Here is a 72089-nt window from a genome sequence, read left to right on the forward strand (position 1 = left end):
ACAGCATTCGTTTCAGTAAAGAACACGCACAAAATAAGCAATCGAACCACATATTTGATGAGAAGGCGAAGTGAAGCACGTAGTGCTCCCCGCATACGTTTCCCAGTAGATTGCTGTGGCTCAAGCTGCCGCGGCGACGACAGCTTGCGACGGGGGGAGTGACGTCACTGGCCTTTCGTATATAAAATAACCAGCCTAGCAAGTGATTTCATTGTTGTTGCAGCACCGATATGGGTACACAACGCATAGTCAGGACTCCCTAGGAGCAGCGTGAATACGAGGAGCGCCCAAGGCAAAAAGAAACTGCAATACGACTAGTTGCAGCGTGCTGCCAAAATTGCCATTACTTTCATTAGTGCCATTCCTCTAAATTACCAATACTACGATTACTCTAAAGCAATGACGCATTGCGTACCCATCACAGCAGTTCTAGTGATGTTTTTATGTAGCTTCGCCGGACATCCACTTTTGTAGGGCCGGTATGGCCAGTCAGGTTCTATACTCATGACTGGAAGTAGACAATCAGCGAAGTTATTGCGATTAACATTCTAGCAATGCAGCGACACCCGGCAGAACTGAATACGCCTTCAGTTGCAATCTGTAATCATTGTTATTTCCAGTGCTTCATTGGCTCTACTGGGTGTTTCTTCTAAAGCATTTGACAATCTTTAAACATCACCTGCTGGTGTTGGGCTGCTGAGCACGAGGTCGCGGGATCGAATCCCGGCCACGGCGGCCGCATTTCGATGGGGGCGAAATGCGAAAACACCCGTGTACTTAGATTTAGGTGCACGTTAAAGAACCGCAGGTGGTCGAAATTTCCGGAGTCCTCCACTACGGCGTGCCTCATAATCAGAAAATGGTTTTGGCACGTTAAACCCCATAATATTATATTATTATTATAATAAATATCACCTGCGGCACATAGCACACATCCCGCAGCTGGATTGCACAGAAAGGCGGACATTATTTGCGCGAGAAATCAAAAGGCCTAATTGAGTAATTACTAAAATTAACTGATTTTTTTAACTAAATACCTCTCGGCACATCCTGCAATTTTTAAAATTGTAGTTGGCGAGACTGCAAGGCATAAGCAGTTGAAAAAAATTCTGCAGATCTCACGCACTGTGCGAATATATGTAAGCGAGGCTTCATATGGTGTTTGCTTTGATTGACGATAATTATCAGTGATGTTGGCGGTGAACGTCTAATTTCTTCAACGTTTATTACAATACGAAAGTGGCGAGTTGATGTGAAACGTTAGCTCGCGTGCGCCACTGCTGTTTGTCTGCGTTGTCAACGGAACACACAGGGAGATGTGTTTGCTTTAGGCGTTGTTGTGAGTCATTATTAATACATAATCTCTGACAGTTGAGCATTATCATTGCCTCGCGTGACACATCGCATCGTGGTAGAAGTGTTCAACTTTAATTGAATTATAATGATGTACGTAAGTTAGTTTGCATACATACATTCGCGGTTTGCACCACGTTTCGCTGCGTAACGAGGACGCTCCTGTTCCGCGCGACGCTTCTTTCGGGCATGGGTGTCCTCGACGCTGAGCCAACGCTTTGGAGCCATTTTGCTGGTCTGTGTTTACGTTCTCTTTCTGCATAGCTACGTGGCCAGCAGGCCATATAGACGCCAGCTCCAAGTGCTCTCTTCAGGCTGTTAACTATTGTATTGTTCACACTATCACAGCCCAGCCAGCGGCCTTCGTAGCCCAGCACCTGCATTTTTGTGACATAGGAAAGCAAACACAACACGTGATATACGCACAAACTATGAAACGCTGTCGCGGCGGCGCCCAGCCGGGATGCGCAGAGGCGAGCGCCACCTGGTGGTGTTGCAAGGAACCCAGCGGTGCGCGCGATCCAGACCACAGCAGCAGCAGCGCCCGGAAAGTCTGGAGAGGAGACAAAGAAAGTTTCGCTTTAATAATAACGTCCATGACACCATTTTCGAGATATGCGCCATAATACTTCCAGTAAAAATGCACTGTTGCGTTTAATTTTTAACGCGAAAACACTGTACGCCCCATTTCGCGACAATCCTGCGGCGGTGTGAGGAAAACATGGTATCAAAAATTGCCGCCGGCGCGAAGAGTAAAAACACGCCAAGAAACGCCCGGATTTAGGTCAAATTTCTCAGCGTCTTCCACAGCCCGGTATCGTGTCTTCCATATATGCAAACACTCATGCAAATTTTCTGATGGCGTGCGTGTCACCATCGACATCGTCTCCTATCACACGCTAACGATCCTTCAATACGAAAGGGCACCGCTGCGCTCCGCGTATCCCTTTCTTGGCCAATCGCCCATAGTGGGTAGGAGCCATATACGTGACAGGAAACAACACACTCGACGGCAAATCATGAGTGTATAATATGAGGTGTGCCACCGCCATCACCTCTCAAAAGGAATGCTGTACAAGTTTACAATGTGCACGATGGCATGCCGATGAATGTCTAAGCGAAAACATTTCACAAAAGCAACTGGAATGCTTTCGCATTCCTACACGTGAGGGGGAGGAGGAAAGAGAAAAGCAGAAGGCAGGGAGGTTAACGAGAATGACGTCCGGTTGGCTACCCTACATCGAGGGAATGGGAAAGGGGAAAACAAAGATGACGGGGAGAGAGAGAGGAGGGAAGGAAAGAAGGAAATTAGCGGTGAGTACGCTGACGTGTGGCCCACACCTGAGCTGTCTCAAGTGTCTGCCGAACTTTTTAAGGAAACGCCTTCACCAGCACAAAAGAAACATCAGCGCCAATGTATTTCTTCGCAACATTCGAGAATTGATGTGTCGGAACTAGTGACATCCTGAGCATCCGTTCCAAGTTCCTTGCAAACTTCCCTGCTAGAAATTGTAAATTGCTATACGCACCGTAGCGGAATGGCTAAATACTTAATTAGTGAATTTTAGTAATTTGTCAATTTATGATGATTTGGGATTTTTATGGCGCAGCAGCCGTGCAGACTATAATTTGTCAATTAAGCACTTCGATTTTTAGTGCAAATAATTTCCGCCTTTTCGATCAATCCAGCTCAAGGATTAGAATTGTGCAATCTACCACAGGTGATTTTTAAAAATTAGTAAAAACTTCGCAGAAACACCATGTCAGTTTGCGGCATATTGTGTAGTTACGGAGTAGACTTCGGGATTGGCCCACTTTGCTACGAAACTCGCTTGTCAGAGTCGGCCATGGCCATGACGCCATGACGACGGCGCAGTGAAGACGATAGACTGAAGGAGGAAGGTCGTCGAGGGAACGCCGAAGGGGAGCATGACGACAACGGCGTGACAATTGACGAGATGAGCATTCTGAAATAACAATGGTATATAACGACGATAGCGCGACGACGACGGAATGAAGACAACGTGATGACGACGAGCATATCGCGACGATGGCCCGGCAACGTCGACGTGACGACGATGGAATGCCGAGAATCGGACGACGAAAATGCAACGACCACCATGGCAACACGGCGACGGTCTGACAACAAATGCATGATGACTGTATAAATACTGGGCGGGCGGACAGGCGGGCGGATGGACAGTAGCTGAAGTAGGCTTGGAATGCTAATCGCAATATTGCACTTAGAAACTTCATACCCCTTGTGTCACGGGGACATATTCATTCTGTCTTTTTGGGCACATACCCCGCAGCACATACCCAGTTACTCAAGTTATCACTAGATCAGAGCGCAGCCAGCAGGCTTGTGTCATGGCACCACATCCTATGTGGGGGGGGGGGGGGGGGATTGTCTATGAATAGACACATGCCCACTGAGACATACCTGTCTCACATACTCATTAGTACGTACCCAGTCAATCATACACAATGACCCACGTTATCCACTAGGCCCGTAAGCAGCCAACAGCAAGTGTTCTGTTGCAGCCCATACCCAGTGACCCAAGTTGTCTAATATATCTATAGATGTATACGGCAAGGAAATGACGATGAACTCCCAACCCCGGAGAACAGCCAAAAAAAAAAAAAACATTCGATTTAAAAATAGGAAAGTAGACAATTAAATTGTACGTTGCGCTTTTCAATTCATTTTTAAATAATTATTTATGAAAATGAGCAAGACAAAGAAATGCGTATAGCCATTGGGCATTGGAATAGTGTTCACGCAAAATACGAACTTCAGATATACAACGCATGCAGTAGAATCAAGAGTCAATGAAGTAAGAAATAAGAAACTAACATGAGGGTTGCGTTGAACTTCAGTGTTCATGCTTCAAAGCTCTGGAGCAATCACGACGTGGCTGAAGTGACTAGACCACGATGTCACGCGCCCGCTGATTACATTTCCCCATATATTTCGCAGGCTTCTGAAGCTAATCCTTATCACTCATGAACACCCCACCATGTTGCTGATCAGAAAAGGGAAAAAAATGAAAGCCTGACTGCAAAGTTAACCTTCTGACTGTACCAAAGCAAGTTAGGCAGTGTCTTTGCAGCAGGAACTGAGCCTTGTCCTAGCTGCCCCTCGAACAATCTAATGCAGCTATTATAATTCCTTTTAGGTCAGAAATCTAAGCTGTCAGCCTTTTTTAAGCTTGAATAATTTCTGACTCGGGGCAGTCCAGCACGCCGAGGAAGCCGCCCGTGTCCAAGGACTCAAGGCCATCACCGAGGCTGGTGTGCTTATGGCCCCACCCGCCCAAATCGCCGGACATTTAGAATAAAGGTTTCACTCACACCGTTGTATTAGCGGAAATCTCGCCGCTAATACAACGCCGCTAAGCTGCTCGGCGTTTCCGCTACCCGGCATGGGACTACAAGGTTTCTGTAATTTGAGGTTGTGTCCTGGATGTAACAAGCGCACATCTAATTAAGAATAAACAGTGATTTACTACAAGGTAACAAGTTATTGTGCGTTCAAACTCACCGTAACTTAGGCTTCACAGATAAACAAAGTTTATTGCGAAACTTTTATCAGGTGATGCGCACACGCCCGCAGTGTAAAAAGTTACTTGGTCAAGCTCGTGGTGGCGATGAAACACCTTCGACGAAGCCGAAGGAGGACGCGTCTTCGAGAGCGTATGCGAGATGAGGGTGTTAATTAAATCCGCCTCGATCGTGTGTCGCGCGAGCGCCGTTTAATCGCCGGGCGTCCACAGGGGGGAGGCATCTCAGCCCGACGTGGACGAGCGGTGGCGGCGTGCCGGAGAGTTATTAAATTTACCCCTTGTGGCCAGCTCGTGCCGCGATCCTCGCGTGCGAGCTGCCGAATGATCCGTGACCGCATCGAACGCGACCCCGGCGTCAGGGAAAAGGCGGGAAATGTGGGCGCGAACGTGACCTCCGGGCGTCTGCGCCAGGTCAGTTCATTACGCGGATCAGCAGCCACCGATGAGCCTGTATACAGGAGAGGAGGCATTTATAGCGCGACGCCTCCCTCGGAGGTTTCGGCGGCTCTCCCAACACTCCCTCTGCACGGTGGTTATTTGCGGTATGCGGAGCCTTGAGACACCGAAAGTAATCTGATCCAGGCAGCCCACTCCCTAGCCGCGTTGGCATGGAAGTCATCGGGTAATTCTGGGAAAGCCAATAGTGAGGCGCTGCGTCATGATCCAGTGATAATAGCATTGATAGATGTCATTTTTCGGGAGGCTACGGCTCGGAAGCTTCTGACGCACCGTGTGCGTGACACGGCGTAGGACGTGCTTTAAGGATACAGCGGTAGCATGACGGCCCTGTGAAAAATGCTGTGAGAACTCGAAATCTTACTATACCAACCCTAGCGTAATTTCTGCATTTTGCACAATGACAAACATTGGCTATCTTTTATCACTAAAGCATATATGAAATCACACGGCCTATATTGCTTCTTTAAGAATGATGCCTGTTAATTTACCGCGTACTCTGACATACTGCGCCTAAGTAGACTGCACGAAAGCAGCATAAGGAGAAAGTCTAGCCCTTCAGCTGACTAAAGCAATATGATTCACTATCGACAAGGCCGCCTTTGACGAATGCAGCTCCTCTAATCAAATCTTTGGTCAGTCTATCCGAGGCATCCTATCCATGTTTATAACCTTTATACCACAGTGTTCTATTCCATCTGTTATTCCCTTTCTTGATTTTTCATCGAATGTACGTGAATTACAACGCCCGCCTTTCCGGGCATACGAAGGACTAGCTGAGTCCTCTATATGCTCGGTTCCTTCGTGTATCCCGCATATGGCACCTCCAAGCATCGAGAATTCCACCATACATCGCCATACGGCCTCTTACGGTCAGTTGTGACGACACGCTTCACTGCTGAAGCAGACCTCATCCTAATCACCTCGGTTCACTTTACTCAAGAAGTGTACTGTCGAGTGCTCCCAAAACTTTGCGACAGCAACTTCCCGAGTCCATCCCTTTCCCACTAGTTCTTAGCAGCATCCATCACAGTCACATTTACGTAAGAATGGCACTGCCTGCTCACTATTTGTGGATAGGCGGAACTGTGCTTCTAACGGGTTAATTTTATTGAAAGCACCCGCAAACAGTGCCCGGTGTGGCTGTCTGCCTTTGAAAGCGCGTGGTCGTCGCACCGGTAGTTTCTTAATTCTGTCCTCGACGCTGACGCTCAAGATAGTAGATACTGCTTTGTAAGGGGAATTGGAACATAGCGGGGAAGAAAAAAACAAAGAGGGGGATGGTAGAAGCTCATGCCGAAGTAAGCAGCAATGAGAGAGACGCAATGTTTGAACATGGTAAACAAATGACAGTGATTGATGATGCAGTGCACAGCTGCAGTATTGCGGACTGAACTTAAACGATCAAGCATTAAGAGAGAGAGAGAGAAGAGGTTGGCGTATTCATTTCACGCCGCGCTCTTCCCAACGTTCCCTGGAGGACCATCCTGTTGGGAAGCAAAGGCGATCTCGACTATAAACCCTGGGAGAACGTGTGCATGGAGGCGCTTCAAAATGACGCGACATCATGAAGTTTCTTGTACGCTGACTATTATTCTAGAAGCTATTGAACTTGGGCAGCACGCACACTCAGCAGCTCCTTGCCAAGTGTATAAAATGATTGGCTTATTGAACTGAAATCTTGCCGCAAGCTCAGAGATTCTTTTGGAATCTTAACGCAGCTACCACTGCAGAATGCGGATAGAATTTCGTAGTTCGAAACCCCTTGTGGCATTTGACGAGTCTGCAGTCTTCAAAAGTGGACAGTGCCTTCCTTGACTTCGATTGCGCTCTTACGTTTACCATCTGGCAAAGCAACTTAATGTAAATCAGTTCTGTTTTATTTTTTTTCATGCGTTTTAGTGCTGTAAATTTGTTTAACTACAAAAACATGAACAGTTCGATAAATTTAAGCAAGTAAATAAGAGTTTGGTATGAAGAGGACTGTTTTTAGCTGAAATGGGATATACCTTATAGCCTTAAACCTTACACGCTAGCTTTGTGAAAAGCTGTCAAATCGCTGTTGCACTTCATGAAGACCACTGCGTGCACTGTCAGAAATTCTGTGGCTGCGTCTGAACGCTCACCTATTTCGGCGTCCGTGCGATGCAGTCTTTGTAGTTCTTCTTCTATTCCCACCCACTGCCCTAAATCACTGCTAGAAGTCCAACCAGCAGTTGCTCAATGCTAAGTCAATGCGAAATGACCCACGAAAAAGAAAACCGCGTGCACAAGACCGACGCTGTGCTGTTACCAGACTGTATTTCAATTGGTGGTACCGTTCGAAGAGTGGTTGGGGACATAATCAGTAACACAATTGGTGATGCAGTTGGCCGCACTGTCGGTGGCATGTTTGGTGATAGAGTTGGTAGTACAGTTGGATACGCATGTAGTGCTGCTACTGATTCAGTTTGTGGTATTGTTAGTGGTGCATTTGGAAACAAAGTGTGACCGTTCTGCGCGCAGGTATTTGTTTTATCTGCATATTTTCGCGCTCTTTAGTACAAAGCGTCTCATATTGCCTTGTACGAGTTGAAGTTCGCGCTGTGACAATGCTTCGTATTGTATTGCTAAGACGTTCGAATCTGTTAACGCATCACCATGATAATTTTGTTGGTCAGTCATATCTTGCCGCCCTCATCTTGCGCTATCATAGGCATATGCTCCTCTGCTATATTTTTTATATAAAACGAATAATCCGGTGTGCCAAACCATAAAACATTTTTTTAGCGGGCGACAGAACTGACGTACAAAACTGCCGCCCGGGCGTTGCATAAAATGACAACACTCCCGCTCCGTGCGCCATTGTACTTTTCCCCTTTTAGAATGGGCGCTCTACCGAGGTGCCGGAACTCCCGGCACCGGATCTTGGTTCGATTAACTTACTAAAGAGGTAGCAAATGACCACCACGCCCAATGTGTTCGTTCTTTCCTCCATAATGAATGGACTTCGTATAATTCCCGGTGCCATACTGACGCCGTAATTGCGTTACAAAGGAACGCTCTCAAGATTTTCTCTCTGGGATTCAAGAGAAGGCTACGAAAGAGTTGGAGCGGGAGGAAAACGAGAAAGGTAGAACGGAAACCTAATTTTGGAGTTCGTGTGTTATGAGACTTGCAAGAGAGCAAATGGACCTAAGTAGACCGTCTTAAGTTAGGCTAGGTTGGACGGCGGAAGTATATGGAGCTGTAATTCGGCTAGTCTAGCTCCGTTTTGTACCGTCATAAATCAATACTTCTGAAGAGATTAGGGCAAAAAAGAATATTTGCTACTCCATCTCCCTCTAGTCTACAACAATGTATAAATTTGTACATTATATGAAGCTATGCGAATAAAAACAGTTATAACAAAAATATAACGCAGATCCAACGTCCACGTATGAGTGTAAGTGAAGCGTATCTCTAGTGAAGCGGGTACATCGCTGCTGTGGAACTAATGGCGATAGTTTTTTTTTTTTACTGTCGTCATATGCAACGTGAAATCTCAATGAATGCTTATGTTTATGAATCACAATTTCACAACTTGTAATTCCTTGTGTCACATTGACACATACATCTAACTACATTTAAAGCGTCTATACTGTGTTTGTCGCAGTGTGACATATCCATGCTGAAGGATAGGTCAAGAATTAGCACACACGTCATGGCACATACCAAATGGCTAAATTACAAGAAATCAAGTGAATAAAATACCCACTGGAAACATTGCGCTGTTCTATTAAGAGGTCGGCGTGCTTTAGAGATGCCTTAGGGGCCGACAATAAATGGTCAGGGTCAATCCAGCAATTTTTTTTTATTGGTTTGGCGGTGGCCTGCAAGGTGTATACAAGCACGTGATGAAACTTGAAACTGCAGCTCCATGTAAGCTCTTTATACATATGTCCTCAAATATATGTGGCGAGAAAAGGACTAATTCCAAACTCTGGGGAGGAAGCGAAGAACATTTCGCTAAGCTTATCTTTAAAAAAACAAGAAAGCCGCGATAGAGGGTTCAATGAGCATCTCAATTATGTCTATGTATTGCCGACTTGGGCCTGTTGGTACCTATTTGGGTGAAGAAACAGCGTTTTTGATTAGTACGAGAGGAGAGGGCACACACAAGTGTACCGGCTTGTCCTGTTCAAAAATCACAAGCCGAGGCATAAATTTTGTCCACGAAACTATACACGTGTGGGGTACCTTTTGCCGTGCTGAACTTTGGGATCAGAAGTGCTTCATGTACCAACGTGGATGACAAGTAAGAAATTATGGGGTTTTACGTGCCAAAACCACCATCTGATTATGAGGCGTGCCGTAGTGCGGTACTTCGGATTAATTTTGACCAGCTGCGGTTCTTTAACGTGCCCCTAAATGTAAATACACGGGTGTTTTTGCATTTTTGGTTGACAGGTCTGAGCACAGTGTTAACTTCAAGCTCACCTCACAGTACGCAACTTCAGTGCGCCACTGCACGAATCACCGTACAACAAGGGACTAGAATGAGGGGGACAGAGTGAGGTCCTATTTATTAACGCGAACGCCTTATATGTCTCATCAGCCAGTCAACCTTCACCGAAAGCGCCTCAATGACCCGAAAGGTACAGGAAGGCTAGGAATCCTCGATCTTTGGTGAGAGTCGAACCCACGACCTATCGCGGCAGTCGAATCCACAACCCTTGGTATTAATGAAGCCGAAGTTAATTAAGATGGATTTAATTAAGGCACTCGAACCCACGACCATTGATGGAGCTCGAACCCTAGACCTTTGGTTGGAGTGCAACCCACCACCTTTGGTGTTCATGAAGGCGAAGTTAATAAGGACACAGATAATTAAGATATAGTTAATTAAGGCATTCGAACCCAAGACCGATTACCGTCCAAACGGCCGCGATCCAACCCTCGAGCTCAGCAGCGCAATGCTATGCCCACTGGGCTACTACTGCGGGTTCTTGCTTTTGTTGGCTTCTTTTTTGGCTTCATCTGGTCATCACTACAAAGTGCAAGTTACTTCCAACACCGGTCTAGCCTTGTGCGCATCAAGAAGTCTTTTAAAATAAGTTATCCTGAGTGGAGGCTTGCTTGATCAAAACTGACACAGAACGCAGTAGACAAGTAACAACGCCAAATTTCCGCACAACTACATTTAATATTAATTAATTAATTAATTAATTAATTAATAATTAATTAATGTATTGACGTGCATGGAGAGAGAAAGAGAGGATAATCGTCTAATAATCTGAACCAGTGATGAAGAGCGCTTATTTCTTCTCCCAAGGGGAGTGGCCTTCTCAGTCCAGGTAACTCTTGATCTTTGCTGCTTCCCTGGCCTGGTTCACCAGCTTGCGCTCGTATTCCAAGTCCGGATCCGCGAGCATGGCGTCCCACGATTCTTGACGGTCCTCTTCTTCGATTCTGTCTTCGGTTCCTTTTCTCCGTTTTCACTTTCTTTATTGTTAGGTTCTGTAAGGATAGGACACCCCATAACCATGTAGCGAAGGATTGGGTGCATTCTATTCATTATAATGGAGGGGTGTAAAAAAACTGCTGCCGATCAGGCAGCTTGACAGGTTGTCATCCCCGTCATATACTGCAGACTTATCTGCTCATAACAAGCTGATTACGTAATAAAAAATGTAGGGCTTATATTTTCTTCATGTGTAAGCCGTGGTTAAATCCAGTAATTTTTTTCTGAACTCCTACAGCAGGGTATGACGGAAATTTTTATGACGTATCAACGACGTAATAGAAGTCATGGTTTATGCGCAATATTCACGACAGAATATTAGGTATTCGCTAAATACGGCCAAATCTCGTTACAACAAACTGGATATAACGAAGTAATAGATATAACGAACTAAGAGATATTCTACTTGACATCACTATTGACGTTAATATTGCAGTACATGCAATATAGACATAACGAAGTAATGAATACAACTAAATATCTTCGGCTCCCTTTTACTTTCTTTAAAACGACGTTTTACTGCATTTCTCTTTCAAATGCCTTCCTTGCCTTTTTATCTTTCATGTGTTTATTTCTCTCTCTCTCTCTCTCTCTCTCTCTCTAAGACATCAATTCTATTTGTCATGCACGTACACTTACGCAGCCCACATTGTGCTCGTCGACCCTGAGAAGCTTACAGCACGTTATCATGTTAGATGGTCCATCTACTCGCTCCAACAGCATGGAATGATAAATAGTTTGTTCCTTGATACTTGCTTGTTCAGACAGCATCTGGCACCAAGATAGCATTCAGACAATTGAGTTGTAAACTTGTTAAGTACTTGCACAGCACCTGCACATTATGCTCAAGAAACCCAGAAACCACACTCGCTTAAACAAAACTGTAATCCTTATTGTTTATGCATAGCCATCTAGTAGGCTGTAACACCAGTACCCTTAGTATAATGCCCATTGAAGAACACGACGTTACTTGCTATTTCATCCCCGTTGGGCAAACTACCTCTCTGTTTTCTTCTTTTATTTCAATAAAAAGCTGCAACAAAGAGAAATGCAATAGGATACCTCATTAAAAGTAGCGGCTTCTCTTATTTACGCAAGTCTTTTATTTCCGCGCACTCGTATGGGGCCTCATTGCTGCGTCTTGCTGAAAAGCTTGAAAATTTTTCAGAAGGGGGTTAGAAACTTCTGCGGTTTATCATTGGAAAGAAATTTATGCGAACACTTGATGGTGATGATACGCTAATATCTCCAAATCAACTTCGCTTGACACCACTGATTGTTGCCGCTACATGCATGGTATTTGTCAAAAATTGAAAAAGCCGAATGTATTCTGACTACAACAATATTGGACCTTGCTATTTTTAATATTTTTTTTAATAAAGGACCTATATCAGAAAAAACCAAATGATATCTATGGTAATCTAATTTCATGACTGCCTTGATGTTCACATAGAAATAACTGACCATCTTCTTCTACTGCTTTTTTTTTCTCAAACCGGGGTACCACCAAAAAAAAAAAAGAGTTACGGTGTTTATAGCTTCGAGCCTCGCATGCCTCGTTATCTCAAGATAAATATAGAAGAACTATTCGACTGATTAGTCACCACGCTTAGGGGTGCATAAGCATACTGTTTCTTTCAATAAATACAACAGTGTAAAGATTCGCCATTGTGTACTAGAACGGAGACATTCTGCAAAGCTCCGTAGGCAACGTTACTTTTTGAAAATAGACTGTGAATATTGATGGTTTAGTTAGGCATCTGAGAGAAATGCGACATCCGCCGTCAACGAAACCCCAAGTGTGCTTCCTCTCGCGAACGTTATACAATGCCTACAATAACAGAAAAGGGTAGCCTATATGTTGTTATTGCATTGTTCCTGATTATCCGAAGCTGCTGCATAGAAACAGAAAGGTTGCTATGAAAACAGGGAAAAAAAACGCAGGAAGAATGCTATTGCAGTTGTTCGGACACGCGAAATGCTGTGGGAAAAATAGTGATTATGGTACTTTAGAAATAAAAAGGCATGAAATCGGCATTGTGGAAAAAAAGAATGCATATCCGAAGCCCGTATTGGAACCTTTGTGGACCCAAGCTTTGTTTATTGGTGATGCATTTTTGATGCTCTACCAAAACCAATTTGGTTTGTTAAGTTCTATGCAGGAATCGTAGTGGGCTCTGCCCTCTCTGGAGGACCCGCCGAGAACTGGCACACAGCCACTGGCGCATAGTTAGTGGCTAAATCAAAGAAAATAATGTAAATCGAGGAACCCGGTTAATACAATTCACCATTAGGTTAACAGATCAATATGCTTTAGAGAAGCCTGTGACACGATGTTATACGTTAAGGATTTTGTTGTAAAAATATTTTGGTGTTGTGGCTGTTCTTCTTACACAGGACAGATGTGGGCATAATTGATCATCAGGCTATGCGGAGTGATGAATTTTTTAATATTGACGATAAATACGCCCACCACACTAACAAACGTTCCATACACCTAGAAACGTCATCGCACACGTCGCACAGATTATACAATCATCATAGCTTCATGCTCATCTATGGTAAGACAGAACCATTTAACTCGTCTGCAATCCCACGTGCGATTAGGCTCTGGAACAACCTCCCCGACAACATCGTTGCGGAAACTGACCGTGAAAAATTCAAGCACTCACTGAACTCGCTTAACCCTTGTTAACCATTTCTATCACACTCACTGTTCTGTGTTATTTTTTCTACCTTTTTTCTTGCACTGTTATACGTTTGTTACAAACTTATATAGTTTCTTTTTATTGTACTCATATGCAGCTTTATGTAGCTAATATGTTTCTCTGACTTTTGCGCTGTGTATTTGGCTGCTGTTTTCTTTTATTATTGTTGTTACTAGATTGTATGTACTTGATTTTATGCCCCCCTTACTCAATCCCCATGTGGGGGCCTTGTAAGGTATTTTACAAGTAAAATAAAGATATGTTTATATATTACCCGCGGCAAATAACAAAATTCTTGTACTTGAGGTGTAATATTTGAAGAGGCGGTCTTTACTAGCTCGAGAAATCGAAACACATATTTAACGAATTAACAAAAATTCTCCAATTAACTTCTCAAGTAATTATTTTACGGCCCATGTCGCAATTAACGAATTGTAGCCACAGTGTTTGCGAGCTGTATGCACTTGAAATGGGTCTCCAGGATGACGCCAGTTCCGATATATCAAATCCCAAAATGTGGGGCAAAATACGTGGACGTTAGAGTTACTTTTGCGCTTCAATGCATAAAACAGCGCTTTGTTAAGATAGTAAGTGGAACAACAGGGCATTTTTACCTGGTGGCAGTCTGGAAATTCATTCCAGGTTTACAGGCCTTGCAATCTCATCTGCTAAATTCGTAAATTGGCATATGTGCCACAATAGAATGAATTAAGAAATTAATTGGTTAATTGTGTTAATTAATAAATTAAGTGTTTCACTTTCACGTGCAAGTAATATCCACCTCTCTGAATACACGAGCTCCAGAACTAGAACTGTGTTATCCGCAACAGGCGAGCTTTAAGAATTACATAAAACATGGAAATGACCACTCCGTACGAGCCACTTTGAGAGTACTTTCATGCAACCTTTTCATATATATCCACAAATATATTCAGCGAGGTAGCGACCGACCCAATAGCCAGGCAGCCACGCCAAATTCAGGAAGGTAGGCAAATAAAGCTTCGGTTTGAAGTAATTGAAATAAAATACATTTATGGTTCCACTAGCATCACCGCTTTATCGATCACGTACCTATTGTACTTTGGCAGTTTTTAATATTTACACCTTTCCGTGGGCGATTGTTACAACGTTGACCATCACTCTTGTTACAAACCACAGCACCCGATTATTCCCAGCCTAAAGTGAACAATAAGAAAAGCGTGACAATTTCTTCAGACTTTCTACGGGAAGAGAAAAATGATGCACCCTAAACAAGAATGGCTTTGTGCGGTCACATACATAGCTCTTCCCGCAACGTTCTTTTTCGTTCAGCGTTTCCAACATTGTTATTCCGCAGCACCTTCACGATTAGTTTTCTTTTCTTTTCATGCTTTTCCAGTGATCTACAAGCTTGGGGGACAATGGATAACCTACTTCCTATCTTGGCATACCTTTGGCACTATGAAGTACAATAGATGAAGCCGTCGCGGCAACTTGGCATTTTCTCCTCAAACCTTCAAGAAATACGACCCCTCACTAAGGTTTCTAGTTCCAGTTTACTTTTCTGGCTGAATCTTAAATTTTTTTATGTGTTTCGTAACTCGAGCCGAGCTAGAGCTGAGCTGCCGATTCGGCGCGGTGAGACCGCTTGCAAAACTGTCCTGAGCACCGACAAATAGCCTTGGGCGAACCTATAGCCTAAAGTATATGAAACTAGGGACTTTGGAGGATTTCCATTCAGCAATTTTTCAGGGCGTTCGCGTGGGCTTTGCCGTTGTAAAGCAAATTGAGTGCAAAGCTTTAGTTCCATTCTTCACTTCCCTGTAGGGCTCAATGTTTTTCTACCCAACTTTAAACAATAAATGTTTCAAAGGTGCATAGCTTCAATGATGCATAGCCTTGAGGCCTCGAAGCATGCAGCGTCAAGGCTGCGGGACGCTTCTCTTGGTAGTGCTGAGCTTTTAAAAGAATATAAAGGGCAACGAAATGATGGATTCATGTATAAGTTCTCTCCGCAGCCGTGATTATTTTTCGTAGCAGTACTGGGCTTTCCACTTTTATTGCATTTAGCAAGAATGTGTTCAACACTTACAAGATCCTAACTTGAGATACTTCGTGCAATTATTGAGGTGCGCCGCCCGGTGGGTCCGTTTACAGTCCTGTGAATCCTCTTTTGTGCATGCTCTGCTCACTCTTCCCCTCGTTCTATTCCTCCTCTACCTTACCACCAGTGTAGGGTAGCAAATCGGACGATCGTCTGGTTGAACTCCCGGCGTTTCATCTCGTTGCTTACCACCGGGTGGTATTGTGGCCCAGTTTGATCTCATTTGATTTAATGCTCGTCGTACTTGGATCGAAACACAGTCCCTAGCAGCAAAACCGTGTTTTAATGCATTAGCATTCTTGGAGCACTTCATGCACTTTTCGGGGGCTATGTATCTAGGTATGTTTGTATCTAGCCGTTTTCCCACCTACCGGGTTCACTGTGTAGTCCATGATCGAACTTTGGGGGTGCGAGGGCTTACCCCCTCCCAGGTCGCTCCTTCCAGCTCCCTCGGAACAGACGTTGGAGGAGCTGCTCAGAACGCCGGATGAAAAACTACAAAAAGCCCTCGTTGCCTGGGCCGAAAGGGTCGCTCCTCGTGAGGGTCCATCCTAGGACTCTGGCCTGCCAGATCATAACTGAGCAATATCTCAATAAAATTGTTACCACCACCGCCGGGATCGAAGGGGTAAGTGGGTGGTGACGTTGCAGTTGGCGGAGTTAGCCAACATACATAGCCTGGCATACATAGCCGGGAGTTGTTCCGCCTGAACATCCAATGAGTTGAGATCGGGGGTGCCTCACCAGGTGTCGATGAGCCCCGTGTCTTGCAGGAAGGCAATCAGCAGTCGATGTACTCACTTCCTGATTACCACGGGCCCTCCGAGAAAAACAACGTCTTTAAAAGTCCTGTGCGTATGATCACTTTGCTTCAGACTGTCGACCATCCATGTTCTTTCTGTGTCGAATTGCTGTGATGAGCGGAATTGAACCCACGTCACAAGGATTCCTCAGGGACAGCAACCCGATGCATCAGCAGGCTGCGCCACAAATCCACTGGATATCTGCCCCTATGAATGAATGCCTTTCACGCCAACGGTTAAGCGAGCTGCACCATGAGTGCGCTGGGTATGTGACGCTCTTCAGTAAACCACTTGTCAAGCTGAATATGTGCCACTGAGTGTACAGCAAGCGAGGGAAAACTTTTCAGCGTTCGCACGCACCAGCGCACCACGCTTCTCGTTTGGGAGGCTATGTGCGGACTTCTCCACCTGGTAACCACGCGGCTTACACGGTAGCCGGAGGAGTTACTCGCCGAGAGAATGAGTTAGCCCAGCCAGAGTTCAGGTGAAATCGCATGGTAACATACAAATAATTTACTAATCACTATCGGCTGGGACGGGCCCGGTATGTTCCGGCTCAACCAGAATTAACTAGGAAACATGCAGTGGCATGGAGACTCCTCCAGACCAACATGTCTCCGAATCCATTGTCCTGCAGCGGGCTTTATCCCGGAAATTACGCAGAATTATGTAAATTATGTGACAATAGAGTAGACCTGTCACACACCTTGTGGGCGTGCACGCAGGCTGAAGCATTCGAGAGCCGCCAAATAAAAGACCAAAGGGAATGGCCAGCCCGGCTCTTGAGCTTAGACTACCACGAGCAAGATTGGGCGACCCAGCTGTTCGAGTTAGCCGCTGAGATACAAGTCATCGCGGCCGTCTGTCAGGTGACGGTGGCCGGAGTGGCGGCCTCCGCGCCTCCCTCCTTTCCTTGCCGCATGTAAAACTGGTCAAATGAAGCTGCTTTCTCTCTCCCTTTCGACAGTACCACTAGATAGAACAGCGTGTCCAGAAAGAAGCGCGAGAGAGGAACACGGTTGCCGCACGGCGCGTTTCTCAGCGTTTACTTGCAACGGCACGCTATGAATTTCGGAAGCCACACGCAGGCTTCGCGGTGGCCGCACGAGATGGCGAAGAGCATGCTTAGGGAAGAGCGAAAGAGGAATTCTGCGGCATCAACGTAACTCGTTGACACATCTTCTGGAAGCCATTTGCCTAAATGAGTTATACTATACTATAATAAATAAATAAGTAAATAAATAAATAAATAAATAAATAAATAAATAAATAAATAAAGACAGACAGCCAAACAAACAAAATGTTATTTCCAAGGAAGCAAGCAAGCCTACCTAGCCTTGCACGATGAGTGCAAGATGCTTTCACCTCACTAAGCTTCATCACGCAGCAAAGCACGCTTTACAAGCCGAATGAGTTCAGTATGTTAAATCAGTGGTACAAAGCATGAATTTGCTAAAACAACGTGCTTTGAACACCTGCGCAGTTAAAGCCAATATTTAAATGCACCGCTTCAATTATTATGCCACGGCAACAATAGCCCTAGCAACTAGATGGAGATACGGGTAGTGGACCCAGAGGCCTACCTGACATTGACAAGCTCCTGGGCTTCTCATTCCGGAATATGCTGGACTTCCTACCTGCCTCTACCTTACCACTGTTTCAATCCTTGTTTGCCTGTACCAACATCTGCGGGCTATTTCTATCAGATATAAACAACCACAACTAGGCAAATTACGTCCCTGTGGCTGAATCTTTCGTTGCCATGGCGACCCATGTTCCACTGACGCATAATCTCGTAATTATTTTTATACGTCAATATAACCGTTCCTACTCAGCCTTCGTTCACTTCTAGAACAAATAAAATGAAGTGAAAAGAGGCATCTAAAGAAAAGCTGTTATTGAGGCCATTTGAAAGATAAAGCTATTTAATAAAGCTGACAGAATGCCGAATAAAGGGGAGCAGTGCCACAGATAAAATGCTCACGGTGTGCACAGGCTTATTCGAGACTAGAAGAGAAATCGCGAGCTTTAACACAAAGACGTGCTTAATATGGCACTGAACATTGTGGGTGTGGTATGATGGCATATATTGGTATCCAGAAGGGAAAGCTTTGATTTAATTCCAACACACGAACCAGCGTTGATAGTGTCACTTTGTAGTGGCAGTTAACAATCACAGTGGCACAGCTGCAGTCGCAGAATTAACTGTTTATTCGGCGAACTTGTGCCTAACAAAACAAGTAACACTCAGCACAATGATAGCTGCGAGCACGCTCATCGAAATCTGATCAGCGGGTCAGACATCTCGGCTATTTATACTTTACTCATCGAACGTGCCAGCGTAATCTCTGGCGCTCATACAAGTTCTAGAATGTATGGAATAGAATGTACAATGTATATGGAATGTACAAGAATCGAGATTGTTCTGATACATGCGGAAGTGTCTGGCGCCAAGTGATAAAGTTTAACATTTGTTAGCAGCTGAAGGCGGTCACCTGTTAAAGATAAACAAGTACACGTGCCGATATTATATTCTCACCAAAGGCTGAGCGAGAAGAAGCAGGGCAACCAAGGAGCTCGAAAAAGAGTGGACGAATGGAGAAAAGAAGAAAATTTTCGGGGTGTTAAGTACCAGGCGTGGACCACATTGGGATGAAGTCACGCCGTATTGGGGGGACTCCGGATGAATTTTAGACCACCAGGTTTTCTTCGGCGCGTAGCTAAATCCAAGTGCACGAGCTTTTTTTTTTTGCATTTCGTTCTCCATCGAAATATGGTTGCCGTAGTAGGAATAGGACTTGCCACCTCGAGTTCAGCAGCCCAACGCCAGTGTCACTAAGCTATCTCGGCGGGTGGACGATAGCCACCGCCTCAGCTTAACAGGAGACCCCACACAAGAGGGCCGGCCTGTCGCTCCCGGCACCACTGAGCCGCGGGTGGCTCGCAAAAGAGCAAGAATGTGTAATAATGAAGCGATGATTGCAAGGAGGGAGAGAGAGACACACACTTTAATAATAGGCTGCAGATGTCAGCCTATGCTGGCAAAGATTTGCAGCACTAGCTCACGTAATGATGTTCTAGTTCTACTTGCATCTCTTCATTAACTCAAATCAGACGTGTGGAGAAGCGCGTTTGCAGAACTTTGCATTTCCGCGAGTATTGACGGAGCATCGCAGGCATCATGCGGAGGCCGTGGGTCGAGCTCACACCGGTGCTCAGTTGTCTTTATAAGTGAAGTTTTCCTTGGCAAAAACTCCGGCACTCCTGACCGCGGCTGCTGCATGCTGTCTTGCCTATAGCTAATACATTTAAGAAATTTAATTACGCACGCTACGGCGGGATTGAAGCTCGCTCCCCCAGCACAGCACAGCAAGTCCGACGCTCAAATCCTTAAGCCACAATCGCACGTATACTTTTGTTCGGGCTAAAGGCAGCAAGCCTTTTTTGAGTTGATCGCCACGTCTGTATAAAATTGCGCATGATGGGTGCGCGTGCGCGTATGTCCCCCTACTGGAGCAGATGAGGAGGGGCTGCGTTTGGAGAGCTTGTAAAGGTGGGTGATATGGTTTGGGCGAGAGCATTCGGTATGACCTTGCACTGAAATTGCAATAACATACAAGCTAACGCAGCTTTCAGTCCTGTTTATTTATTTCAACAAAGCTTCTCCGTATGTAGATTCCAACAAGGTGCACCCGATCTGCCGCAATTTTTCCACCGCCTTCGTCTTCATTACCCTTCCTCATCTGTACATATAAATTAAAGCTTCTTTAGTTTCAACTATGGATCATGTGAATTAATGGTCTGTTTGTTTCATGTAATTAATACTACGAGATGTTCCTGAATGTACATTCAACTTTGTCACTATTTTGTAAAGTAAGTTTTATATGTTTTTCGGTTTCGAGATATGTTGGCTCTCACTTTCAAAGCCCTGACGTAATACTATATATTTCACAACATTACTCACAGTTCTAAGAGCTACTGACAATGAGCGAAATTCATCATGCGGAATAAGAAAAGAAAGTTTTACAAAAAGTAGGATCACATCTGTACTGCTCTTGGCATAACGCAAGCCCATGAGTTTGCTGTTGGGCATAATGCAGTTGTTGCAGGCCCACTGCCAACCGCATTTTACAATAACAGACCTCGGGGGCCGGTGCAAAGAATGTCTGCGCACCAGTGCGAGCTCAATTGCCAGCTAAATCAGTTGAGCCCACAAAATCATAGTTGCAGTGAATGTTGTGGACCTATTCTATTAATATTTTCACGTCTGTCTTAATAATTTTGCAAGCTTAACTTTCTTATTTACTTGCTCCTGTGTTTGGTGGGGGTGAAAATACAAGCTTATGAAATTGGAAATATATTTACTGGTAAGCAACGAAATAAAAAAAAGAAAACCACGCGTGAGCATGTGCAGCTTTCGTTGAATGAAAGAAAGCAGTTCTTTGGGGCGATGGCAAGATTGCTTTAGGTTCAAAGTACGCGCTAGAATTCTAAACACTCTATTCAATTTTTTATTGTGACTTCAAACATTGATAGACTTCATCTTTCTACTGTACAAATTCCCGGTTCCATGAATTCTGAATTGCAGCATTTGTTCCTTGTGCTCGTAGTATTGCGCAATATCGTCTTCCCAGTCTCACAAACATTCCCTCGGTCTGCCTTCTTTATCTCCAACAAACATTGCTTCACGTTGCTCCTATTCCCTTCTAAGTAAACTATTTCTTGTTCACTAAACGAACGTGCCCACAGAAGAAATAAGTTACGAGCAAAACCTCTTTTGTCTGGCCTCTCTGCTGCCTAGCTCATCAAGAAATCACGGCGCGTACTCGTATTTCGAAAGTAGCCGCCACTTGCGCAACTCGCCGACGATCCGAACACTGTTAGATATCTCTTTTCGTCGTCAGTGGCCACAGCATCAACCGAACAACGTGAGCTGATGCCATAGAAGCCATGTTTCGAAATACCGGTAACATTAGGGCATAAGAGAACCGATTGTTGAGTGGTAATCGAGGTACACGCATTGACTGAGCGATGCGCGTGATCCCTTCCTATGATTCTTATCCGCCCGTTCTAAGCCAGAAGAGAGGGAGCTGGCTCACGCACGTAAAATCCAGCATGAATGTTTTCTCATGTCCTCATCACATTGTTCCTTTTGTGCAACAACGTTGTCATCGTTTTCGGGGACCAACGTAGGTTCATGATCAAAATTATTTTTCTTTATCTGTAGTTGCCTTCTTTCTTTGGTGTATGTGCGCCTTCTGTGTATTGTCAGGTTGTCGTGGCTCTCTGTCTTTTGTGCTTGTACGAAAGGCTGAGAGTGCTCGGAGAGTACTCTCTGCTTTTGGGCAGTTCTTGCGTATTGTCGTTGTGTTTTTGGCTCTTTCAAAGCCTTTTCTCCTCATCTCTTTCTTTTTACTATGATAACGACGGTAATTCTTTTCAACTAGGCCATTGTATGATGACTGCAGGCTGGGCTAATTTCATTAGATTCTGTACGTCCCCTTTGCGCTGACTTTTGTGTTCGCTACCATGGACGGTGCACTTCTTTATGTACGCGTCGTCAGTGTGAGGAAACTACGTCTTTCTGTTTTCTCTACTTTAACTTCTGCAATTAGGCTATAATTTCAGCCCGTTTGACTCCACGTCTCTAGTTTTAAGTTTATCATAGCAACAGCTAGAGCAAGCGTCCTCTCCCTTCCATTATATTTGTTTATTTACACTATAGTTAAGTATCCTACACTCTAGTTTGTATATGGACTTCCGAAACCAGAATCGCTTATGTACTACCAACTGGCTTTGTGCTGCATGAAAGTACAAAATGAGCAAGGTTGCGGACCTTCAGGTAGAGTGGTCGACGTACACGCGAGCAGGCTCAGAGCGGGAGACAAAGAGTACAGTAGCAAGAAGACTAGGAAATCAAATACGACGTGGGACGAAATCTAGAGAGGGTTCTGTTCCTATCGCTGCTCCCCTGTGACTCTTCAGGAGCGAACAGCAGCGCACGATCCTTCTTTCGCAAGCGCTCACTCACGGCATTCGCAAGCTGCGGCAGTAGCCGAAGACTGCTGGGGGCAATGCCGCAGTCACGCCATGCGCGGACCTTTATAAGCCGGAGCATCGCTTTGAGTGGGAATTTTCTTGCTTTCTTCTTATATGTGTGCTGCAAGTTGGCTTTGGTAGCGTACGTGCACTGAATTAGACTGGTTTAGATACGCGGATCAGACTTACGGACGGGACCCCTGCGCACCACCGGCATTCATCTACGACCTTGGCTACGGTCGTGGCGTTTGAATTGGGGCAAGCTGTTCGGCCTGACGCTTATTGAGGAGCCTTGATACAGTAGTGGCATTGACTACACTTGTAGCCCAGCAGTATGTTTATTTTTCTCTGACAGGGAACGTTTGTTGGCAAAGAAGGCCTGATAACGTATCGCCCGGTTTAATAAAGCTTGTTGCTGAGCGAGTTGTTTTACAACGCTCGGGAAGAATAAAATACGCAAGGCAAACAAGGACGAGAGATCAAGGGACACGGACTAGTATGTGTCCCTTAATCTCATGTCCTTGTCTGTATTGCGAGTTTTATTCTTTGTAAACCTCCTGTTTACATTGAAATCTGTAAAGTTCTTCCTTGCCTTTTTTCAAGCATTATCTGATTTGTCCTGTTTTTTTTTTATTACGTTTAGCAAACAACTGTCCGAGTAAACAATGCACAATACATTCATCCTTCACAGACACACCAAACTGAGCTAATGCTAATAATGTATACGTGTCCCTTCTGAGTGACAGTTTCGTGGGCTGCAGCAAAGCAGTATTCATTAGGCTGCGCCAATCAGCACGTCTTGACTGGCTTTATTGACAGTAACCACGCCACCATGACATGACTGGACCATCGAGGCGTGCCGAAGGAACCGAGATAGTAGCGAAGTGGGCACCCGGGTTTATCGCCTAATGCATTCCCATCAATTGCTGACTCGGCTTTTCCTTATTTGGCGTTTCCCACGGCCTTCCGAAGCGGGGATAGGAGAACGAGACACGGCTTACGCGCAGGGGGAGCTGACGGGTCAGCAGGAAGCCCGGTCACGTATCCGGAAACGTAGGGGATACGAACAAAGATAGCCTGAACGCTCCGTTGCCATCGAAGGGTACACCCTCGGAGGATTCAAGGAGCGCCTTGATATTCTCGCCACAAGCTTCACCAGATATCTTTGTTAAGGCAGCCTGGCGCCGCCTGTGCCTTTGTATTTTTTTATCTTGCCTATTCTCAGTAAGACTAGGCCTTCCCGGGAGGAAAATCAGGCATATTGGAGCGCTCTCGAAACCCTCTCGTATTCTTTTATCGCATGCCCAGCCCAGTCTCTATGCGTATCGCAGTGTTCCTTCGCCTATTCGTGACCGTGGATGCCGGATTGTGCGACCGGCGAAGAAGTAGGTTCTGATGACAAAGAGCTGACAAAGAAAATGAGATGTGCTTTGTTTTGTCTGCAGCAAGTGGCGGCTGCTTCTTGTTTGCAGAGATAAACAAATGCCTTGAAAGGAATGGAGGAGAAAGTCTGGTACCGTGCTGCAAAGGAAAGTAGATACCCGTGCCCCATTGGCTGTTCACAGAGGCTGCCATGCGCTACTACGCGTATTGTAGGAGGTCTTCTGTCGTGCGATTTGGAGAATTACCCACTATATTGTTCTTTTCAACTCCCTCTAAATATCAGCAATCATGTAACTGAAGAGTAAACCTCTAAATGCATCTAGTATGTCTTACGCTCTAGGCATGTATGTAAATGCGCTACAATTCTGACGGTGAGTTTTTATTAAGATACAGCGTCCATCACGCACTAAAATAACTTATGAACATGCTTTCTTTACTGTTTATATTAGGGCCTAATTAAGCTGATTAGGTGTTGACATCTTGAAAAGTTTCAGAAATGTAGCGTCTATACCGACATAAAAGACGGCGTTTCATGACTCCACGATTTAGAGCGCAGCTCTTAGGTGCCCGTCCCTGGGTTGAGTGTCGGCGTCCCTCGGCGTAACTGCACCAACGCGCCACTGCTTGCGCGTTCGCCGTCGTATTTTGCCACAGCTGGCCCCGATGCCGCTCACCAAACCAGCGTTCCCATACTGCCCTTCCTTCTGCAAGGCGCCGGCGGCACTCGCCCACAGCCAGTCGGCCGATGACTTCGATCTCAAATTCTTTGCCTCATTATATCGCAGAAATGGAAAGGCGTATACAGCTACGCTCAAATTTCGCGTTAGGAAGTATTGTAATCGTCGGGTACATTTTTATTTCTAAACTGTGTAAACTGTTTATAAATATTTATAGCCTGTAGATAAACTTATAGCGATATCTGGATATAAGCCGCATCGTGCTTTTCGACAGAAACACTTTAATCAGAATGGCGATGTTAATACAAATGCTGAACATTAGACTACAAAGCAAAAGAGAGAGAGAGAATGAAGAGGAAAGGCAGGGAGGTTAACCAGATATGAGTCTCCGGTTTGCTACCCTACACTGGGGAAGGGGGATAGAGGTTAGAAAGATGACAGAGAGGAAAACGTTAAAAAATAAAGGTATAAAAAAACACGCACACATGGAGGCACACACACAAAAAGTCTTCCAGTTAAAGTCGTTCACACAGGCCGGTAGATCGCAAAAAGCGCAATAGGGCTTGCACGGCCTTCTTCTGTGACGGTAGGTCCTTTCGATGTTGCAGAATTCTTTTTTCGAATAGCGCTTGGTCGTCCAGTTGGTCAAGTTCATGGCGAAGGCATGCCCTCTGTGTACTGTACTGCGGGCAGGCACACAAAATATGGCCAATTGTTTCTTCATGGCCGCAGGGGTCACAGGTTGGGCTGTCGGTCATCCCTATGCGGAATGCATAGGCTTTAGCAAAGGCAACGCCCAACCAAAGTCGATATAAAAGCGTGGCGTCTCTACGGTGAAGCTGCGATGGCACTCGAAGACTTAATGTTGGATCAAGTGAGTACAGTCGCGTGTTTCTTAAATGTGGCTCATTCCATTGCGACGCGGTGCACTGCCGAGCAAGTAGGCGGAGCTTCCGTGCTGCGTCAGTTCTAGAAAGATGAATTGGGACGTGGCGCTCCTCAATATGGGCTGAGCGGGCAGCGTTATCCGCCCGTTCATTGCCGATAATTTCGCAGTGACTTGGAAGCCACTGAAAGGTTATCTCATGGCCTGCATCACTTATATGTTGCAACGTCTCTGTAATATGGAATATTAGTTGCTCGTGTGGTCCGCGTCGTAAAGGTGACAGTAGAGACTGCAGTGCCGCCTTCGAATCGCAGAATATTGTCCACTTATGTGGTGGTTCATCACCAATGTGATGAACTGTGCGCTGCGAGCTCTGCTGCCGTCGATGTTGTCGCGTGGGTCGTCTTAAATTTTATTGTTGTAGCTTTCGCTGGTATGACGACTGCCGCCGCGGAGCTACTTGGAAGGACAGATCCATCAGTGTAAATATGCGTAGAATCACGGTAGTTCTCGTACAAATGTAGTAGCGTGAGCTGTCTAAGGGCTGGCGATGATAGATCAGCTTTTTTCGAGATACCAGGTATTGTGAGGTTGATTTTTGGCCTAGCGAGGCACCATGGAGGAATCGAAGGTCTCGCAGCCGGGGTGAAACAAGCTGGCAGTGATTCATCATATGCGGTTATCGTCCGGCTCAAAGATGTATGTGGTCTGTCCGCTGTTAGGGAGGCCAAGTGGTGACGAGGAGTCCTGGTCAGAGGCCTTATATGGGTCCTGAGTACTTCAATATCAATGTCGGTCCTGACAAGGTGATCTCCAGCAACAAATTCAGTTAGGCGGTATCACCTAATGATTAGTTTAGAATAGATATAATCAATTGCGATTCGCTAACAATGAGATGTTAAACTGACTACTGCTAAATGTCCAGTCTCTGAATCCATCTTTCAGCCGATCGAGAAAGCCAATTTTATGATGGGAACGCCAGAGCACCCGCGGAGGAGCTAACAAAATTAGAAGTGTTCGCGCTTTGCTAGTGGTGGGCGGTGCCGCTGTTCCTTTCAAATGAAGTTTATTGCGGCAGGTAGAGCCACCACCTCTGCTGCTGCGAAAAATGTAGCCACCACATCATCATCAATATCATCATGAGAACACTAACTTCGGATAAATTGGCACCGAAGATAGTGTATTTATCATTGAACTCTTGTTGAAGGTACATCGTAAACCAAGTTAAGTCAGGTGAATGGTGTGTATGACTAAGACCTGCCTGCCAGTAACAAGACACTATACGAAGCATTTGAGAGCACTGTACAACATAACGAATATGTAAGTGTACCGGAAAACGTGAGACTGGACTTAGGAACGCAAAACAGAGATACAAGAAATAGGTAGGAACATAAATAGACCGTAACGAGAAAACTATACTATACTATACTATACTATAGTTATGCTATACTATATTATACTCACATACCATACTCGCTTTGACATCTAAATAGCAAAATAGTCCTCCTGTGCATCCTCCCGCATGCATTCAGTGCTCCCTCTCTCCTTCTTTCTATTCCACCTTTCCCTTACCCCTAGTGTAGTGTAGCCAACCGGACGCTCATCTAGTTGACCTGCCTGCCTCTCCTGTTCTTGTTTTCTCTCTCTCTATCTATCTATCTAATTTCATTTTATTACATGAAAAGCCCCATAGGGGCATTACATAAGGGGTGGGCATCGGACACGTGTCAATGGTGGCAACGGACACGTGTCATTCCTGGCAAAACCGGCAAGTGCATCAAAATAATGCCACTGAACGCTGGTGCAGGCCCCTTTCTGACTATTCTCCTCTAAATGGCCCAACATACAGTACATGGTTGTCCATTTCCATGGTATGCACCTCACTACTACGCCTACACCTGAAGTAACTTCCATTTATCTTGAAGCGAAGTAGCCTTTCCTAATAAATATCTCCTTAAATCTATGCGCATGTGCGCGTCTGCATTCGTTGTGTACTTGTGGGATAGGAATGTGCAAAACCCAAGTCTTGAAAGAACGTAGGCACCTTTCGAATAATTCGGGAATACTATTCAAACAGCGATTTTGATTACATTCCGCCGGAGAAAGTCCTTGACACGTTTTTTTTATAATAACAGGCTGTAGCTGCAGCTACAACGTGCATTCAGTGACGTGGGTACGTTGCCGACTTTCGAATATATTGCACTATACATTATAGAGGTAACTGTTGTGCGTTGTCTCCGCATAAGTATTCAGGATTAAATCATTAAAGCTGGGAACTGGGTGCATGGATCTTACTCCTATTAAATAATTCTTCCAGTTTGAAAGGCCCCACCACTGTGAGGCAGTGAACTTATTCGCCCATTAATTGCTTCCGCACGCCCTGAGGCCACAACTCGCCTCTCGGTTTCACCTCATAACAATATAATAACATTACTTCATTAACAACCACCCTCCGGAGCCTTTTGTAACCGCGTGCCTACCGGCTCACGTGTACCTTCTGAATGCTAAACGCTATCAAGTAGGTCCTACGGAGTATCGGGCGTAGCAAGAATGAACGCTAGTGAATTAGTGGCTCTTTAGTAACTCCGCTTGGAAGGTTAAGATATATATCGATGGCCCGGAAGGATTACCGACGGAAACCTAGTACGCAGAGCGTGATGCACATTCACAAAAGTAAGCGCAGTACGGGCAACGAGAGCGGGGGCGGCATTCCAGCACGCGAGGAGACAGAAGAGGTGCGTGATCTCGGCCACGGCCCAGCCGATCGATGGGGCGTCTTTAACAGCCGAGGTGGAGTGCGCGCGGAGAGCAGGGTAAGGTCAGCAGAAGAAAGAAGCGGAGAAGGTGTCCGTCGTCAGGACGCCACCGTTGGCTGTCAGCGATAAGATTAAGTGGCGCGTCCAGGCGACACCGCTGGTCGGATGGCGCTGGCGCGGACGCCTTCCCGGCACCACCCTTTCCTGTGGTGGCAAATGCGTTCGGTGGTGCCCCTCCGTTTCCATGTTACTTGAGGAGCTGAAGGTACGAGCTGGTGGCCCTTGCTCCTCGGCAGCGCCGGCCGATTCCGCGCGGCGGCAAACGAATCGTTGCCCTCTCTTTCGTCTTCCGTCTCTTAGCCCGAGCCTGCATTTGACAACGTTTCGGCGCACAGAGAAAGTAGCGTCGACGTAAGGAGAGAAGTCTGGTATCCAGACTGACGCGAGAGGAAGGCCGTGGTCAGTTCCGTCCCGTCGAGAGGATATCTGTCTGCTCGCCGCCTTTCTGTTTGTTGCCTGACGTCAGATATATTGCTAGTAGTTGCGGCTGCTTGTGACTCAAGGATCACCCTCGGCTTATCACGAAGAAGCCGTTGTCACATGCGCTAAAATACATGAGACATTCGCAACGCACGAGTGAGCTGGAACAAGTTGATCGAAACCGTAGGCGCGAACTGAAAGACCGGGTAAACAGATGGAGAAAACAGAAGATTTGGCTTTGCTGATCAGATTGCTCATGCACAGATGCCCATGTTTTGTTTAAATGATAGTGCGCACAGTGCTGTCAGTCTTGCAGCACGTAATAATGTGCAAGCTACCATTGAAACAGGTTTTTGCTTCAACTTGAGTACCTTTATTTCGTGGTGAAATTAATTGCGGCTCCAGGCAATGTTTCCGCAACATGGTAGAATGCAATGCGGAAAACTGTTAGAACGCAACAGTAACACATCTGACGGTACATGATGAGCCTGTACTTCTGACAACTGGTGCTAGGTAGGAAGTTTCTAGTAAAAACTTATACTCTGATCACCGGCTAACACCAATTATTCAATTAAAACGTGTCCGTTAATGTCAACCATTCACGTAATTAGTAACATTTTGTTATTAATAACCGTATTGACAGTCATCACACAAGTTCTGATGTCCGCCTCTGCTATGAAGATTGGTCAGCGAAATTTAAGACTTGCCTTAAATCCACATTTCTTTCTTTAATTGGATACATACACTTCAGACGCTAACAATAGAAGGCGTTTTTAGGCTAGTTGATGCACAGTTCTTACGGGAAAAAATTTCACCTAACTGGGTTGAGAGGCAAACGTGCGACCATCAACGCTGTTTAATTTTCTCTTTTGCGTCGCGTGCCCCCTGCTCTAAAACATTTTCCGTAACCTTTTTTTTCCTGCGTTAATGCTAAGCGAGCCTCATAAGCCTATTTCTGTCTTTTCATTAGTTTGTTTGGCTAGATGTGAGAAAGCATCAGCTATAATTTGTTCGCAATCGCCATTTTGCTCGTACGCTCAGCGTGTAACGTTTACTGATCCCGTTGTCGTTCAGTTCTAAAAAATTGACTTCCTGCCATTGCCTGGATCCTAGTGCCGCTTCAAGGATAGCTCTCCTACTTACATGTCTGCCCGCTGGCTTACGAAAGTTCCTTCATTCAGCCACTCCACCTGAGCCCTTGTGACATTCTTAGAGCAGAGCTCAAAATTTTCCGCAGTTGGTGATACAAGTTCGCTGAGCCAGCCATATCGCCAAGGGCACGAAACGAGTTTCGCCTGCTTTGTTTGTATTATTGAATTTTTGATGTAGCCCGATATGGACGACAAAAAGTGCGCAAATTCAAGAGCGCCGCTGCAAGGACCTCGTAAACGGCATAAACTTTTTAAGTCAACCCAGAAATATACCATGGCGTTAAGCTATCTTTGTGACGTTTGATACGCACAGTGCGAACGGTTTGCGCTATTTGTATTCGCCATGTGAGCAGAGATCTGGAGACAAAATAAATCTCGCGTACCATTTTTTTTTTTTTGCGGTTTTCATTTTGTTAAACATCCTAAGGGAGCTGTCAGAAGCTCCGTAGAATTCCTGCTCGAGCTTTGCTGACGCTTGTTGAATTAATTTGAGCCTGTGCAAAGTAAGAAACGTGATTTGCACTGAACCAATTACAAAGCAAATGTTGCTGTCGGAAGTACAAATTTACGTATCCGCCTATATATCACTTTGGTGACAACTCAAGTGACACGACCAGTGCATCTTTGCTATGCGCTTCCTTTGACTTATCCATTTTTGCTTTAAGCTCCGTGTCTTGTTCACTGTATGAGTGGCGATATTCAAAACAAGATCGCCCACGACTAGCGGGTCCGCCCAGGACTTGCTCTTGTAAGGACGCCAGAAATAACTCACGAATCGATTTGCATTTCTAGCAGCAACTCCGAAAATACGAGAGAAGCATGACCCTAGGGCATGCAATCGAAAGCATGGCGGGTGTTCTCCGAAGGCAAGCAAATGAAATTCCATACATCTGTCTTTCTCGTGTTACGGAATTAACTTACGAGCGGAACGATGAGAAGAGAAATAAATATTTCTGGAGGAATATTGGATTGTTCAGCAGCCCCGCCGGGAACAATATTTTGGCAATGCTCGCCGAGCAGCACTTGTGGAGGGGAGGGACGCGGCCATCGGTGGGGTGTCGGGTGAATTCTGCAAGGACAAAAGCAAGATGGCGATGACGACTGGACGCAGACATTCCATTAGATGAAGCTCTGACCCTCGGGGGAGCCCGCGGCAAATTGAAATGAGTCTGCAATCTGATTGAGACTACAGGAAGCTTGCGTGCCCTTGCGCGCACTGTGCCGAAGGATGACAAAATAATAGAGCCAAAGAGAGACAGAGAGAAAGCTACTTCATCGAAGGCTCTCACAAGTCTCTCAAAACAAGGCTCACAGGAGAAATAGGAAGGAAATGTAAGCACGGACGAAAGTCGGGTCTTCATTGGCTTTCGCGGAAGCAATTTTAGCCCCCTTCCTTGAATATCCAACTACGCCGGTGTATGACGAGGTGTTGCTGTCATTCCGTTTGCTCTACGTCTGCAACATGTTTGCCGGTAAGCATCCGTGCTCTGACGGAATGAATCTGACACCGTTATTTGTTTGCAAAGAGACTTCCGAGATGCAAATAACCGGAAGATATTAATGCTTATTACAGGGAAGCTGTTAGCACCTGGTTGGTCGGGATATTACGCGGCGTCGTCAACATGCATGTAAAATAATATATATACCTTCAGCGATTGAAGCGAGAATTGCATATATTCTTTGGGATCCCGCGTACAATATACAGCGCAGCATTAGGTTCAATAAAGAACAAGCACAAAACAGGCATCCAAACTACATAATTGATGATTAGGCGCTCCTGATAACAATGCGAAACACGTAGCGCTCCCCAGGTATGTTTCCCTGTAAAGATTACTGTTGCACAAGCTGCCGCGGCGACGGCAGCTTGCAGCGTGGGGTGTGACGTCCCTAACCTTTCATATATAAAATAACCAGCCCAGCAACTGATTTCATTGTTGTTGCAGCACCGCGATGGGTAGGCAACGCGTAGTTAGGACTCCTGAGGAGCAGCGTGATTACGAGGAGCGGCAAAGGGAAAAAGGAAGGGACAGTACGACCAGCGGCGGCGTACTGCCGCTGGTCACATTGCCGTGGAATTGCAGCACAGCGGAAGTCCGCACATCGACATTCTACGTTGGCTCAATAATACGGCGAAGAAGGAATTGAGCAATAAAGCGTTGCATACCTCGCTCAGCAGTTGTTTTCAACAGCTTCGCTCGACATCTAGTTTGGCAGGAAAGGGATGGCGAGTCAATTTTTTTATGACTGTTCCATCAATAGCTTTTCATTAGCTTTAGTAGAGCTTGATCTGCCGGCTATCAGTTATTAGAAGGGCAAATGTATATGCAAAGTAGCAGGTCTGAGTTCATTTTGCAGTGTTGTGGGCGTAGGAAACTTCCCACTAGATTTTTATAGAGAGGAACAGAGGCTAGGCTGGAGTGCAAGTGTCTGAAGGTTTGTTGCCGATTTTCACTTTCCTGCGCTTCGAGAGGCAGGTATTGACTTCTGCCGTCTGTAGTTTGACCTCCATAGGCAACATTGATGATATGAGACTATTTAGACATTGTTCCTGCTTTTATTCCTGCGATTTAATCGCAAAGTGTATTTGTTAATAGAAGAAGTTGTTTAAGCAATACATACCGCTTTACAATGCATGGAGAGGTTGGTGCGCAAACCTACCTGACATGATAGAGGGTGACTCCATCAATAAATACGACACCAACACACCCCGTAAACCGCATAGCCGATAATGGCGTACGATAATGTGGACAACGCGGACGTAGCGCGCATGGTCAATGTCACTTACTGTGTTTACTCAAGATCGCAAGTCAAGTATTCAGCGCATTACGCCTATTCCGGCGTTACCTTCTTTCATGTGTAACTTCCTTCATTCTTTTGTCGTCAACAAGAAAAAATAGGTGGCAACTCCACGCTCCAATTTTAATTTTCTCTTCACCCAGACGATAACATAACCTTTCTCCAAGCCTGCTTTCTTTCACCTGACTAAAACAGACCTGCGGGACGGAATGCTACCATGTTTAAGGAAACAGGTTTCAAATATAAGCTGACCTGGCAAACGTGACCTGATCGTTGCGCGACTTACGAGCGTTAAACCGGCAACTTCACATCAACGGGAGTCGGCGGCTTAAAGCGCCGGTCATAGGAGAGCATGTGAGCACTTCGCAGATCGCTTAAACCCAGTTCAAACAGAATTGAGCCCAGGATCCGGCGAAAAGGCTCATTACACGAGCGCACCATTTTGTAGAGGAACATTTTCAAAGTGCACGCAGATGGACTACGTGGACTCCCTAATTAGCCTAACAAGGAAGCTACATGTTACGCTGTAAAAGCTTTTCGAATCCCGACGCAGCGTCTCTATTTAAAGCTGGCGTGTTTCTCTTCCTTGTTTTTGAAGCCGCCTGCACCCAATTCCAAAGTGTAATTACCTGTGTTGCCGATGCTTGAACATGAGTGTCAGTCGCACTGTGTGCGTTGTTTCGTTTACCTTTAATTTCGGATTCCGTTGTGGCTGTGGCTATTCGTTTTCATTGCCTCGGGTAAACGTGTGCAGAAGTTCATTATGCGTATTTTTTTCTCATTGGCGGATCTTAATCAGAACATTTATTTAAATATATTTGCGTCGGTCTCTCGTGTCGAGGACCACTCAAAAGTACCAACCCAATTTTGCTGAAGCTTGCGGCGAGAAATGAAAGTAGCATGCAGCCGTTAGATATCGTTCTCTTACCTTAGGCTGCGAAAATTTCTCTCCGCCTTCCGCCGACCAATATAATTCTCCGTCATATTGCGTGATCGACAGATTGCACCGTTGTCCAAACTAATAATTCCTATTGGTAGAGGTGCTGCTCGAAGTTCGACCGTTAAGTGCTGAGTCATGTTCCAAGGCGCGTCCTTATACGAGCTCAACCCGTGTGCGGCTGAATGTCGCTTTTGTACTAACTACTTTTGTTCAAACTGCGCGCAAAAATCGCATTGACATCTGTACATTCAGACGTAAATAGGACATTCGCTAGCATAATGGTAGGGTCCCAGTGGTTGTTTTGGCTAACATGCTCATACAGGGTGAGCCAGTCCTCAACGTCGACATCATCTTGGCCGCAGAATATGCCAGGATCGCGGGAATTCGTAACCGTAACGTAAGTTGCTGTCGGGGTCACAGGAGTAGAAGAACACGAGGTGTCGTCACCGGGAGCCGTTGCGCAAAGCAGGACGGGGCGGCCGCTACGGAGCTCCGTGGTGAGGACGGGAAACGGCACCCTGCACCAAAATGTTACGCGAACGAAGGAATAAGAACTGGAGACTATTTACAAAATGTACTTGAAAAGAATAATGCAGAGCCAGCCAGTTCAGCCGACAGCTAGAGAGCCAGAGAGCGTTCGCCGTTTTCGTTGGGGAGTCCGCGTGCATCGGCCACAAGAAACACGCAATACGCACGTATCAATATCAAGTCCCTTGCGCTGCAACTGTACATTATTTTCAGCCCACGCTATCGAAGCATTTGTAGTACTTTGCCCGTAACAAATGCGTTCTTTGTGTTCCTCCGCTCTACTTTGCTTCAACGGTACGCGGTTATTTGGTCAGGGCCACTGTGCGTGGACTCGCGTGCGATGCGCGCGTGTCTTTGTTCGATCTCTCTATGCGCCGCTTTGCCTACCACCTTTATTAAGCGGTGTTGTATGTGGAGCTCAGCCTCGAGGCACCCACGCATGCGCCCACGCATGACCCCATCCATGCACATGCACACAAGCACAATCCACATAAATGCACCTGCGTGGACAAACACAAACACACACGGGCCATTGTTGTGGCTTAAAATGTGGGCATGCTGATGCCGGGTGCTGTGAAACACATCATCATCATCATCATCATCATCATCATCATCATCATCATCATCATCATCATCATCATCATCATCATCATCATCATCATCATCCTGGTTACGCCCACTGCAGGGCAAAGGCCTCTCCCATACTTATATATATATATATATATATATATATATATATATATATATTCAAGGGCAGAATTCACAAGGTTTTCTCCTAAGTGATTTAGGCCATTCGTCAACCGCCTTCACTATGAATATGTGTGTCATATAACGAGTGGCTCGCAGCTGCTATGACAAGCTATTCTAGCATAAAAACAACTTCATGAATACGCGCACAAATATGTTTCTGTGATCAGGCCAAATATATCGCTTTCGTTCAAATTACTTTCGCTATAACTTCTCTACTTTAGTTCCTGTGCCAGGATGAAATAAATCAGTATTGAAGAAGTAAAACAAACGATAAAAACAGATGAGCCGCGTCACACCAATTACACTAAAACCAGTATACTGCCACTGCCACTCACAGATAATATTAGTAATGCCATTTAGCTGGGTACGTCGAATGATTGCACCGTTGCAAGTATAGATAAGCCTTCAACACATCAAGCGCAAGAAACTATAACGCGTCCCGCAGCCACCGACAGATACTTGGCACTCTCCTACGCGAGAACGATTGCAAGCAGCTAAGTTATCTAGTTTCGCACCCCACGACCGAGACAGCCCTGTTACTGGCTTCCTGGGTACTGTCACAACAGATTGAAAAGGTGGGGACAATTACTGTAATGTGTTTTCGCGCATTAACCTACATACCATATTGAGTGCAATAAGATTGACCGGGGTGACACTCACCAACCGCACACATAAAGCTCTGCAAATCGGCGTTGGCAGAAGCGTCTAGCGGTTACAACCTTCTCGGCGACGCACACCTCTCGATGAAGGGCTGGATTGGTTTTCCGATATTGTCCTCGGACGGCCGCCAGCTTTTGTAGGAGGCGCGTCTTCATTAAGCTAATGCATTTGGGGGTGACTTGTTTTCAAGCCTCGCGTGGCGCAAGATACATGGGTCGCTGCTGACGGTGTTTCCAGATGTTCTGGCAGAAGATAGTCGTGTTCTTCTCCATACTCGTCTTTTTTATTCTTGTCACCTATTGTGCGAGTAGTTTGGTTTTTCAATTTATCGCCTTACGAGCAACAATGGGAAAAAATGGCGTTCATTTGTGTCCTGCCTTTAGTATGCCTGTTTATGTGACTGGACGTAAAGTTTCTGTGTGATCTGTGTGTATTATGTGGCACTCTTTGTGAGATCACTATTGCGTGTTTATGGGACTTTACTTGTTGTAAAGACCAGAAAAACATGAAGACCAATTTCGTGAACGAGAATAAAAAAGAGGGACAGGGCAGAGATGAAGACGAAGTATCATACGCTGCTACTATTGGTGCAGCTGCTGTGCGGTTTATAATTGAATCAGGGCGATTTCCTAGATAAATTCCTGAACCTTTAATTCCAATCGTTTCCTTTATGTATTTAAATTTTCTCATAAGTGTTTCTGTTTAGATTTGACTAGTTATTTGCTTAACCCGGTTATTAGCGAATCCACCATAGTGGGTATGGTCAATTCTTTGCGTGCTTTATGCGTTGAGTTGAGTTGAGTGGTTGTAGGCTACTGGTGAGATTAGCCTTGCAGTTGCTGCCGGCAATTGCTCCACCGTAGCGAAACTTAAAATACATAAATGACATAAATCACACAGACCTCACAACTACGCATAGTCACTCCTAAGGTCACCGTGTGGAGGCCAAATCCGTGTCCTGCAGGTAATTTAAAAGAAGGCGAGAAACCTCCTTCCTACACAACTGGTTCCCGCGCGGGAAAACAATGTCCTGACCAGCTCCCTTTAATTTCCCCCTCACTATCACAGCTGGAACGACTTGAGGTTTTGCACCGAAAGGGCCTAAGGAGGGCTCTTGGCGTTTCGCAGACTGCTCCTAACAAAGCAGTACTTTATGCTTTATGCGATCTTTTCTCTGGTATTGTGGCCTCCTACTGCATATGATTACCTGTAAAAAGATGTAGCCGGTGCCATATCTTAATTATAATATGCTCAAGGGAAGAATGTTCGTATTACGTGTGATAGAAAATGGTCATTTCTTTTTCCATCATTTTTTTGGGGCGAGCAAGACTAAGCTTCGCGACTTCACAAACAGCGTAAAAAATTCTTCAAGTTGAAAGAATTGTACGCTTTGCTTTTCTGTCGTTTCAATCACTCATGCTCTTGCTCTTTCGCAAAGCTTGCTATTTAGAAGCCAAAAGTTGTTTTAGCAGTAGCGAGGCCATAATGTAGAAAAAGAAAAGCACTTACTTTTATCATACCGACTACATATACCCCTCAATCTGGCAATGTTCCTAGGCAAGGTCGCGCTTTTTGAAAGCAAATCAGTTTTGCCTTTTTAAAATGATGTTCGTGCGCTGCACGTTATACACCAAAACCATCCCTATCACTGCCTCTCATCAGAGGCTGATGTTGCGACAATAGCATTTATAGCGCGTGCTTTCCAGGCTCTTGCATTCAAGGGCGCGGGCGATGCATTAGTCTTACTCACAAAGTGTTACTACGACAGTTTTAGCTTATGATCACTTCTCAACATATTTTTTATGTTCATAACACACCTCACTTGTCATTGCCTTATTTTAATACATACTTTTCGTATTTATACAGCGACTGAGTTTACGCATCTTATCAGGCATGTTACCTTCACATTTTATGCCAAATTGTGAACTAATTATTGCCATGTGACTGGCGCTCTTTGGACGAAACTGGCCCTTGGGCCAAGAAAACATTAATCAATTTAACATACGTCTTGGGTGTTCTATAGCGTCAGTGTCACCTGTGCTTCGCGAGTATCTCTCCTTCTGAGCTTTCCCAGTGTTTCTTTGGCTGTGTTTCATTGTTATCGGTGGTATTTTCGAAAATGTTGATTTAATATGTAGTTCAGCCCCGCAATGCACATTCACCATTCTCAGTCCTGGTTAACCTCCCTACCTTTTATTTATCATTTTCTCTCTCTCTCATCATCGTTGTAGGAAACGTGTATTGGTCATGGCTTTGGTATGATGTATTCGATGAACGCGACTAAAGAACGTCGTCGTGTGACCATGACCAGTGGAAGTGTCATCAATGCCCATGAGCGCTTACGCAATTCAACAAAGGCTTCAGCGGCTAGAAAAGCGACTGGCGTATTCAGCTTTAAGTCGCCGACCGTTGGATGGACCCCATGCATACCTGTTGAGACATCTATTGTTAGCGTGAGCATTGCCATAGTCTGAACAAAAAGTCTATGGTGATCACGCGAAGACTGTGCGTGTTCTGCACTTGAACAATTTTGTAACCGGTTACCTGAGGACGTGAGGTACTGGTTTAGAAATAGGCCAAAAGTTATCACGATAACCAGAGCCGCTGAACTAGCCAAGGAACATGTGACACGTCGGGCTCGTGAGGTCAGCGACGGTCGAAAATTTGGACTACGCTTAAGCTTCGCCTTTAAGAGTCTAACGCGATAGCAATCAAAGATCCTTGACTACTATCTCACGCTTCTCAGCAACTGCCACTTATGTAACCGGGAAACACGCAAATCCCGGAGACCATGGCCGCTCTATGAATGGTAGAAACGCTGGAAAAGGGGTTTGTGTTTTCAGTTTCCGCGTAACAGATTTATGTTTTCTCGTATATTGAAATTACAATTCGACGCTATCGTGTCTGTACATTGTGTGTATGTTGTACTTTATAATTTTGCTGACACATTTTACTTTGAGAAACTCGATTATTTCAGTAACTTCCTTGTGCTACATGGAGGGCCCGAATGGTTGGGTAAGCGTGGTTAGAAGCGGTTTTTGCCGAAACGACGGTCGACGCTAAGTATTCTGCGACACGGAGCCCTCAACGGTGTCTCGTTAAAAGCGTAATCAATGAGCGAACTCCATTAACCGATTTCCTTGCTCATAACTGCTCCTCGCCGTAAAGAAATTGAGAAATATGTGTGAAGACACTAGATTTTTCTGAAAGCCGTAAAAGACTGATCAGCGGATCGCGTTCGAAGAGTGACCGATTCGCAACCTCATTTACCGCAATCTAAGCGATTCAAGAAGGTAACAGTACCGGCCACCAGCGTGAAGAAACGTTTGTGGCAGAACATGAATGGTTAATTGTACGAACGTTAGCACGCGAATTGAGTTGCTGAGCAGAAAGCTACTCTTCACACACTAACGAGGCTCCACAAATCTATAGCATATATTTAATGAGTAAATTGCTGAAATATGATCAAGTCTGCCCCTAAATACTCTAAATTATCTAAACATACTTCAGGTACTTTTAATCTAATCAAGTGGAATAAATGTTGCGTAAACAGGGGTTAAGTGGAAGTGGAGCTTAGCTTAGAGCAGTGTTAAAGGTGGATATGGCGCCCTTTAGGCCACCAGGAACTGGCCCCACGATGCAAACTTTAACGGCTGAATTATATTTGATGCCAACTTTTCGTTCGGAAATTCAGTTGCCGCCACTCCATGGTCCCTGTCCGCATCATGGAGCAACATGGCTAGGGCAAACTTAGCGTATAACTCCACCGTACGTAGTAAAAACGCATATTAAACGCATAATATGGCACGGAAACATAACCTGAAAGTATTGTTTTTACGTGTTGCCTCATGAATGCTCGTGCATTGTGCTGCCTTTCATAAGTAATGACGTTTACCCAGACAAGGTGGGGAGTGGCATAAGACTGCTTAGCCAGTAGTGACCAGCACAACCCGGGGAGCAATAACAAAGACCAAGGTACGACAACGTCACGATGCTTGACAACACGTCAACGCGACAACGTCACAGCATCATAGGCGATCCATGGTGAAGTAAGCGAAATGTCCCAGCATGCACTCGAGTACACTGCTGTGTATGGCCTCCACCACTTGGTTCTGCCCGGCTACACTGATGATCGTAATTTTCTGCTGCAGACAGTCACCCTCCGAATCAGAGGAAGTGGTAAAATGAAATGCTTGGGCTTTGCGTGCCGAAACCATGATTTCGTTATGGGGCGCGCCGTAGTGAGGGCACCCCGGAATAGCTTTGACCATCTGGGGTTCTTTAATGTGCCCCTTAAATTTAGGTGTACGAGCGCTTTTTGAATTCAGCCTCCATCACTGAATCTGGCCGCCACTTCCGGAATCCATCCCGCGACCTCGTGCTCTACAGCGCGACGCCATTGTCAGTGAGCTACCGCGATGAGTAGATCATGTCTTCCGTCTATTAAACAAATGCAGAGCCCAGGGGCACTCTCTCACTGCGCTAAGAAAATGTTGGAGCAAGTTCCACTTAGCGCCTAGTAATCGTCTTGTCTGGAGTTTTCCTCGCTTCTGACTGAACGCAAACCGCCGCTCTGTACTGAAATGACATGCACGTCACTTTCCAATTTCCATCGCCTTCCAGGATACGACCCTAAGCAGACAATTGTTCTACCCGCAGTTCTCGCTGAAAGGCATAGATGAAGCCGCAGCGTTCACTTCTCTCCATAAGCGCTTTTCCGTGCCCCGTACCACTTCGTTCGCACTCGGCACCGTAACCCTTCTTCCCGTCTCTCTCAGCGCCATACAGCACCTTGAGAGACCAGCACTTGACTTTCATGAGGGAGCCGCCACTAGTATAAACTTTGAATTGCCTGGCGACCGACACACAGTGTAAGACAGGGCGGCCCGCGAATATACCATAGGAGAAACGACCTGGATCTGCGGCAGGCTGCTGCTGTTTGCAGAAAGAAAGATGCCTCCTGGCTGCGCGCGAGAATTTTTGTGGATCTGCCGATTGCGAAACGTATAAATATGTGCCCCTTCCTTGAGCGCAAGCTGCATGACGCACTGACGACGATGATTACAACGAACTTATTCAAGATTGGCCTGCCTGGATTATGAGCGAAACGCTGCACGGGTCAGGACAGCGAAAAAGCAGCGAAAGTACCAGTCCTGGAAAGCGGCGGGGTGCGCAATAATAGTCTCCTAAATGTTTTCGGTGCCGGTGTCCAAGAGGCTGTAGCAACTACTTCCTTTCTTTTTTTTTTTACTTTCTCGCTTCTGCATAATACATTGACGATCGTATCTCTCTCTTCACGGGTTATTTCGACGTTCATTGTAAAGAAACGTCGTTTGGCAAATAGTTTTTTTTTTTGCGCAATGTTACGGAAACTGCCTTCATTTGTTGCTTCTCCTGGTGCTCAAATTACAGAAACGTAGCTCCGCTTACACCATACTAAGGAGCAAAGTGTGCCTTTCTAGTAGTTAACATTGCTAGCTTTCCAGCCCAGTAGTCTATACCGTGAAGTTATGGACATCCGCACGTATTCACGCCACTAGTACCTTCTTCCCTCCCTCTCCTTTCTTTCATTCCCTTAAATCTATTCCCCCGTGTAGGGTAGCAAGCCAGACATGCGTCTGGTTGACCTCCCTACCTTTCCTGCCTTCCTTTTCATCCTCCTCATCCTCTTTGCGACTAAATGAGCAAGCACACTTCTGCGGCTCACGCAAGTTGTTATGCCCATAGATGTAAACCATAAAAGCACGATGTTCTGTAACGTAACAACCTAGGGTCATGGCTGCTCACATATGCGCTTGCGGCTATGGTCTAATGATACGGAAAAAAAACGCCTTTAACCTATTGTCTCTTTTTGGTGGTTAACATTGGTCATGGAGTTAAATGGAACATGTAGTATAAGGCTGCACGGCTATATATATATATATATGTAAGTTGGCCAGGTATGACGTAAAAATACTAATGCAATCTGTTTTTACTCCCATTCCACATTCCACGATAGGTCAAAATTGCTTGGCCTCCATCCATATTCTGACCTACCGCGGAGGGCTAATGGCGGATTCAGAATAAAAGGAGATTGGAATAGTTTTAGGTTATATCGACCCTGTATTCCACTTTGGCGGGTTGCAAAAACAACCTTGACAAAGCTTACGTGACAAAGCTTACGCATATCCAAGGCACATGTGTTATGATCTATGCAAAGGGAAGCTTTCGTGAAGCGCTTTCGGTAGCGCGTTTATCGCCGTAGCGATTACTTTTTTCGTGGCAAGACAGCAAGACACAAAGACTCCCGCCCCCCCCCCCCTCTTTGTTACGCACGTGAACGCCTAGTTTGCTATACAGCTGCCTCCGGAATCCACGTACTTTGACACTGACCGAGCTGAGTCGCCAAACTCAAGAAAAGGAGTCGTAAAGAATTCTGCTCTAGAAAAGGGATTACGCGCTGGAAGGTGTGTATTTGCTGACGTGAGGTGTGTATTTGCTGACGTGACGTGAGGACGTAACTCTGTAGAGAACAGACGCGGTCACCATCAGATCTGTAGGGGCAGTACAGATGGCTATTAATAGCCAATTCGTTATATGAGTGCTGTACTATGCGTGAGATATTCGGCAAGACCGCAGCAGCTGCGATCAGCGCAGTACTGTAGGGTTTTAAAAGTAAATTTTGTATTGGAAAACGCAGACTGGTAAGGATTTTTTACACGCGTTGACTTACAGCCATGTTGGTAAAACATACTTAATATGAAGCGTTAGGTCGCGCCCCAACTCCAATGCCGCCGATATGAAATACATGTAAAACGCTGAAACGCTTTTCTGAAGTAACCAAGGAGCCAATTTTAATGAATTTTAGTGGCTTTTAGAGGAAATGGTAAATCCTAAAGACTTTTAAACGTAATTTTTGATTAAAGGCCTGAATACATAAAAACAAATTTTTAGAAATTCGTCAATATGAAAAAAAAAATACGGACGCGAGAAGCGTATAAATTTGTAGATCTGCACCAACAACTTGGATGCAGTTCCGTAAACTGCATCCATTAAAGCCCGCCAATCGAACAAATTTGATATGTCATTTTATATCTTACTGGAATGTATAGCAATTGCTTACAAGCGTTTTGCAGAAGTCCTACTCGCGTATTAGTGGTATGTTTGAAAGCCATGTATCACACATCAATTTTTGTCCGCCTCGTCGGTGGTGGCGCTCCACTCGCGATGGTTTGCGTTGGGGGCGCTCGCGTCGCCAGCCGCGGCTGGCCGCTGTCCAAGTCGAGAGCGCGGGGAGAGATCCCTCCGGGCCAGCACTGGCTACGCGCACGCTGTCATCTCGTCCGCCTGCCCCTTTGCCTCTCGGTTTTGAGCTCGCGTAACGTTGTCGTTGTACGTACGACGAACGCGTACCTTGCGTTGATCCTTTCCGTACGCTAAGCCGAAGAACGGTGGCTAGTGTTGTCGCGTGGTCGAACTGCTCCGAGCCGCACTTATCGGCGGCCCAAGCCGAAGGAGATTTTCCCGAGCTCTCCCGACTGGGACCGTCGGTTATCGCGAGAGCAAGCAGCATAGCCGCGGGGACTTTTCCCCAGCGGCGAGTCGCGGGGAGCCTTCGCTCTCGCAGCGACGTTCTGCAGCGCTGCCCCAGCCTGTATTTTCGCCCTTGGCGCGGGAACCCTTTGATTCCCGCGCCGGCCGGCCCGGGAGCGGGCGTTCGTGCAGTGTTGGGTGCCGTCGGAAACAATAAAACGGTTTCCGCTAACTCAGAGCAATGCTGTGTTCTCTTACGTGCGCAGTGTTCGGTGTCCTCTTTAGCGGCCTGAGCGCGCGCATGTAGCGGCATGTTGGGTCACGGCTGACGCGGCCCTGTGGCTCGACAAGCTCGAACCTGCTGTGGTGGTAGGTACACGTGTGAGACTCGAGACCCCCACAGCATTAAACAACTAAAGAAGAAGGCGGCTTTAGCACCTGACGAACCGCTACGACACCGCGTATGCGATGAAGGATGAGTGTTTCTCGACGGTGTATCCGACACAGGTGTATTAAGCTGTCCGCCGAACGGGTGCAGAACGCCACGGCTAATTATATACTAGGAGCATTTTTTTTGGTTATTATGAGTGACGAATCTAATTAATTATATATCTTTGGCAGTAAATGTTTTTCTCGTTAGAAACGAGGTTTTATAGTCATGCATCATGCGTCACCGTTGTTACACCATGTACACAAATAAGATTGTCCGCGGACGACTGCGTCTTATTTCGGGAAATATGTTCAGTACATGACCAGACCGAACTTAATCTAAGCTTACAGAACATACAAGAATGGTGTGACACGTCGAGCATGGCCTTGAACAAAGACAAACCGTCTTCCTTCGTTTTAATCGCCACAAGAGCCCTTTAAAATATGAATACACATTGGCCACTTCACCATTAAAAGAAGTTGAAAATCAGAAATACCTAGGCGTAACATTTTCCAATAACCTTTCCTGGAATTCACATATTAGTAACATTTGTTGTTCCGCGTTCCGTAAACTTTGCTTCTTAAAGCATGAACTGAGAAATTCACCTGCCAGCATTAAATTGTTAAGGTATACGACTTTCATCATCATCATCATCATCATCATCATCATCATCATCATCATCATCATCATCATCATCATCATCATCATCATTATCATCATCATCAGCCAGGTTACGCCCACTGCAGGGCAAAGGCCTCTCCCATACTCCTCCAACAACCCCAGTCATGTACTAATTGTGGTCATGCCATGCCTGCAAACTTCTTAATCTCATCCGCCCACCTAACTTTCTGCCGCCCCCTGCTACGCTTCCCTTCCCTTGGAATCCAGTCCGTAACCCTTAATGGCCATCGGTTATCTTCCCTCCTCATTACATGTCCTGCCCATGCCCATTTCTTTTTCTTGATTTCAACTAAGATGTCATTAACTCGCGTTTGTTCCCTCACCCAATCTGCTCTTTTCTTATCCCTTAACGTTACACCCATCATTCTTCTTTCCATAGCTCGTTGCGCCGTCCTCAATTTGAGTAGAACCCTTTTCGTAAGCCTCCAGGTTTCTGCCCCATAGGTTAGTACTGGTAAGACACAGCTATTATATACTTTTCTCTTGAGGGATAATGGCAACCTGCTGTTCATGATCTGAGAATGCCTGCCAAACGCACCCCAGCCCATTCTTATTCTTCTGATTATTTCCGTCTCATCCGACTTTCATCAGACCTTAACTAGAGTACGCTTGCATGACATGGGATCCATGCACTAAACATAGTAATATTATGAAGAGAATTCAGAGAAAGGCTGTTCGTTTTATTTATTCTAAGCTTAAACGTACAGATTCTCCCACACAGCTAATGATGGCAAACGACATCCCGCTCCTCGAGACACGTAGGCAGGCGCATCGCCTGAATTTCTTACAGCAACTAATTAATCGTGAATTGTCCTTAGACCCCTCGTTATACGTGACCTCTTTATCCACAAGGCGAACACCTCATTTCGCCAGGACAAATACACACAAATTTTCTTTCTTCCCCAGAACAGTGTCTGAGTGGAACTCCCGACCCACAATGCATTGGAACGTTCCTGGTGAAGTTCGTTACTCATGTGCTGTCCGTTATGCATATTTATTTGTATTTATTCTATATTATCTATATTTATATATTTGTGTTTTTTTTTTGCTTGCATTGTTTCTAATTTGCCATGTATGCTTGAGTGTCCTTCCTACACGGATCGATCTATGGTCTGTAGTATGTTATAAATAAAAAAAAAATATGAAGGGATTTCAAAGAATTGCGTCCGTTTTATGTCCGTTATTGTGCCACATTCTGTTTTTTCTTCTAACGAAGCTCGAGTGTAGCACATTATTAGGATCGCGCGTACGTTCACTAGTTCAAGAAGCCGGACAGACTTTCCGTCAATGTCCCTTACCTTTCTATTTTTTTCCCCCGTTTTTGAGCCCACATTTAGTTCGGGACGCTGATGCCTGTTTCTGGACTGTTCGTCTTCTCTATTCCTAAAGCACTTTCGAACCCTAATTTCGCCTCTCCGTGACGCTCTGACGCACTCCAGAAATCTTGCCAGCTGCCTTTTTGTTGTAACTAGAAAGTTACAAATAGAGTCCATTGTAGCAAAAAGGAGCACTTAAGAGGAAGCATGACCTCGAGCACTACGCCTTCGCATGCCAAATGTCTGTGACGCCATTTTCTTGGCTTTTTATCTCCTTCGCGGACAAGCTGTCATCGTGATATCCCGTGGAACACTTGAGATGGAAACTAAAGAAAAAATAAGAGAAGAAAAGGTGCGCGCGTTATTCAAGGATATTTTACGGCTCCACGTCAACACGAGGCAAAGCAGTGCACACAATTGCTCGCTGTAAAAGCTGTTGAGGGCAGACACGTTTTCCAGCAGGCAGAGGAGTGTAAACAGTTATTACAGAGTAATTCTCGCTCGGCAAACAATTTCCGCTCGCCACTTTCAGAGCAGTGCAACCTTGCTTTGTTATTTGTTGGTTGAGTTGCCATATACAGCGGAGTTCACTTGCGGTGAAAGTAAATTCGAGACAACACCGTGATTAGTGAGATTCCTCTGTTTTTTGCCCATGATATATGACTCGGTATAACAGACACAGCAGCCCATTTCTCGCGCGCGAGCCTTGAACCGAAGGCAGCGCTTTACTTGTCTCATCTTGCGACGACGTGGAGGTATTTTTTGTATACTCGTAAAGACAGTTGCGCATGTCATGTCTGGAAACGAAAAATAAAATGAAAAGAAAATTGGTGGGACAGACTGCCATCGAGCGCGGTAGTGTCACTGTTGCTTATTATTATTTTTAAAAATCGTTCTTGCATTTCGGTCACATAGCTTGCAGGGGCACCAAATGCGTGATGTTCCAAGTGAAAGTAGTTGCTACGTAAAATGCAGTAAATACAAGCTTAACGTTGACATGAGGCAACTTTAGGGTAAAAACGTGTTTGTACCTCGTGTGCTAAAGCGCAAAATGGCTTTCAACAATCTTTTTTTTTCTCCCTTACTTGCGGGGAAATCTAATGTGTGAATTTTCAACTGGTGTGTTTTTTCTTGAACGGTTAATTTCGTGGTCTTTGTGTTGTGGTTTCATGTTCATCAGGAACCCGCGTAGGACATTTCTTGGCAGTCTAGAATATAATTTACGTCCGTAACGCTCCTGCACACGTTTGGGAATTCGACTCGTCGGGTAATGGCAATAACTTCGAGTCGGCACCACTTTTCTGAAGCCTCAAGTTTCTCAGCCATATGAGTCTAGGAGCTTGCGTTTTGGTTAATATTTTCATAAAACACGATTTGGGAGCGATTCAGAGTGTGGGAGGGATCGCAAGCCTAAGCTGCTTTTGCGTCAGCTCGGAAAAGAAAGATTCGAGGTGAGTGCACTCTTTCTCCTCAAAAATTAAAAGCCTGCGCTGCCTAACTAGAAAGTTACAAATTGAGTGCGTTCTAGAAAAAAAGAAAAAGCACTTAGGAGGAAGCATGACCTCGCGCACTGCGCCTTCGTATGCCAAATGTCTGTGACGCCATTTTCTTGGCTTTTTCTCTCCTTCGCGGACAGGTGTCATCGTGATATCCCGTGGACAACATGATTTGAACGTATGGTGAGAATAGCGCGAGAAAGCTGTGCAAATATTCGAACATTCAGTATTTTTTTTGACAGTGCAGCCTGGCCTAATCCTCCCTCGTGGGTATAGTGACAAATTTGACAGGCAACAACAGTAAGCGCAACGACTGAAGCTTCCAAGACAACAAACGCGCGCTGTCGACCGCTACGTATCTGGGCGAAATTCCAGCGATGCCAAGCAGCTTCAACTGTGCCTTTACAGATGCAAGTACGTTGTCGAAATAGCCGCAGGTTGAGTGCACTACTCGCAGGCTCGCGGCTATGCATAAGCTACACGTGACGTCATTTTCGGTCGTGCGTCCGCCATCGACGAGCACATTCGTCGCTGCGCGTGTACTTGTTTGCGACACTGCTGCAGATCGCGCGCGCGCCGTTTACGATACCTTGTGGTAGCGCTTTAACGACATGGCGAATCATTCTTCCGGGACGTGTCCCGCGTACTGTGACGAACTGGAAGGATGGACGCGGGCTCGGTACAGAGAGAACATTGCCATGGGTGATGCCATCGATCCATACTAACTTGCAGTCGCTGCGGAAGCCGCCTGCTTCCAGAAATCGCGCATGTCGCCGTGGTAAATTATCTTACCTCGCCAACCAGCAACGCCCGCAGACACGAAGTTTGTTGAGGAGTTTCAAGTCGTTTCAGTGGATCCAGTCAAGCCAAGTGCCTCGCAGACTCTCGAAACGCACATTTGTGCGATCGCGCTCGGGAAATAGTAAATTCATGTCCTTGGTCCCTTTTCATTTGACTTGCATTTGCTTCTCGTTCGGCAGCACAGCATCGCGAAGGCGTCGACGAGGAATGCGGAAGTTACAGAAGCGTATGGTCTCAGAAGTTCAATCAATTCATCGTCTGTTATACTGGTTTCGGTAATGGCGACACTGTATCCCAGAGTTCCACGCGGTGACGTGCATGCGACCTATAGGTGTAGGGATTTCGTACCCGGTCGTCGAGCTGGGCTGTCTCGTTTACCTCTGAGGTGGAGGAGAGGAGTATGAGGAAGAAGGGAAGGAAAGGCAGGTAGATCAATCATATGCGCATCTGGTTTGCTACCCTATATGCAGAGGAAAAAGGGATAAGAGGTGACAATAATGAAATATGCTTCGCACAAGATCGCTCCACTTCAGGTTGTCGAGAACGGTACTCAACCTGTCTCTGTCGAGATGCCGTCCCGCGCGTGCGCATTCTTGGAACACCTGGCATATAAGGGACATCGCGTCCTTAAATTAGCACCACGCTGCGCTACCAGAAGTCAGTTGCGAGTGAGTAATGGTAGAAGGCGCAGCCCACAAGGCAACAATTACACTGGTTACAAAAGCGTGTTACCACCTCGTTGCCGTGATCCGTGCGACTGCAGAGATACGCATGTGCTCGCCTTTCATGTTACGCTGTTTTCTACAAAAGTAGGCAAGGGGAGCTGTGAATCTTACGTTCCCATTCACTCTTAGGTTCGTCTACTACAGTAGAGCTGTCAGGTTCTTTCCCTTTGTTTTGTTTGCGATGCCAAAAGCATAGCTTAATTAGAATTTCAGTTCGATTTCCTTGCGTGTTTGTTCTTGTTAAAATTGCATTTTGTGCTTTCATAGAGGACTGATAACTTTTATTCAGCGTATCTTTCTTTACCACCGAATTCCTGCATAGCATCACAAATAACGTTGGATGTCTGCAGTCAGAGCACGCCAGGATTTGAAAGAAGCCTGTCCTATCCATATCTTCATGACTCTTTAAAATAAAATAAAAACGCAAGAAAGCATACGGGCCACTTTTGCTGCTGCTGCACTGCTGGCATTTCCCGGCAGTTCAGTGCAGTGGTCCTGCAGCTTGCTCGTCGTCAGGGCACGCACGAAGAGGAACAAACACTTTCAACTCTTCTGTCGCTCCGAATGCCCTAGTGTAGTGAGTGCGCAGCGGACGTCTTAAGAGTCCTAGGTTGTCGACACTGCGCGCTCTCTGCTGAGCCACTTATTTATTCAGGTAGTTCTGTCTGTTTACGCCGCAATGCTGCAAGCCCCGCCATTTTGTCCTCCGTAGGCTCATTAATCTTGCCAGAATAATACTGCTCTGTCAGAAGTGGGCTCTTTTGCTCCGGTGAACATGTTGACACTGCTCTCGCGTAGGCATGTAGACAGTTACAGAAAGCAGCGTGTGCTCATTCAAAATTAACTCTGCGGGGCAGTCTCAAAGCGTATTTTCTCTCGATGACATCTTGGTGGACATGTTAGGATCGTTCGGTCAAGATGATGGTGGATGTGCAGACGCATACAAGGACGTGGTGCAAGCAAAACTCCACGAGGTCAACAGAGTAGCGGTGTAGTGTCTGCGTCTGAAGTTACGCTCAACTGTGCAGCAAACCTACCGACAGGACGATAACACCGAAGAGAACGAGGCGTGGGCATGAAGGTACGCTTTCGCTGTATAGATATGAATGCGTGTGAGAAAAGTAATGTGAAATTTTTCTTTGAATGAACGAAAACCTTAAACGGTGAAAAGGTAGACAAAACCGAGAGTTCTACGCCGACAAAAGTTTTAAAAAAAATTCTTTCGTCGGCGTAGTGCGCCTGGTTTCGTCTACCTTTTCACCATGTTCCATCCCGACCAGACGGGCTTCCGTTAAGCACTGAACTTCGAAAACCGTCAATTCTAAGCATTCTCCAAAGACGGTACGTAGCACTTTCAAGTTGTGGAGAATTCCCACAGGAACAGCACTTTCTGTGTTAATTTACCCTGCCATACTGCTGATTTTCTGGAACAAAATTGAATAAAAAGCAAGGCAAAAGAGCATAGGATCGGAAAAATGAAAATAATCTGTATAACGCCGAAGAAGCAAGCGGGACTCATTATACGCGTACCTATCGAGACTCCATACACTATGTGGTGCAACCTGTCCTCGCCTTTCTTTCTTTCTTTCTTTCTTTCTTTCTTTCTTTCTTTCTTTCTTTCTTTCTTTCTTTCTTTCTTTCTTTCTTTCTTTCTTTCTTTTTTGTATGCATGTTCTAACGTGTTTACAACTATATTGCCCTGGTGTCCCGAGAGTGACAAAGACGACGATCACCGACAAGACGGAAGGGGCGAGGTAGTGGGGTTAGCCTAATGTTCCGACGTTCTGGTTGTACCAGCCATATTTTCGGTATAATAAACACAGTATAAACCTTATATCTCTGCCGTTTTGTTTTTGTTTACTTCTTTTACTCTCTTATTTAATTCCTCTTTAGATTTTCCTAGCGCGTGATGCTGTTTTTTACTTTAAAATTTTATTCTTACCGTTACCTCCCATGTGACGAGAGGTTGCCATCGTTTTTACAGCTGACTGAATTTCTGCTTTTCTCTTCTTGTTTAATTTCAATAAAAGAAATAAGCAACAGTCAGAATAATTGATAAATGTCTGAATGGAAACCTAAAGGCTCTTATCCGTTGTGGGAATATGGAAATAGTCTGTCTGCGTAGTCAAATTCTGATAGGTCCTGTCATAACGACGTCCTTTACACAACAAGCATGAGAAGTTCTGGATGCAAGGGAGAGACAAATACAAAGCCAATAAATCGCTTTCCATTTGGCTTCTGCACTCAACTGGAAAGTTATTTAAGAGTGAAACGTATCATTGGAGCCACTTTTCAGAGTTTCTTTTATATATATATATATATATATATATATATATATATATATATATATATATATATATATATATATATATAGTCTTCTTGCAGCACTGGTAATCATGCAAGCGCATAACATCCGGAAAGACAGCATGCGAGATAGAAATACGGAGCTGTTTTAGGTAAAAGGAGGCACACAGAGTATTTGAGGAATGTCGAATTCGGAGAGTGGTAAGCACTCGTAAAACAAAACAAAAAAAGTGAAGCGACTGTACTGTGACAAAATGCACGCTTGACTAGCAAGCAAAGGACAGCAGAAGGGCGACACAAAAATACAAACTGGCCACCGAACGTGCGGAAAGTGACAGCATTATTCTTCTGTGAAACGCACAGTAAGACAAAGTGAGTTTGCTTTGTCCCGCAGCTCCTTCCCTCCACGTTGGCCCTCGTTTGTACGTACTGCCACCAAAAACATTTCCTTCCCTCTACAAGAACTTTGCCTGCGCGAGAGCTCTAGAACGACGTCGCCTAAATCTTTCTAGGTTACGTTCTACTGTTGTGTGCTTTAAATGCCGTTGGAAAACAAAATGCTTCTTGCTATGAAAAAGCTGACTATGTAGAAAAAAAAATACCAATACAAATAACATTTTCGACTCATGTCGCTATATTAATGCATTTATGACAGCGCCTACCGCATTCTACTTCAGTTCCGTCGTTGTACTGGGCTCTACGCGTTTGCAAATGCCATTTTTCTTCTTCAGTGTCGAAGCATTACGGGAATTCTGACTTGTATAATCTGACGTTCTGTTTCATCGCTCCTGTAAGGTAACCGAGGTACGGGACGGTGTCATAACAGAGCTTCTTCGCCTCGCAATGATATCCTTTAAAGATCAAAGGGATGATCCGGCCGCAACAGCTCTAACGTTTAAAAAAAAAACAGCGCTCGAAACGTACAATGGACAACAGAAAAGAGGATGGGACACCCACAGCGCAGTTGGAAAAAAAAAACACGATGACTTTTTAAAGCCTTAAGCGTGCGCAACGTCAGTGTGAAGAAAAGCACTTGTCATTCCCAACACATTGCCTCGTGATCGCGACGCCATGTGCCGTGTGTGTCCCATCCTCTATGCTGTTGTCCGTCGTACGTTTTTAGCGCTGTTTTTTTTAAACATTATGGAAAACCACCGACTCGCGCAATCTGCCGTTCTTCTTCAGTTCTAAGGTAGTGCGCATTCCGATGTCGAAGGCAGCGCGCGAAGCTTTGGTTAATCCAAGTTCTTCAACCGTATTTAGCTAGAGCTTTGGAGCAGAGGGAACGTCTGCTTCGGCTTCAATATAGACGGTCTTTTACTTTTGAAGGAAGGTAGGTGGAAGTTTTCATTGTCTGTTTTGCTTAAATTCGCTTTCTGTCACTTGCGTGTACATTTTTTTTCCTTTTATGATTTAATATCTGCCTCTGCTTACTTTCTCGAACTCTCCTTGGACATTACTAATCATATAGTTAAAGAAAAATATCGACTACTATGATTCATTTGCGGCATTTACAGAGTGACACCATTTCATTAAAATTTTAGGAAAGTACTCTAGTGCACGGTTTACAAATATGAGAGCTAATGTTGAAGTTTGTTTGCTCTTTGGCTAATTTTGTATATTTAGGCGCTTTTGCTTGTCCCATATATTTGAGCCTGAAGTAAATGCAGCAAACAGTGTTCCTAGTCATGACGCCCTACCGAGAAAAGGATACACATTCCTTTGCGCGTCAATAATGGCTTGCAGACCCTGGTCTTCTTTACTGTTGTGACTCAATACAAAAAAAGGATATTTACATCGAGGTCTTACTCGCCGAGCTGAGCAAAGAGTGACTTCCATCGGTCAGGAGAACGCGGAGGAGGAAATCTGGAGAGAAAAAGATGTATTAACAAGATTTAGTGATATTACCAAATTCTATCAAAATCGGAGGCGGGTATTACCACCGCCTCACACTAAACTGAACAGAGCTGAGTCCGTTACTTGGAGGCGACTACAAACAGAAACTTATACGAGTCCCGTGCAACTAAAAACTTTCTACCCCGATATATACGAGAGCGATATGTGCAAGCTATGCAAGTCTGTTAGAGCCACCCTTCAACACATGTTGTGGGGATGTGAAATATACCAAAATAAAATGGCAGTCTCCCCAGAAAATCTACGGGCGCGGTGGTCGGCCGTGCTGCTCAGCTCAGAACTCCAAGACCAACTTTGGGCCGTCCAGCGAGCCAAGGAAGCCGCACGGGAGCAGCAGCTCCCAGTGGCCATCTAGGCGGCCCCAGGCCCGGGCCTCCCAATCGCCGGATTCCAAATAAAGTTATCACACACACACACACCAAGAATTGGGTGCCAGCCACTCGCCTTCCTAGATAAAAAGCGGAATCATATCTGAAGTCACAGGAAGTCTCAGAGGCAAAAGAGACTCATCACAAGCTGACAAACACAACAAGCACTCAGCGCATAAAATGTCGCAAAACATAAATATTTCCCCGAAAGGGTGCTTCTAAACGAAAATGAAATGCAAAAGATACAATTACTTTTCTATTGGCTTTTGTCGCTTTCTTACCTTATAAAGAAACGTAGCGGTCTGTATGAGTGCGTATAAGAATGTTTACTCTATATACTTTGAGCCAGCGCTAGATTGAAATTCTAAGCCGTAAGATTCTAAGATTTCGTTACATTCTGGATCTATAGAAAGCGTTGTTATGAGGAATGTACATTTATTCTAAATAAAGAACATGAGAAGGTATAATCCTTTCCACAAATATACTGCATTAGCCTCTTTGAATTTCTGTAATGGTCATTTTTCTTACCTGGCTGAATTCTGTCTTTGTATGTTCAAAAAGTAGTTAAAAGTTACCTTTTACTTTTGTTATATACATTTGGATACCAGTACTGCCCTTCACGAATTTGTTTTGCAATCGTTTAACCTTATATCTAGTGACAGAAATATTATTAGACAGTGTAGTTATCACTTTTCAGAGTGATATACAATTTCCAGTCTATGCCACTGGTTGTCTCTTTCCAGACTAGCAGAGTGTCCTGTAAGCCAAATATGAAGCGTGATGGCTTAGCCATGCGAGGCTGGCTGAGCTTGCATTGTCACATTACTTGTAGCTACGAAGTATCAGTGCGAGAAGTGTCGAACCCCATGAGGTGGCAGCCAAAAGGACGCAATAAGTCGGTCGGCAGTTTCAGTATCCTCGTCTATAATGTCCCGAGCCCCTACTTATATGATCCCATTGTATCTTTCGCTGCCCTCGTAAACTCGATCACTGAACAACACTTTTCGACAGTTTCTCACTATGCTCATGGTGGAACTGTTCGAGAAGGGAGCAATAACGTTCAAGCGCCTAAAATTTTATTTCTGGCAATGTGAGGTTAGCGAAAGTTGTCGAGTGCGATTAGACGTACGGGGAGTCGAGAAGACTGAAATCTCACACCGAACCGTCCAGGCAGCCAGTAATGGCAATATCGGAAATAAAGTTTGCAGTAGTGTTGGTCACGGATATTTCGGCGTTTCGGGAATGATATCGCCTAATAATCCCTGTGCGAATGATGTCAGATGCTGTAGCCACCTAGTAGATATCTCGTGTTTAGTGATCCCATAAAAATTGCCACCTAGAGTAAAAGAACAAAAAGAAATAAATAAGTGGAGACGATGAAATTAAGAAGAGGCTGCAGGCAGGAAGTTCTAGCCTTGGAGCTCTGAGGTACGAGATTAGAAGACCTCAAATTGGGGGGGGGTCTGCAATGAAAGGGCCGCTCATCCTGCGCCAAATGCGCTGGCAGTGGTTGCGAATGTAATCAAGAAAAAAAACTCTTTCCGGGCTGACAACAATGCCAAGGAACTCCACCGTTGTTATGGCGCAACCTAGGGAAGCCAAAAACAATGATACGGTGTAACGAGGTTATCGACAGAAATAAACGGAAACAACATGACGTGATTCACCGTTTATAGAGCACCCGAAGGAGTGATTGGTTGTTGGAGGCAGGGGTTTATTTTACGTCGAGTGGCATCGTTCGGGACTGCTTCGTCACTTCGAGGTACTGAAAGGCGCTTGTTAACTGCGCCAGCTGCTGTATTCCCAAGCAAAGGTGCAGAACTGTCCCTGAGGCCGTTAAACCCGTGCGCACCTGGAAAACAAATGTCCCCTGGCTCTGCTTTCGTCTTACTGTGACACAAACGCAGTCCAAAGAGACGATTTGAGCGGCATGCAGCCACATAACGACTCCTAGAAAATTGTCCGTGCTCGTTTTTTTTTTATTACGTGTTATTTAGGGGACGTTGGTGCTCTTAAGCGCCCCCGGCCGCTCCTATCCACGTTGAGCGGGCACACACCGAAAGTGGAAGAACAGAGCTGGCACTGAACACAACAACGATAACAACAGGGCGTGTTCGAACAGTAACATTTTCGATTCACATTAAATGAGAGTATTTGAGAGAAAAAAAAAACAACCTTCGAATGACTAATGAAATATCGAATATATTTCCAATACTTAAACAGAGTACAACGTAAGTTTTCTGTGGACTCCGTCTGACAAGAAAAGCATTATTTATCTCACATGACGCCTATATGTGACTTCCAGTATGAGTCAAGTAAGGTGAAAAACTGGTAAGAGGAAAACAAAGCAAATGTGATCGTATGTGTTGAATCATGGCAACAATGCTAATAAGGAAGCAAAAGAACAGGACGTCATCAGATACACGTAATAAAGTGTAGTGCTCGTCATAAAAAAAAAAGCTAAGGGCCTCACTACATCACCGCAACACCATTTTAAAGGAATCTCAACATAACATTTTAAATGAATCAATTTCCCTAACTCGGGTCCGTAAATACGTATAGCCCCCCTCCCCCCCTCACGCACAGACATACACACAAGGCGAGACATGCCTATTTAACAAGTGGAAACAATTGCTCGGGAGCTCGTTCGTCTGTGCAACGACTAGGTTTGTCTTTCTCTCTGTAGAGTGTAACAACTGTTGATCTTCCATATAATATTCGAACAGAACGAACGACCACAACATTAAATAGTTGTTTCACGAATTGAATATGAATCTACCGCAAATACTATTTCAATCGTATTCGAAATCTCGTGCATTCGCATACCCCTATGAAATATGAACAAAAAAGTGACATTTGAATTCAGGTGACACAGATTCAGTAAAAACAGCCCGGTTTGCTATTTACAATGCGCTATTTTTACGTTTTATTTGTTTTCTTAGATATGTCTACCGCCGTTCTGTTTACCACCCGCCGATCGTAGTTGTGTCGCTAAATTTTTTCTTTTTTTTAAGCTCTCTTTGCCTCATTCTTGGCACTTTGCGGTATGTAGGTAGGTAGGTTCCTCTTCCGCTTCGTTTTGTCAAAATAATGTGTGACTCACGGGGAAGTCGAACCTCTTCCTTCGAGCGCAACCGCCCGTTGCCCTAACCATTCGGCCACGATTTTTTTTTTTTCGTGGTATTTATTTCAGACACGCATGACTCCTGCGGGAAACAAACAAATAAACGAACTAATCGTGGCCTAAGTCTTCCTTTCTGCGCAACTAGAATTAGACTACGATTGCACGCGTATACTTCTCTCATTCCAAAGGCAGCCAGCTTCTTGCCCCTTCCTCGTCTTCTTCCCGTGTAGCAACGCGCGCTCTGAGGCACCGGGCTAAGTGCACTACTTCCGGAACCGGCCCACTTTCCCCAGTAATTTCTTTGCAGCGGGCTACGTAGACATTGTGCAACGTTGTACCGACTTCATGACTGCACAAGCTAGGCATACTCTAACATTTCTTTCTTCTTCTTCTTCTTCAGCGTCATCATCATCGTCATCGTATTTTATGTCCACTGCAGGACGAAGGCCTCTCCCATCGATCTCCAATTACCCCTGTCCTGCGCCAACCGATTCCAGCTAGCGCCTGCGAATTTCGTAATTTCATCACGCCACCTGCTCTTCTGCCGTCCTCGACGGCGCTTCCTTTCTCTTGGCACCCATTCTGTAACCCTAATGGTCCACCGGTTATCTAACCTGCGCATTACATGACCTGTCCAACTCCATTTCCTTCTGTTAATGTGAATTAAAATGTCGGCTATCCCTGATTGCTCCCTGATCCTCACCGTTCTCTTCCGGTCTCTTAACGGTATGCCTAACATTCTTCGTTCCATCCCTCTTTGCGCGAGGGAACGAACATTTCAACGCCGGAGTACAAATGGCAGCGTCGTTTTACGTGCACCACATGGCATAGCCATAGATACGAACAATCGCATAATACATACTCGCTGATTACGTCATCATCTGTGTTTTTCTTGTTTGCGCTCATCGATTACCTACGTGAAAACTAACAATTGCCATGTCGTAAGCTAGCGTCAAACGGCCGGCGTAGAAATTACGTCATTGCCTTTATGCGATCGTCTTCAACGGCGTCGTCGCTTTGCTGTTGTCGTCACAGACACCTGCGTACGCTCGCGACCCACACACACGACTACTCAATTTACAGCAACACGTTGGCCTTCCTGGCACCGCCTTTCGGATCCCCGAACCGTGCTGAATAGCCAGGTACCTGCAAAAGCATTCACGTAACATGGATTCCCACAGTGCGTGGGACCTGCAGATATTTTTGTTTTTCTACTGACGTGGATCTCGAGTTCATGGAGTTATATTCTGCTGGCACGCTGCCGCTTCGAGTGAGAAATATTAGGCTTTGTGTATGCATTATGAAGCCTTCGTAGATAGAGAGGAGCAGAAAGCAAGGAAAAGATGCGGCTAAGGAAATCAATTTCCTGGATCGGCTCCCTAGCACACAAAAAACAAAACGAAAAACATAAAATTTTGAAACTAGCACACAGTGTTTCTTTCTCTTTATTTCTTTCTTGCTTGTTTCCTTCTTTCTTTCCTGTTGCAGTTCTTTGATTTTTCCGTTTTACTTTTTTCATTCTTTCTTTCTTTCTATTGTGCGTACTTTATTCAGTTATCTTCTGCACTTGGTTCTGCGATGTAAGCTATGCTGCTACGAGCTTCAGTTTGAAGTTCTCAGAATAAAAATCCACAGCGACCGCACAACGCCCACACTCAAGTATATCGTCGTTAAATCCCACGTTCTCGCATACAGCTCCGCTTTAAAGCAAAAATAAATATTATTCTGCGGCTTCGAAGTTGACACTGCTTCTCTTTGGCCACGGTTCTGCAACCTCGGTTTTATAAACTCGCCATTCTTTTCGACGTGTCGACGCCGTATAAACATTTGCGGTCCCACGTAAGCGTGTTGGCGTGGAGGCTCTGTCGCTGACATATGAAAGCCCGCCGCCGAGAGCTTTGCGGCTGAGAAAACGGTATGAAATGGCACTCCTGAAATCCTCATATTTTTTTTTAACATGAATGTCCTCAAAAGTAATATCGTAGTGCATTTTATTTGTCTGGCTACTTTCGTTGAGCTTTGCTTGTAGTTCCCTGTTCACTGTTCACTGTTTCCGTTCTATCATTGTTATCATGTCTGTTTTCTCTAGTTTCTTCAATGTTTGGTTTCCACACTTGAACAAGACTTAGGGGTGTCACATTTCATTGCGGTAGCAGTGATATGGACCCTCCAGGCACATTTTCGTTGTCGTCGTCGCCGTGATGTTCGGCATAAACTCCAAGGGTGATAACACCGGCGCCGTGCACCGCACGCTGTAGATGCGGTGAAGGACTGCGAGCGAAGCCTCCAATCGCTGCTCAATCTCGCGCGCGCAAGGGAGGAAAGTGGGGATGAAACGCGCCGTCTTTTGTTCCACGAAAGGGCCAGGGGAGAAAGGAAGGAGGGGGCGGCATTGTACTCCGTGAGCAACTGCGCATTACGCGGGCGCGCGCGCCCCATCTCGAAAGCGATCGGCCTCGGGGGCTGAGTCTAGATACGACGGCGGCTCATACTTTTGTGTATGCTGCGTTCTCGCCGCTAAGTTTGCATTGGAGCGATACACAGCACGAAGGTCACTTCGGTCACTGCTGCCGCTGCGCTTCTTCCCACCAGCGTTTTAACTGCGAGTGTCCGCGGTTATTGAGTGTGATGTGTTCATGCTTGCCTATGTGCGCGGACACCATGCTTGTAAATGAATGTTTGCAAGTTTATACGACCAATAAAACTACTACTCTTACTTCGTAAAGCTGTCTACGCATTTGCTATCGCAATCGATGGTTCGCCTTTCGGGCGCAACAACGACATTTTTCCTGCGTCATGGTTTTTGCGCGTGTTTAAGCATAGGTAGGCACGTCCTGTGAGAGAATGCAGGTTCGGCTTTTGTTAGAAGGAACACTTTCCTAATACTTAGTGTAATGTAGTGTTGTTGTTTCAAGCTCAATTTTATGTGTTTCATTATGCCTGTGTATTTCTGTGTGTATGTCAGCAGGATGGAAAAATTCAACTAATGGAGCGATAACTTTAGTATATAATTTGCTGATGTTATATTTGAACAGGACACATGAGAAAAAATGCAGGACAAACGCCGAATATAAGATAAACATTGCTAGATAACTGCGTTTAAAAAATGCATCCAAATTAGTTACTGAGAGAAAAAAGTCGTAGTTTCGCGTTAAAGAAGAAGCATCGATTGCGGCAGCAATTTAGCAGACAGCTATATGAAGTAAAAATAGTAGCTTTATCGACCGTATGAAATCGTAAACATTAGTTTCCTAGCTAAGTTAACAAGCGTGACGTCACGCGTGCACAGGAAAACATAAACACATCTCACTCGATGAGCGCGGACACTCGCTGCGGAAACACTGGCGTGAGGAGAAGTGGCAGCAGCAGTGAGCGAACTGAACTTTGTGGTGCTGCCGTTCGCTTCAACGCGAGCTAAGCGGCGAGAACGCTGCGCACACGAAGCTATCAGCCCTCGGCGCCCCTAGACTCCGTACGTATCGCGGATCGCTTTCAAGATAAGGCCGCCAGCACGGCCAGACTCAGCCGAGTCTATAGGCAGCCGCCGCCGGATTTTCTGCGACACTGGGGCCTTAACGCTTTCGCGTTAAAAAAGGAACGACTGAAATATTCTGCTTGTGACGTGTTTGCTAGCTAGTCTATTTAATGACTTCTCACTGAGAAAGCTTATGGTGCCGGAGATGTTGCCGAAAAGAGAATAAACGGATAAAACTTGGCGCTAGGTGGCCATCTCAATCTTCAGGATACGTGCGGGTAGTTTGAAAGATTTATATAGCTGCTACATCATCAATCTCACTTTGAATTTTATGCAAATGGCCAGGGCGTGGAGTTTAAATGCAGCGTTAGAAGGCATACAGCGTACCGTCAAGATGGCCTCTGATCGCAAGAAAAGAAAAGACGAGTCATCGGGTGAAAGGCGTTGAACAGGCGAGATCACGGTCGCGCTCCGTTATGACAGTGTAAATGGGGGATGAGCTGAACTGAAAAGCCTTCGTCTCAGCTTCCAGTTTTATTTCTTTCGCGAATTAGAATGAATGACTCTTCCATGGCTTATTTCTTGCGCGTGGAACGCCGGGAGATGAATCTTTCATTTTTTTATCGTTTTGGTCGCCTTCTCTGCGTGAACACGCGTGAAAAAAGCTGCGGTCTTCTTTTTGGATCGTTTTCGTTAAAACGCTCCTTTCATATTATAATCCCCAGTACATGGTAGAGTGAATTGCTCGACTAATCAGGATAAATGAAGTCATGCAGTTGCTATATGAACTATACCCGGAGCACTTTAACTAAAATAAATGCTAGCTGTTCGTGGGAAGTGCTAAAGAAGCGTTTAGCAGAATGGTATGAGAAGTGGTGGATACATCCTCGGTATTCTTGACAACACTCGATGAATTCGAAAGTTTAGTCCCATCAGCTTTTCAGCTAGGCTGTTCTGGGAAATAAATTATTGCGGAGTTAATTTTGATTATTTGCTCATGATGAACTCTGCATAAATACTAACAATGCTCAGTGCGTTGTTGTGAGTCGTTCTGCTCCAACTACCTTTTAAATGAGCTAACAAAGTTCTCGCTAACTGAAAGTATAGCTAAAGGAAATTAGATGTTAATATCATGATCAGCCTACTGAACACTTCACCGCCACAAAATGCAAACTGCAAGAACTGCGCTTTAAAAGAGTTAGCGCGTGGAATAAGCTATTGTGTTCTAATCTTTTTATGCCTGTATTTTCCCTTCGCTAGGGTCTCTTTCGTGAAATGTGGAGACAAAATGCATGTTTCTTTTTTACGATCCGCGAGATAACTAGCATGCGCCACAGCAACAAGCGAGTTTTTATGCGACCAGTAATACGACGTGGATATTGCAGCCAATGGCAGTGGCGTTTCGCACGTCGTAGAGACATCATTCCTCTAGCGATGTCAACCAATGTCTGCGCATGTATGTGTGCATCATAACGGTTATTTAGCTTCCATCTTAGCAGTATTATTATTCCACAAGGTCGTCACTCGGAGAAATCGCTGCTCAGGTGATACAGAAGAAAAGATTGCGCATACTGTAATACATTCGATATGAGTTTACGGATAGCGCTTGCATGTGTGTCTCTTCCTGTGTGCGTGTGAAAAAGTATTCGCGCTGAAGCACCACATCAAACATGTCACACCGACGAAGCCAGAAGTCAATCCTTGTCAGTTTACGGAACGTGCGAAATGTTATCCTTAAATGGAAGGTTGTTCACTGTGGCCACAACCATGCTGCCCACCGTACACCATTCAAACACATCTGTCACACAGCCGGACAAGCCTTTTGTCTGGCATAACTTTCTTAAGCATGCACCCACAAAGTGCACAGGCTGTTTGCCATGAAACCACAACGCGCACATTTTTCGAATGCGGCAAGATGTACGACCACACGAACGGAAACTATCTGTGAGCACTGGTACGGCATAGGGCCTTTGCTTCAAATTGTCGAAAACAGACACTAGCGGCGTTGCTAAGGTGAGCAATGTATTTAGAGCTTCACAGAACCTCGCACCTGTCTTTGGCGCTGGTTTCTTGAAGTATGGATTTCCAACGCGTCCTGTCACATATTCTGGCATTTACAGCGCGTAAGGTCATTGAAGCAGTTCGCAAAGTGAACAATGGGACGAAAGGTAGATTTCGTTCTTCTGTGTCAGGCACCTTGCTGTATTCGAGACTGTCTTTTCTCCTTTAAAACGGGCTTCGCCGTACGCGTATTGTGACTGCAAAGAAACACGCGATGAAGGAGGGTGGTTTGAATTTCTGGGCGTGGGCACGGAAAGGAAAGTTGAGGTTGGCGATGAAAAATGATGGTCACTTTGGCTCTAGACAAAAAGAATTGTAAGGACGGGCGTGGTTAGCACAAAAAATAAATATGGTTGAAGCCATGTGAGCCGCACCGTGATGGGCCACATTGGGCTACTCAGTTGGGATTTTGTAGCTTTTAGCATGAACGTATTGTCTAAAAATGGTGATTCCTTTCTCCCAGGAAGGGCGACATGCTTTTCTACAGCTTCAACTTTTTTAATGGTAAAATGAGACTAACAAGTTCGCGGATAAACTGTCCTCCTTTCCAACGCTGGAAAATATGCAAGCCAATTTTACTGTGGTACTAGCTTCGGAGGTTATTAAATATTCATATAAAAAACATTTGTATTTTCACTCCTTTGATATTTGAAAAGAAACGTATCCATTTGTAGGCCGCTTTTTATGGGCTTTTCAGGCCAACGTTCTCTCATTATATATGCATTCATTGGTGTGTTGCCACAGATGGAAAAACTTTGCCTTTACGGTTTGTTTATGACAGATTCGTTATTTCCTGGACCTGTGATAATATTAAGTAACGTAATGCAACGTACTAAAGCTAAGCCGTGGTTCTAAGCCTTTCTTATATTGGTAGTAGTTTGCAGCATGGGTGATTGTTAAACGGGTAAATAAAACAGGATATTGACGCGCGTACATTCATGGTACAAGCGTACAACGTGACGATAATAAATTGGTTGTCTTTGCAGAACCAATTATAGAGGCACAGTTTCCTTAAATCACCTTATATATTGGACATATCGTGAAGTCCTACGTACGCCACTATACCCGAAAACCCCATTGCAGTCCGCATGCAGCGAGGCGTCATCTGCATTCGTTTCGTTTATCCAGCTAACCCCCCGCGAATTTTGAAGTAATAACCCCAACCCGCCCCTCCCCCCCCCCCCCCCGCATGTGGAAAGATATACACAGCGAACTTTATTTCTTCAGTCAAACGCAGTAAGATGTCACTGCTGCGCTTTGAGCGAGGGACTCAGTGGTAATACACGCGACTGTCGGAGGAAATGCGCAGGGAACGATAAGTCATCGAGAACATTGTGAAAGAAAGGCGTGAATGGATTATTTCCGCTCACTGCACGCAAAACATGGAAGCTAAGCTCAGGCTCACTGTCTGTGATGCATATGCAGAAGTGTGCAACTCCTTGAAACTAGCTATGAGTATTCTTCTTTGTTTGACACTTGTGCGGCGCCAAACGTGCGTAGTCGAAAAGTACGGCGTCAGGACATGCACCCAGTTCGGTGATTGCTATGCACGCAAATCCTGCATGCATAACAAAAAGCTACGGGCTTGTTATCGTGCAGTTGGTGCTGGAAAAGGGGGAGGCATTTTTTTTCCTCTTTTTTTTGGGGGGGGGGGGGGGGTGACATCGAGTTATGACTGTTTTCAAACATATGTGCCGTGGCGTGGTGTGATGACGTCTGCTCTCACCAGGTTTACCAGCAACTAAACTGCAAACGCCAGCCATCAACCATAACCTTTCGTTGACGTCATCTTCTCTGAAGGCATTTTCAGCAGCCCAAGCTCATGTGATACTTCTTTTTCTGAATTTCTTTTTTATAGAAAGGCAGAAGCCTCGCACGCGTTCGTTGCCTCTCTACGGCGATACAGCTAGAACAGCGAAAAAATTCGAAAAGAACGCTATGTAATGGCCTGCTGTTAAAAGACAGAAAACATACGCGAGCCAAGTGAGTAAGGCACAGAGATTAACCAGAGCAGGAAATTCGGTTTGCTACCCTACTGGGGGTCGCGGAAGGGGGAAGTAGAAATAATAAGAAGAAAATACAGAGACATAAATGCAGACACACTGTCGCAGCCAGTCATCATAACCGCCCAGTATCACAACACAGGATCACTTACCACACAACGAACATCAACGATGACTAAGGTCGTTTATCTGTATTTGTTGTCCTTACAACTTGTCATTCTACTGTCATCTTTATCAGTGGCGATAAGCGATCGCAGAAGTGGGCGGCGAGGGCACTGCCTGCAGTTACAGATGACGATTAGGGTTAGAAGGTCAACCAAATAGACTTGGACAGCTAATCAAGGCAGCACAATGTCCTGTTTTCTCTCGGACGGGACACGACAAGGCGTCCGGAGAACAAAATGAATTTTTACACGCGGGACGGGGCGTGGCGGGTTACGCAAGCGTTTAGGTCGGATCACGATGAACGTCTCAGTGGACACTGTCCGCTAATGTGTCGTTAATTCATGCATTACTGAACTCTCACCCACTGGAAAATCATGAGCGGAAATTCCGAAACTCGTCAAGTTCGTTTTTGCGTTAGGTTCGTTTTGCTAGCATTTCTTTTCAGAACGGGTGGAAAAATTAAATATTTCCTAAATGATTTACTGGATCGTATTGCACATGAATAAAGGTTAAAAAACGGACATCACCAACGAGGTAAGGTTAACAAAAATAGGAGCAGTATATCATAAAACTATTTCATTCTGATTTTATTCCAATCTTCTGACGTCAAATTTGCATAACAGTCAACATCGTTGGGCGGTCACTTGTAGCGTTGTTTTAACAGCCCAACCAAATGCTCTACTTTTGTTTGCTTTCAAAGCGAATAGGATGGCCCTACTTTGACAAGTTTTTTCTTATCAGATTGGCTGACAAGAGGCGAGCAGCGCGTATAAGTGGAGAGGGTTTCAGGGGGTTAGAGCTAGCGCGGTGAAAGTAGCATACCCGGATGGAGGAATGCGGTGCAGGCGTCTGCGATCGGTCCGCTTTCTGTTGCTTAGCTTGCAGTAGCACGTCGAAATATAGGCGGCGTGCAACCTAATATTATTATGCCCAGAGAAATGCATTCTCCCCGGTAACTCCGAGTAGTCAGTGCTAGCGTGATTTCGGAACGGGGCATACTCCGAGTATTCCGAAGAACATTTCATTTTTAATAGGCATAATAATGCATCTTTAGTGGGCACGCCTCACCCTGGCGTGGAGATCTTTAGCGGCTTTGTGACACGGCGCTACAGGCAGGTGAAGTAGGCTGCGGCCACTTCGCCGTTCTGACGCACGTTGTCAGAGCGCAAAAGGGTTAAGCAATGGTGAAAAAAAAACTTCTGTTCTGCATATTCATGCTTAATCAGTGCGTACACGTCCTGTCAGATAAGAAGTTTTGGCAGTTTTCGTGCCGTCGCATAACGGACGGGCCAAGTGGTGGTGGCCGGAAAAATGTTTCACGCATTGTGGAGGGCTAGTTGCAGAAATGGAACAGAAATAGATTGGAACACCTTACTTTTCTGTAGCTCCATAGGTCGAAACCAGCGTGATTCCGGCTATTATATTTAACTTACGGGAAAAAGCTCTGTGCTCGCACCATCCTTCTCTATATCGGGAATACCCCAGCTGAAGCGGACGATGGCGTGCAGCCAATCGCAGCGATCAACTTTGAAGAAAAAGAAAGAGAGAAAGTAACCGCAAGACTTTGCCGTACATTCGTCGCGCACTTTTATGTCACCGAAATAAATTGGTTAGATCGCCATTGTGTTCATTTCACCTGTGTAAATCCGCTAGTTTTGGTGGAGTGTATACGTGTGTACGCGCGTCTACATGTGCGTGGTGGCAAAGTGACTGTTCCAATACATGGTGCACAGGGGTACACCAGCGCCCCACCACATGAATTATTCAGACCCACGGGCACTCCATTGAAATCGGCACAGCATCAGCTACAAGCACGCATTCGCCGTATCCGTAGCGAGCTATATCTTATCGGCGTTGCGCATTGTGCGCGTTATCTTCTTTTTTTCTCCTTGTCTAATCAGATGTAATGGGGAGTCAGCGCTGGCCATGAGGTGCTACGACAGTTTGAGCGCGGAACTAAAATATGGAAACACCATCCGGCAGAGAGGCCACGAAGGTTACGGGACATATTGAGTGATAACTGATGCGCACAAGTATCAACGTTTGCTTTAGCACGATGCGTCCAGCCATGCTCGCTAGAGAGAAGCGCAGGTGCTCCTACGTTCTAACACGGTGGCACGCTGCAGTCACGTGTGAGAGGTAAGCGTTTACTAATGAAAAAAAAATACGTATAAAGCTGGAAACACGTGCCTTTACATGGGCGTTGAATTTGCTGACGCGAAATGGCAGTACGTGCTACTGAGAACGGTTTCCTCCGCTCACGTGGTGGTGGATTACAACGCTGTTGTTGGCACGCGAAATTTCAACGCTGGTTGCCCACAAGCGCAGTTGAAGTGAAGACCACAAAAGTCAGATGTGCGATAAAAGAGGATGGCCTAAAAATAGCAAACTGACGGCAATGTTTCCCGAGCCACATTATAGTCTGTCATACTTTCACGTGACACGACGCTGCCCCCCCCCCCTTTTTTTTTGTTTCGTGCTTTCCCAGAGACAATCATTCCATGCCTCTTAAACCCAACCACGCCTGCAGTATTGGGAGGAGAGGACAGGTGCTTGTTACATGTAGATAAAGTGACAGTCAAAACGTCAGAGCACTTTGTTTGCTATAGGTATAGGGAGCAACACTTGCGCTTTTTGTCGTTCTTGAAAGGGAGAGCACAAAACAAAGTGTATCACGACACCATAGAAAATATGGGCCCTCAAAATATTGTCCAGGACCAACTATGCATCGTCATTTGCTTATTATTTCCTACCTGTACATGCAGAGCTTTAGTTTGACACTGATGACGCCTGCTTTGAAAGCTGCGTAGTAGCTGTCGGGTGTGTGATCGTCCACAAACTCTTCGTGCGCACTCAGCCAAAGAATCGCATGCAACCACTGTCACATATGGTTATGTCGCACGCGAAAAACAATAGTATCCGTACGTCTGCTCGATGCGGCTAACAAGTAGCCGGTCGTGGCAGAAAGGAAAAACGAAAGAAAAGGCATAGTCAGAGCTCATATGCGGCGCGGTACTTACAGCACACAAAAATCGAGCGTCGCTTCCCACTAAAATATTCACGTCACCGTTCTCATTTGCGCTCGTCGAGCGAAAATGTGAGATTTATCCGCCGAAAGCGGTAGAAGAAAGGCAAGCGCTCGCGGGTGAGGCGCGATTTTCTGTGTTATATCGTATATCTGCTGGAGATCCGCGCGTATGAATATGCAATCGCAGGGGTTCCGGGAGGTTTCTTGGCTTCTCGGGATGGCTTTTGGCTCCGAAGCATCCCGTGGCCGCAGTGATCACTGTCTGCAGCACGCACGCACATACATGTATGGTGTGGTGGCTATATATTAGCAGCGCGCGTGAAAATGTGCAGTGTCCACAGTCACTGAAATAAATCTGGATTAAAGAAAAAAAGATTATGGGGTTTTACGTGCCAAAACCACTTCCTGATTATGAGGCACGTCGTAGTGGAGGACTCCGGAAATTTCGACCACCTGGGGTTCTTTGACGTGCGCCTAAATCTTAGTACACGGGTGTTTTCGCATTTCGACCCCATCGAAATGTGGCCGCCGGGGCCGGGATTCGATCCCGCGACCTCGTGCTCAGCAGCACAACACCATAGCGACTGCGCAACCACGGCGGAATAAATCTGTATTGTTGCTGGCATTATTGATTGGAGAGTTATCTTGTAATGGTGGTGTTATCTTGACTTTTTCAATAAAATAATGTTGCCGCACGTTGTGTATACCACCTATTTGAGAGCCACGGAGTTGCCGGTGCCGTATGTGCGCCAACATCTTCTTCCATCGTGTCATTAAAAAGAAAATATGACTAAAGAAATAAATTGACCAGTGAGATTATTTTCTTTTTAAACTGCACGTTTATGTAAGTACACAAGCGCTTTTGCATGCTGATCTCATCGGCTACTGCAGCCGTGAAACGAACCCATGAACACATGCTCAGCGGTAGAACGTCGTATAGCTATAGGTTTGCTGATCTTTAATTATGAACGGTGAATATTTGATTGATTGATTGATTGATTGATTGATTGATTGATTGATTGATTGATTGATTGATTGATTGATTGATTGATTGATTGATTGATTGCTTGATTGATTGATTGATTGATTGATTGATTGATTGATTGATTGTACGCACCATGTTCACGTGCGCTGCTAAAATAGCTGCTCATAGAATTCTCAATATGTCGAAGCTTGCATATGACAAAATCCGTCCTAACGCGCTGCTCATTCCATAGCCGGCAGGTAAAAATTCAGCAGATACGCTATCGAAAGAAGCAGGATAACTAATGCAGTGATGCAGTGAATGAGCGATAAGAAGAGGAACAGTCCTTCGTTCATGTTGACCCGAGAAATAGAGAGAGGTAAAATAAAATAATAAGGCAGCCAGTATAAAAAAAAAAAATGTTTTACTCATCCTACACGGGCGAGGGCAGGGAAAGGCGTGTAAAAAGATTAGCTGAAATCAAGAGAGGTATAGACAGAGCACATGCACCGAATCACAGCCGTTCAAAGCGCAGGATAAGAGTTAATGTTGGTTACTCTTAAGCTCTCTTGTGCGTTTTTCCTGTTTTCCAGAATTGCAGCGATGCGTTGGTATTACAAACAATGGTCGGTATTACAAAATGATTTGGCGTGACAGTGGCCGGTCAACAATGCGAGGCAGCGCCATGAATTCTTTTTACACTTTTTCGAGGACAGTTGAACAAAACGTATTCGAGGGTCTCGTCGCGGCTACAGTCATCACAAGCAGCTTTGTCAGCGATTTTAATGCGGAAAAAGTTGCGCAAAGGCTACTTCTGGCCATAGCCAACAAAGTAGGATAGCCTCGCTTCGGCGGAGTACCTTTGGAATGCTTCAAGTGTACTTGAAATTATTCCTGAACCCACACGGAAGTTCACAATTCTGTGGACAGAGTGGATCTGCACAGGTACACGACGTTCCCTCATTCATCACACTGCCTCACATTCTGCCACCCTTCACTGCACTTTCCTTGTCTTGCAACCCACTCTCTGGCCCCATTAGAACGCGGATTCTTAATTTTAGAAGAACGCGTACAATGATACATCCATTTTTTAAACTCGTTACTGCAACTAGGACATATTCCATGCACCATTTTTCTTATACTTCACACCACTAGCTTCCTGTATCTTAACATTACGTCGATCATTTCTCGCTCTAGTACTCGTTACGCGGTCCTTATTTTCGTTCAAGCCTTTTAGTCGTCCTCCAAGCTTCTGCCACATAATTTTTTACTAATATAATGCACTGATTGGAGAATTTCTTAACAAGAATATCCATTAGCTTCCAGTCATTACTTGGCCATTAGGGCTTTCGCCATGTGGGCTCTAACCCATTTGCGTTCATCTGGGAATATTCTTTTCCTCACTCGGTTGACGCGCCATTAGTGGGCCTATGTGAACGTAATTTATTTCGCCGCTGGCAGAGGCCGACTGTCAATCGGCAACGTTAGTTCTCTTAACACGACTGTTCAACAGTACTGTAGATTCTAGCAATTAATATTCAAACCCACACTCTTATACATCTCCGGGTGAAGTCCTCCATAGTTAGTTGACAGCGTTCCACATGCATGCGCTACGTGTGTCTTCTTGCCTAACGTCACTGCGTAGATCGCGTCGCATCTGATATCCAAACGGCCGCTCTACACAGCATTCGAATTAATTTGTCGTCCCACCAAAGACCAGCCTACCACATTGCACGTCGCCGCACATTATACCGAAGCTCTCTTCGACGGCTGTTCCACTTCGCCGGCTGCCCCCAAAGTTAGGACGACAGCCTGAAGTATCCGTCGACTGCCGCTTCCAACTGCATTTGTCTCAGCCAGACTCAGCCAGAATACTAAGCCTCCGTCTTCTTATCAGAGGTGGAGCAGCGTGCTACAAAGGAATTCACTAATCACATTGAAAGCACTCGTGAGATCGTTCCGTGCGTGTTTGTTTGCTTAAAAAAAAAAAAAGAAACACACAGTCATCGCACTCCAGTCGCCTCCCTCTTCCCTGCCCCCTCTCTGTTGTCATAACTCGGAGAACCATGTACAACGCCATAAACGGAAAGCATAACCATGGACTGAACGACTCATATATATGCTAGAAAAAATGGAAGGTCGGCACCAATTCGTGGAGAAGCACCAAGAATGACGCTAACTGCTCTTGGAAAACAGTTGACGTTGATGGATGGTGGGCGTTGCGTATTCGCAGTGCCTCGAGGCAAACGTAAACGAGCAAGCAATGAATGAAAGCAGAGACCCGCGGGATCTTTTTTCGGCTCACTGCTGCACTTCCCAACGTCGCCCCCGTTAGTTTCTTCGCATTGGGAACATCCGCGACTTCGTAATCGCGGGTTGGGAATCCGAAGCTGTGGCACTGATCTTAAATGGCGCAACAGTCGCAAGATCTCTTTTGCTCGGTTATATAGCCGAGAAACGCGGTAGCTATTTCTGGGCTATACTGATCGATAACCTTTTAGAAAGCAAATTTATACCCACCTAACGCACGTGATAGAATCTATGTATAAAGAAAGTGTTCGTTAAATGGTAAGCGGTGAACTAATTGTAGCTGTGATTGTAGCTGCGATTGCTGTTTCGGTTGCGCGTTTTGTATCTACTGTAGAGAGAGAGAAAATAATGCAGACAAAGGCAGGGAGGTTAACCAGAGGTAGTTCCGGTTGGCTACCCTGCGCAGGGGAAAGGGTTAAGGGGGATAAAAAGAGAAACAGAGTGGAAGGGGAAGATAGAAAGAAAGGGAGACAAGCACGAACAAAGCGCGTACACTACAGAGCGGTAGGGGGCGGCACTTTTAGAGTCTGTCGTGAAGCCCAGTAGACCGCAAGAACCTTAAAAGCGCGAGTAAGGCCTTCAACGCGGATGTTCTTTCGCAGCATTGGCCTAAAGCTTTTAGTTCTGAAAGTGGACGATTCTCCAACTGGTCCAGTACTCTGCACATCACTTGTCTGTCAGCATTGTATTGCGGGCAGACACAGATAATGTGTGCGAGCGTCTCGTCGATGTTACATGTGTCGCACGTGGGGCTGTTGGCCATTCCTATGAGGATAGCATATGAGTTTGTGAAGGCAACGCCTAGCCACAGACGGTAGAGCATGGTCTGTTCACGTCGTGGTAATCCAGGTGGGAGGTGCATCCGTATGTCCGGAGACAATGAACGCAACCGACACATGGTGAAAACATTTGAGTCCCACAGGGGCAAAGTACACTCACGGGACATCAATCGCAGCTCAGCCACAGCGTCTGTTCGCGAAAACGGAATGAAGACTCGTTGACCACTTTCATGTGCAGATCGGGCGGCTTCGTAAGCGTGGTCATTTCCGCTGATGTTACAATGTCCTGGAAGCCACTGAAAGATTATGTTGTGTCCCTTGTCATGGCTTTGATGATATATGAGCCGAATTTCTGAGGCCAGTTGTTCATTGGGTCCGTGGCGCATTGGGCTTCGTATGCACTGAAGGGCTGCCTTGGAGTCACTAAGGACTCTCCATTGTTGCGGTGGCTTCTGCTTAATGAAATCAAGTGCAGCACGGAGCGCCGCGAGTTCTGCACCCGTCGATGCGGTCACACATAAAGTTCTTCATTTGATTTCCTCAGATTGTGCCGGGATGGTAACTGCAGCAGCAGAGCTGTTGAGTTTTACTGAACCATCTGTGCATACATGTTGCCGGAATCTGTGCACGTTGTGAATGTGCTCCAAAGTTGCTTGTTTCAAAGCTTGCAATGGCGCTCCAGCTTTCTTTCTGATTCCTGGAATTGTCACTTGCACTTGCGGCCGGTGCAGACACCACAATGGATCTGACAATCGTGATGCGGGCGTAAATTCTGATGGCAAGTAGGACTGATGTCTTACAATAGTTTTAGCAAAAGTTGAAGGTGGCCTTTTTGCTGGCAAGTAAGCAAGATGGTTTGAGGGAATCCGAGTCAGGTGTCGGATGTGTGCTCTCAGGACATCTGTATCAATGTAGACTGTCAAAGGAGCGTCTCTGGCTATGGCCACTGTCGCAATCGATGACGTAGTTTTGGAAAGACCGAGACAAGTCCTGAGTGCTTGGGCTTGCACGCTCTGGAGTTTGCGAATATTCTTAGTGAAAGTATTTCCTAGCACAGGTAAGCTGGTACCGCAGGACGCCCAAAAACAGTGCTTTATATAGTTGCAACATTGATGGTACTGTTGCGCCCCAGGACT

Source organism: Dermacentor variabilis, chromosome 6 (genome assembly GCF_050947875.1).
Source record: "Dermacentor variabilis isolate Ectoservices chromosome 6, ASM5094787v1, whole genome shotgun sequence".
Taxonomy (NCBI): domain Eukaryota; kingdom Metazoa; phylum Arthropoda; class Arachnida; order Ixodida; family Ixodidae; genus Dermacentor; species Dermacentor variabilis.